The sequence below is a fragment of the Lactuca virosa genome, chromosome 2, assembly GCF_052849685.1.
Source record: "Lactuca virosa cultivar CGN04683 chromosome 2, Lactuca_virosa_CGN04683_v6, whole genome shotgun sequence".
Taxonomy (NCBI): Eukaryota; Viridiplantae; Streptophyta; class Magnoliopsida; order Asterales; family Asteraceae; genus Lactuca; species Lactuca virosa.
The window spans coordinates 290,806,747-290,878,835 of record NC_136427.1 but is presented as its reverse complement, the minus strand read 5'-3'; positions in this window follow the sequence as shown (position 1 = coordinate 290,878,835).

The following is a 72,089-nucleotide window of genomic DNA, read 5'->3' as shown; positions in this document are numbered from 1 at the left end:
CCGAACACTTAATTGAACTCGAGTCCTAACTGGACCCCTAACCTGTTTCCCAAAGCCTGCTATCCGATGCCAAGGGAAAGTGTGGACCAAATGTTGGAACGTTTTCCGAACTCCCAACTCTCACAATCCTCCACCTGGACGACCACTCGACCGTCATTCTTCCTAACGGGGATGCGAACTCATCCTTGTTTCACACCTATTTCTGCTCCGGAATACCTGATCGATTCCCCCCCCCCCCACTTAGATTTTACTAAGTCTTCACGGCACATGAGAATTGAAGGATTCCCAATCCTTTTTACCTTCTGAAATCCAATTATTGACAATCAGCGCTTACCAGTGCTAACGATCAATTACCAGTCAACCCTAAGATCGCCTCTCCTCGAAAATCTTGAAGATTACTCTTGAAATCTGGTCTAGTCCGATGCCTCAATCCTCCATCCATGATACTATACCAGCTCCTTGAGTTCCCATGCTGGCGACTAGAAACCTTAACCTTTACTCTGGCTGATGAATCCTTGCAGAACCATTGAACTCTAATCAAACATGACCCATGCAAAAAATACAATTTCCTTCGAACATCCAATGGTCAAACAACCCATGCGACTACACCCGTATCCTTCTGCTACCACTCCTCTCCTAGCGACGGTAATGCTAGAACCTAGAAGTTCTCCTATAGGTCACCACCGATCATACCAGAACGGATGATGAAACTGTTGGATTAGTGTCTAAGTCCATAACTATTTTGGTATGTACTTGACCCGATTATGAGCATGATCCTTTTGGGTTGCCTTCACCATAGCAATATGTAGGATGAATTAAGGAGAGAAAGGTTTAATTATGATTCATTAATATATTATAAGAATAATATATTAAAAGAGAAATCATATTGGTTAATTAATATTAGTCAAGAATTAATAAAGAATTAATTCTGTGGCTAAAAGAGATTAATTAAACTTGGGGGACTGGAATTGTAATTATAGGATAATTGCAATTGGGCTATGGATCACATTGGAATAATAGGTTGGACGAATTCTATGGGAAGCCCATTAGAAATCGTCCAAGGCATGTTCCAGAAGGGGTCCATGGGCTGCTTAGGGCTTAAGCAGTCAAATTAGGGTTTCCTTGTTAGATAACCCTAATTGCCTACCTATTTAAAGAACCCTTGAGACCCAAAAACGTGGCTAACACTTGGATTAGGGTTTCCAGCCGTTTTTTGGTGTCTACTCTCTCCTCCTTCTTCATCCAAGTTGCTTAGTGGTGTTTGTGACTCCATTAGAGGTGCAACACTTGAGGCACTAAGCTTTCTGAAGCCAAGGAATTGATTGTTATTGCTACATAACAATCAAGGTAAGATCTGAACCCTAGTTTATATGCTAATTTGATTAATTGTGTGCTAGATCTAGGGTTTATAAGTCTTGGAAGTATATTGCATGTTCAAAGTAGAAAAACTAGATCCAAGCAATTAGGGTTGCATGAACACCATAGGATTGATGTTATGCTCAAAACCCATCAGTGGTATCAGAGACTAGGTCGTTTTTCTGTTGAATAGAAGCATAATTGAACTGCCAAAAATCAAAAATTCGAAAGTTTTTGCTGTCTGGAGCAGGAACTCGACGAGTTCTATATGAACTCGACGAGTTGGTAATGAACTCGACGAGTTCTATACTCAACTCGACAAGTTTTCGAGTCTGTTGCCAGATTTTTCGAATTTTTGAGCAGATTTTGCTAAGGATAATTGCCATAACTCGTTTTTATTGCCTAAAATCGATTTTTCATGTTTGGAATGTTTATCCTTGTCAAAATTAATGGATTTGGTTAAATATGGATAATATAGGATTATTATTAGATATATATTTGACCTAGTAAGTTTGAAAAGTTTCAATTTACACCCTTTAGGTTTAATAGTTTAAATTTGAACTTAAAAGTTTCTGTTTTTTGAAATTTAAATAGTTAAACCTTAATGTTTTGAAAGGATTCAAAACTTGTCCTCGAGTTTTGGAATTTAAATTTTGATTAAAAGTTTAATTTTGAAATATTTAAATTCTAAACCCTAAGTTTGAAAAAGTTTCAAAACTTGCCCTCAAGTTTTGGATTTTAAAATTTAATTAAATGTCTTAATTTGAAGTTTTTAAAATCTAAAACTCAAGTACTTTAAAAAGTTCAAATTACACCCTTATGGTTTTATTAATTAATTAAAGTGTATAATTAAAAGACATTTAATAAATCCATAAAGTTTTGGTTTACATTTAATTAAATTAAAAGTATAATTTATTGGATTAAACCACCTAGTATTTTAAAAGTGTAAAATACACCCTATACAATATATAACATTAAAAGTCTAATATTATATATATGTATGAGTAAACAGTCAGTCTTACCGTTAGTAGGCCTCATTCACGAAGCTAGTCTATAAGGGGTGTTTAAGGAAATTGCCTGTAAAATGGCGATTGAATGGGTATCCACTCTTACCCACTGCACTCTTGACTAGTGGAGGGTCGTTAGCCGAACTGGTAGGATAGGATGAAACCTTCCATTATAAGTATAATGAAGTACAAAGTAACTAAATGTTTTACAAATTCCCAAATCATAGTTACTTTAGGCAAAATGTGAAATTGTATGCTAATCCATGGAATTACACTTCGTACCCTTGTCGAAACGTTAGTGGAGCGTGTGTGGTTAACCGGCACACTAATTTGGGTTTGGCATTGGTGGCGAAGGGTGGCTCGATGTTTATCATAGATCAATGGAGCGTGTGTGGCTAACCGGCACATTGATTAGGTGATAGTAGCAATTGGGTGCACCACGTGATTCGTATGGTTATCCACACCTTGTTTGTGATCCTCGGCATCCCAGTCGCAAACTTGAAGGGCATAATCGAGATTAAACATGCCATTGAAAAGTTCAATGAATCTCAAAAGATCTAGGAGTTTCAATTCATTTAAAATTAAACGTCTTTTTTTGTTTTTCATGGTGGAAATTGGTAAATCGTCATTTACCTACCTTCAAATATTCTGCAACTAGATTGCGGCATCCCTCTTCTAGGTTGTAGAATATTGTGTTGGATCCTAGCCTTGATGTTCCATTTGGGTGTTACATCAAGGATTCTTATCAACTAACTTGAATTTTTCTCCCGTTTTGTAGATGTCTGAATCTAATAATGGTCTTTCCAAATCCATTGGAACAAGCTTTCCAAATGAAGATGGCGTTCCAAGATACGATCAAGGAAATGAGAGTCATGCTTCACTTCCTCCACCTCCTCCAATTGTTCTCCCTGACCCACAAGTTCAATGGCTTGAAAAGTTCAAGATCACTCAATCCCTATTGGCAAGTAAGCACGAAGATGGGAAACATGTGTGTGCACACGTCTTAGAGATGAAGTCACGCATTGATAGGTTAAGGATGTTGGGTGTCGATATCTCAGAAATGTTGGCTGTTGACTGGGTTCTTCAGTCACTTCCTGAATCATATAGTGAGTTCGTTAGAGAGTACTATATGATGGACCATGACGTGACCCTAATTGATTTGACCTATTTGCTTATAGCTGCTGAATCAGAAATGATTTGGCGTGCTGATCGAGCAAATTTGTCTGGCAAATCAAACTCCCAAACTTCAATGGACATTGAAAATGGTGACATTGGAAATCCAGAAAAGGCAAATTCTGAGATAGTTCCTAGTGCCATTCCAAAAGAGTCCATCTGCTTCTACTGCCAAGAGAAGGGGCATTGGAGACGAAGTTGCCCTGATTACCTGAGAGATCTTAGAGATGGGAGAGTCAAGACGTATGGCTCTACTTCAGGTAAAATCCATTAACTAACTCTATAAGTTCCTATTTTTTGATTCTTAATACATGATGTGATAAGATTACATTTTGATGTTTTGCAGGATCGAAGAAAAGAAAGGAAACTTAAGGAAGAAGCATGCTGAATCTGATCACGAAGAAATGGATTTCGATCGCATGGATTCAAAGATCGGATTTTTGAGCTGCTACTTTAGAGTTAGGGTAGATTTCTAAGAAATATGTAATAACATAGTTTTTCAGTTGAATTGCATTGTAAGGACAAAGTTTTTCCGCAATAAAATAAAATTTGTTTTTTTGTCTTATTTATTTATCCTTGCAATGGCATGTATGAAAAAATTGATGTTTGAATGTTTCTTCTATTAGCAATAATGGATTTGATTCTTAATTGTGTTATTTGTGGAAATGTCGAGAATTTACCAAATAGGGAGAGTTTCTCATCACCCAAGTTTCAATTGGACAGAAACTTGGAATCATGCAAACTGCATTGTGTGATGAATGAGAAACTTCGTATTTAAAAAATTAGACTAATTCCTTGACAAAATGTCAAGTGAAGGACTAAGAGATCGAGTACACTACGTTGTGCGTCGATCAAGTCCACCACAAGAGTATTAAAGATATTCGTCATGATTTACTAAATTTTAGTAAATATGGTTATACTTATAAGATTGAGTATAATTCTAAGTTGATTGAAAGAGTTTCAATCAATAGCAGAACGAATAAGAAGAATCTAGTAGGCAGAAAGATAAAAGTTTCTCTATTCTAAGAAGAAGGGAGAGTAACTTTTATTGTGTTTTATGATAGGTCTTAATGATTAAGAACCATGTCTCAATTGATCCTCTAAGTGAGTCTTAGTGTAATTGCATGTCTAAGAAGAGGAATCGAGAATTGTAGAAATGGTTAAATCAAGAAGTTAATCATACTTCGTTCCAATATCAAGTCTTAAAGTCTAAGATTGTGACTTGAGTGGCAAGTCTTAAGAAGGTTTATGGCACTCATCAAATGTGGAATTTGGAAAAGTTTTCATATTCTTGCACATTTGAAATTGGTAAGTTGTGATGTCTTGGATAAGTCAAAGACCAACTAAGACCAATTGTGTGAAGTGTTAAGCTTGATAAGAAGCTACACTAACTCTTGAATATTTGTTTGTCAAGAAATGTTTCTTGACAAGAGAACCTTATATGTCAAGGAGTCAGTGGGAGTCTTAATGTTCTTGAAAAGGTTCAAGAATAAATCAAGAATAAACCTAATTGATCATCACTAGCGCACGACTTGAGGTTTGTAACCTATCGTGGATGGCAATTTTGTTTTCTGCGCTATTCCAGTTAAGTTAGTTATGCTTCTGAGTTCTATGAGTTCTCATCTGTATGCATAAAGGCAAGCACCTTGATCAATGGAAGGTACATTGATATGTAAGGGTGAGTTGCTAAACTACTTGGAAGACATGGTGGGCACTCGTGTTACCATGAGACAAGAAATCAAGATTGAGAAAGTTCAGTCCATATGTTTTTGGATTTGTCGCAAACCTTCGTTTTTGCAAATTCACATGGATAGGAACACATATACCATAAAATCTAAGTGACATAAGGTTTCCCTCCTTCATGAAAATGATTGTGAGGAAATTCTTTCACTAAGAGAGATTTTAAGAAGATAGCAATTGTGAAAATTGTATTCTCAAATTCGATTATGATTACGACATCCCTTTTCATAGTTCGAGTTGTGAGATTTGGCAATTAGTCTGAGCATTTGGGACTTAGTTCTGAATTTGTCTAGACACACATATGAGCTTTCTAAGGCAAAGGTGTATGAGTTTAAGAAGCTTAGATAAAGGCTTATCAAAGAATCAAGTATTTAGAAATATGAACTTAAGGAATTCAATAAGCATTGTTTTCTGGAAGTTCAGATGTTTTCTAGATATATGTCAAAGCTAGTGGGAGCATAAGTGTTATGCTTGTATTGTAATAATCATCGTGTTAGTGGGAGCATGATTATTATTTCAAGTATTGCGAGTTAGCAATATTAATTATAGAAAACAAAGATTAACTTTGCAAAGCTGTAGGGGTTGAAAAGTTGTTTTGCTATAATTAAGGGAGAGAATATTATACTTCGTTTCAATATCTAAAGCTCAGATTGAAAATTTTTAATAAATTTAGTCAAAGGATATATAGTGTGTTCTCAAATTTCGATTATGATTACGGCATCCCTCTTCATAGTTCGAATTGTGAGAACGTGACACAAAATATTATGGCAGAAGATTGATAAAGTATCATATCTTTATGTAAGACATTATGCATCGTGTCCCATACGCTTAGGGTATAGGATCGATTGCAAATGCTATAATATTTGACCATTCTAAAATTTTCCAAATGCCTAGGGCATTAAGAGGGAAAAGGACTAGAACTGGTTTTGACTAAAATAATTAAACAACTATCAAAGGACAATCTAAGGTTCGCCAAGGAATTGTTGCTTGTGAGTAGTTGGAAGTATAGTACTGGATGGACTATATTGACATTATTATGAATAGATAAGATTCTATTAAGAATGAGTTGTCATATGGCAAATATGGAAATGTTTCCATTAATGGGAGTTGGATATTAAGAAATATGTCTAGATTAGAAACTTTTATGCGAGAAGGATGTTCAAAGGAATGTACTTTGAGTGAGAGACATCACATCTATATAATTGTTTTATGACAATTTCTGATAGAGTACTTTGTGATTTCATTGGCCAAGTCTTGGTGACTTTTGTGCTATGACTTTACGAAAGGATCGTTGCATAAAATGTCAGAATCTGACATATTCTAAAAGTGGAAAGAATTTGGTATTCTTACACTAATGATAAGGATTGGGGATTGTGAAATGAGTTTCATTGGAAAAGTTTTCAATTGATCTATTTCACAAAGTATGGACCATAGAAAACCAAAGTGTGCATGCTTGGAGCATGGGACAATTGTGGTTATAACTCGAGTAATAAGTTGATTTTTTGAAACAGTAAGCAATGAATAATGAGTAATCAATATGGTGTTTAAATAAAAGTGTTTTATTTACGCTCAAAAGTTTTGGGGTCATATAGGATTAAGTATTATCGTTGTGTTTCATTTTGCATGTTTTGACTTCCAGAATAACTGGGTTATTCGAACCTCCACAGTCGGTCATACGTTGGAAGTACGTATGAAGGAAGACTGTCATGAATCTGTCTGTAGATTGTCTAAGTGCTTAGACATAGCACAAGTTTGCTGCAGAGTTCATGAGTGCTTTGATAAGATTAAAGTATTGGATTAAACCCACGCTCATTTGAATCACTTCATGGTTTTTATCATGAGTAATTGTGAGACGATAACATTGTATATTCTTGAAACCGAGACGTGTGAGTTGTTATTTGTTGGTCGGTTGCACATTGATAATAAGAAAACACACCATTAACTTGGTGTTATAAAACTTATTGTTGTGTGTGATTTGATCAGTAAATGCAAGCAAGCATTTGAGTTGAAGTTTATCCATTCCTTTTACCCAAAGTGGGATAAAAGCGATATCTGTGGGCCTCTCGATGATTTAGTGATGACACCCTAAGCGCTTGGCCAAGCCGGGACTAAGTTAATGTGTTCAATTATAGTCTGTTGTCAGTCGTCATAAATCGGAAGTCGGGAAATAGTATAGAGAGAATGATCAAATTCATGTCTTGTGTCTATACGATATCTTGAGATTGGAGGAATATATAATCCCTTATCTAAAGGACACGCGTAGCTGATAAGATCAGAGTTGACAGCGGCTTTTGAAAGCTACGATTGTTGATCGGGTTCTGAAGTTATGCAGAATAGTTATTAGACTTATCCAAGTGGGAGACTGTTGGATTAGTGTCTAAGTCCATAACTATTTTGGTATGTACTTGACCCGATTATGAGCATGGTCCTTTTGGGTTGCCTTCACCATAGCAATATGTAGGATGAATTAAGGAGAGAAAGGTTTAATTATGCTTTATTAATATATTATAAGAATAATATATTAAAGGAGAAATCATATTGGTTAATTAATATTAGTCAAGAATTAATAAAGAATTAATTATGTGGCTAAAAGAGATTAATTAAACTTGGGGGACTGGAATTGTAATTATAGGATAATTGCAATTGGGCTATGGATCACCTTGGAATAATAGGTTGGACGAATTCTATGGGAAGCCCATTAGAAATCGTCCAAGGCATGTTCCAGAAGGGGTCCATGGGCTGCTTAGGGCTTAAGCAGTCAAATTAGGGTTTCCTTGTTAGATAACCCTAATTTCCTACCCATTTAAAGAACCCTTGAGACCCAAAAACGTGGCTAACACTTGGATTAGGGTTTCCAGCCGTTTTTGGTGTCTACTCTCTCCTCCTTCTTCATCCAAGTTGCTTAGTGGTGTTTGTGACTCCATTAGAGGTGAAACACTTGAGGCACTAAGCTTTTTGAAGCCAAGGAATTGATTGTTATAGCTACATAACAATCAAGGTAAGATCTGAACCCTAGTTTATATGCTAATTTGATTAATTGTGTGCTAGATCTAGGGTTTATAAGTCTTGGAAGTATATTGCACGTTCAAAGTAGAAAAACTAGATCCAAGCAATTAGGGTTGCATGAACACCATAGGATTGATGTTATGCTCAAAACCCATCAGAAACCACTATACCCCATCGATACAGGGGGACTAACTTTGATGAAGCTAACCACAAGCCTTCCACATAATACCCCTGACCGATTTCTACTACGAACCGAGAGAACACTAAACACCCCGATCCAGAAAAAGGGAAACGACCTTTCACTAACTACTTAGTAATTCACGGTGTGTAATTAGCAGATGACATTTCTTTAAAATATCATCCAAACATAAGTAGGATACACTTACTCAAATTTGATGCATGAAAACAACATCAAAAATACGGATAGAACTGATAAGAGAAAAAGGTACATACCCGCAATGTCGCCTGCTGTAATCCTGATCTCTCCCGCATGTCACTGCAAAGTCCGAATCCTCTCTGCTGGGGCTCCTGCTCTACCCTCTCATCCGTCAGTGATCCTCAAAGTGTCTGGGGCAGGCACGCTCACTGATCATCCCCTCTTCGTCGGATAGTTGGCCTTCTTGTGACCCACCCGATTGCAGTGATAGCATAATGGGCTTGCCCCCTGAGGACGGTCCCTGCTGACGTGACCAACCCCGCCACACTTGTGGCAGCCTAAACCCTTGGAGCGACAAACTCCCCTATGCACTTTCCCGCATGTGCTGCACTGACTCCGACCCCTATTGGCCTTTCACCCGATGATCAGAAGTCGTGGGTATCTTCCCCGGACCCTCTACTATACGCTCCTGGCATGACCCTCTCTTCCCAATGTAGTCCAAATCGATCTCGCACTCTCGGACTCTGGAAGTCATATCCTTCAGGGTCTGACACCCTGTCACGCTCACCAACTCACTTGCCAATGACTGAACTGCAACAGTTGGAACATCCTCTGCCCTAAACCGGGTCACAAAATCCTCCCAAGACATATTCTCCAATTAAGAAAGCGCAATAGATCGCGCAATCAATTCCCAACAGCTCCTTGCCGCCTGATACAAGACATCCAAGCTGAACCAAACCTTGGCTCCTATGGGGTAGGGACTAGTGCGGAAAACACCTTCCATCTCCTCACTCCAACGCAAACTCAAAATCTTGGCAGTCCTTCCCTCGACTGGATCACCACCTGAGCCGAGACCTAATCCTGAACCAGAACCATCTCCCTGAGTGCTCATCTCCAAACAAAAAAACCATCAAAACCACTGATCAAGACATACTCAAGGATTCTCCTCCCCGAAGCTTCTTAGACTCTCCAGGACTCTCGCTGATTTGAGTATGGATCCTGTGCTTTCAGTAGTATGGGCCCAATACTACCTTCCACACCTATCCATACTTTCCTCAGCAATCCTCGCAAATTCTCCAAGTCACTTCCTCAAGCTGATGCACCCAATCCTCCATACTTTCCTCATCTAGCTACCTCATGAATATAGTCACATGCAACGGAGATCAGATAATCCTTCGAGTAAAAGACTCAATCCTAGAACGGTTGGACTCAGACGAGAGCTGCGCAATATGGCAAAGTCCATCACTTTGAGATTATCCAGCCTGTGCCACGTGTGACTTAGCATATTAACTTAATAGCTAGCTCACATTACTAAGAGCCCCACAAAGCACAAAGAAAGCAACATTTGGACCATGGAAAAATCTAACCAACATACTCCAATCAAACCATTCTATCCTCTTATCAAGAATCTATACTGGCATGAGATTCTAAGGCTCATGAAATCAGGAATAACCTAAATAGACCATCCTATCACTGACTGATCAGTACTAACATGCAGGTCTACAAGCACATACAATAGGCATATAAGGCATCATTCCTAGATCCTTAGCCCTAATATTCTCAATTCATATCATAACATTACATGTACGTGTATCTTGGGGAAAACTTACTTGAGCTCGGCTGATTGCACACATCACACTCCTTGTTCTTTATCAAACACTCTTTATTTTAATTTTTAGAAAAATTATTTTCTTGTAAAAATCTTTCAGACCCTCGATTTGAGTCCAGACACCCCCGAAGGTGTGTCTGAATCCCTCAAACCAAGGCTCTAATACCAACTTGTAACATCCCAAAATTCATAGTCGAAAATTTCATTTTTAATTAAGTAAGTATAAAACCAGTAGTCTGAAACATCCATAGTGTTAACTCATTTCATAATAAAAAACCATTATTTCAAATAACTAAAACATGTCATAGAAAAGTATTATCAGAGTACAACTCCCAAAGTTCTCATAATGCAGAAATCATAGTGTGATGCGCTGCGATCCTGCTGGTTCCATTCCTTTTTAAGAAGAAGTACTTGAAACCAAAAATGAAAACCGTAAGCATGAAGCTTAGTGAGTTCCCCCATCATACCACATAATCACATACTGCCAGGCATATCTGGGTGCCCGACCTACCCTGTCAGGCATATCTGGGTGCCCGACCTACCCTGCTCAGCATACCTGGGTGCTCAACCTACCCATGTTAGGCATATCGGGGTGCCCAACCTACCCTTTTCAGACATACCGTGGTGTCCAACCTACCCCTGTCAGGCATATCTGGGTACCCGACCTACCCTCTAGTTTATCTCGACCGGTTACGTGGACTATTTCACCCCCTACCACTACCACATAATGTTATATCGTAAACATACCGTCACGCATATCTGGGTGCCTGACCTACCCTCTACTTTATCTTAACCGGTTACAGGAACTATTTCACCCCTCCTACTACTATCACATAATAACATATCATACTGACACATAAATCATAACAGATAGTGGCATACCAGACAATTATTACAAAGACAATCATCTAACAACAAACTCCTACTAGTGGGTCGGCCTTGGTGCCTTAGACCCACTTCTACTGGAAGGTAACTCACCTCGAATGTTGAAGCTCGCTGCCCGAACTCCCTAGCTGCTGCCCTGACGGCTTCCCAAACTAACAATTTCCAACACAATATCCAATTAGCAACTAAGTTCTAAACCATGAACCATAATCCAATTTTGGGGTAAAATGACCATTTTACCCCTGGCCTAACAAGACCCATAACTAAGGCCCAAGCCCAAAACTAATAAAGTCCAAAACCATAAGATCCATAAAAGCCCAATATATGGCCCAATTTCCAATTGGGCCCCATCCCTTCGCATGGGCCTCAACCTAGGCCCCAATAATGCTTTTCTAGTCCAAAAGGTCAAAGTCAAATTTGAAGTCAACGCTCCGAGTTGGCTCAACTCGTCGAGTTTGCTCTTCAACTCGTCGAGTTCTCATGAATCTCAAAATCGTGACTTTTCGCATCAACTCGTAGAGTACTCCCTCAGCTCGACGAGTTTTTCCTTTTCAGAGTCGGGACATTTCAAGAACAACTCGTGGAGTTCTCTCATGAACTCGCCGAGTTCTTAAGTCTGTTAAGCCCTTCTTAATGGATTAAGCTCCTATCCTTCAGATCTAAGCTCCATACTTCATATTCATACTGAAAATGTCCTTTTAAGGGTAAAGTTTCCAACTTTACCCGTTAATACCCTTCCTTAATGGCTTTAGCTCAAACCCTAACTCATTAAGACCTAGATCTTGACACAAAAGCCATTAATACTTCAAGATAAGGCATACAAACTGAGATCTAGACCCTAGATACTACATGAACACGGAAAACCTCTGACTTTCTCCCCATGTATGTCCTTTTGGAGCTTAAAAGGCCAAAGTGACATCCTAAAGCTTGCATGGGGCTTCAATGGCCATAAAGTTTGCACCTTTATGCCATGAAAGCCCTTCAAGGTCCTAGATCTAGAGATATACTCACTTTGAAAAGACCAAAATACCCTTACACTAACGGATGAACAGTAAGGACCTTAGCAAAAATGAGCCATTCATGCAAGTTTTGGAAACCATAGGAACCATGTTCGTCAAAAAATTACCAGGGACTGACTTTATGACTTTTGACAAATCACAAGAACCATTTTTGTAATTGTCTTTCATTTATAATTTTGTCTCTTGTTAAAAATCCAAAAATACAATCTAACAACTATGTCGTCAAAAATAGAAGCCTTCCGGGGCTTTGTTATTTCAAAACCTTGAGGATTATGAAAATTTCATAACACTAAAGCGTCGTGACCACAACTAGGGGTGTGCATCAAACCACATAAACCGCACAAACCTCCCACCACACTGCAAAACACAGTTTAGAAGTTCCATGGTGCGGTTTGCGGTTTGTAATTTTATTAAACCGCATTATGTTGTGCGGTTTGTGGTTTTTAATTATTTAACATCGGTTTAAACTGCACTGCACCACATGTCAATAATATACATATACATATGATATTAGCAATATACTATGGAACAATCATATAGCAAATGTTCGATATTCTTTAAAAACTTTTGAAATACCACGTCTCCATTTTGTCATTCTTATAACACTCTTGATAAAAAAAGAACTGAAATCTCTTATCTTAAATTATTATTATTTTTTTAACATATTTTAAATTATTATTCTTTTTTTAGAACGGTAGAATGAATTAAAAGCTAGTGAAAAACTAGCCGAAACAAAACAAAACAAAACAACTAGTTCATGACAGAGTTTTTCAACCACTCACTCCAACTTCTACTAGCCTTACGATTCCTAGAACAATACCAATTAAAAGAGAAAGAAACAACGAAATCAAACAAATCCTCCTTTTTCATCTTCTTACTCCTAAACAGGATATTATTTCGAAACGTCCACAGCACCCAAATCAACGTAGAGCACACCGAATCCATAATCGACCTTTTAAACCGCACCGTCATCAAACCATCAACCAACTGCAACTAATCTTTAACACTCGAAAATGAAGGGATGTGAAGGTCCACCCACTTCGCCACCTTAAGCTAAATTTGGAACGCCACCGTACAGCTAAAAAACAAGTGGTTTATGTCCTCCCGAGCTTGCTGACAAACCGAACACAACACCGAATCAATGTCTAACCCCCTTCTATCTAAGTTATCTCTCGTAGGAAGTCTATTTAGCACAAGTCTCCAAATAAAAATGTTAATTTTTGTATGGAGCGACATATTCCATCTAGTATCCACACCAACTGAAGGAAGAATAACCCGATCCAACAGAAGCCGAGCCTCTTTCACCAAATAAGTATCTTAGGCTCCAAGAGACCAACACCAAGAATCACTACTAGCTGAAAGATGCACCGACCACAACAAAGTCATCAGTTGAAGAAGATTCTCAGCCAACACCCCACCATTAAAATTCCGAACCCGTTGAAACCTCCACTCTTGCCCGTCCCAATAGTTACTAACCAATGCATCAACATTACTAGCTACAACACAGAGACGAGGAAATCTAGCTCTAAGCATAATGTCACCACACCAAACATCATTCCAGAACATATTACTTTGGCCATTCCCCACCTTCCTACATATAGAGTCAAACGGAATTAAGCCTCTATTATGTATATCCCAAACGATATTAACAATCCCCATCCATACCCATGTTTTTGGTTTGGACCGAGAAGCCATGAAGAACCCTCCATCACTCCCATAACAGCTTTTAATGAGGTCCACCCAAAGAAGAATAGGGCTATTCAAAAACCGCCAACGCTATTTATAAAGCAAGGAGTGGTTAAACGACTCCAAACTACCTATAGAAAGGCCACCATTTTCTTTATCATTTAAAACCGTCTCCCATTTTACCCAATGTAAGAATCTTTTTTGATCATCAGCACACCAAAAGAACATAGCTCTACTTCTTTCCAAATCCTTGCAAACCGAAATAGGCATCCAAAACATGGAAAGAAAATAAATACCCAAGCTTGCAAGCACCGATCTAACCAAAGTTAATCTGCCCCCAATAGATAATATCTTTGATTTCCACAAAGAAAGTTTTTTACGAAACCTGGTAGATCGAATCCCACGCCAACCTCCTATGCATGAGTTGTTCAACCGGGAGCCCAAGATAGACAAAAGGAATCGAATTTACACCACACCCGGTACACGTAGCAAATTGCGGAATGGCCTCCTGATCAACATCAATCTCGTACAGCTTAGACTTATGAAGATTAATCTGAATCCCATATGCCATAAAGAAAACCCTAAGAATTCGAATTAAATTCTTGATATTCTCCGCATCCCATTCTCCAAAAAAATTGCATCATCCGCATAAAATAAGTGTAAGATATGAAAATTTTGTTCTCCAATAACAACGCCTTTAAAAACTGAATTGTGGGTAGCATCTTCCATACACACATGCAAACCTTCCATAATCAAGATAAACAAAAACGGAGATAATGGATCTCCTTGACGAAGGCCACGTTGCAGCTGAAACTCAACTGTCGGGTTACCATTCAGAAGGACCAACGACCTAGCAGACTAAAGGCAACCCCTAATCCACATGCACCATTTCTCACCAAATCCCATAACCTCCATAATCTTATCAAAATACTCCCACGAAACTGAGTCATAGGATTTTTCAAAGTCTACTTTAAAAACTACATTTTCTTTTTTTTTTCAACCTGGACCACCTAACGATTTCATTGACCATAAGAGATCCGTCTAAGATCTGCCAACCTTTTATAAAAGCAGACTGAACCGGATTGACAAAATAGTCTACCACCTTAGCCAATCTATTAGCTAATAACTTCGCAACAATCTTATACTACAACCCAATCAAACTAATCGGCCTGTAATCTTTGATCTCAGTTGGATTTTCAGCTTTAGGAATTAACATGATAAAAGAAGAGTTACACCCTGGCGAAATGATACCAGTATCAAAAAACTCACGCATGAAGTCATAAACATCCTTCTCAAACAGACTCCAGAATTGTTTCAAAAACCAGAACGTAAACCCATCGGGCCCCGGAGCCCTATCACTCCCACATGACTACACCGCATCCCTGACTTCATCATCCGAAAAATAAGCTTGTAAAGAATCCACCTTTTCTTCATTTATCTTTTGGAACCGAGGGCTAGGGGTACCCATATTAACCACCTGATAATGCTTGAATTTGTTTTGGTAAAACTCTAAAAACGCGTCCTTAACTAGACTTGGTTAAGTCACCCAAATACCATCTTGAGAGATCCCTTTAATAGCCACCTATTTTCTTTTTCTTTTTAACATGCCATGGAAGAAATTTGAATTCTTGTCTCCTTCTATCGCCCATTTGACCTTAGCTTTTTGAGCATAACCCATACTATCCGCCTTATCAATATCCGACACCTGTTGGAGTATATTCTTTCTCTCAACCATGACATCATCCGAAACAGTCCCACTATCAACCAGCTTATCAATATCAAACATGCGATTAATAAACTCTTTTCTTTGCTCCCCTTTCAACTTACGCATATCAACTTGCCATCCCTTAATCTTGGCTTTAACAAATTTAAGCTTGTTCTTCAGATTGATACACTTATTCAAAGTACAATCTGGAACAAAGTCTCTAATCGCTTGAGAAACCACATAAGAAAAACCATCCATCTGAAGACACGAGTTAAAAAGCTTAAAAGAAGTAGGCCCATAATCATTATGGTCTTCCTTCAAAAGCAAAGGATAGTGGTCTGACCACCTCCTATCCAACGCAATACAAGAAATATCTCGAATAACATCTAACAAACTCTCAGAAATAAGGAATCTATCCAAACGACTAAGTTTACCACAAGCCTTATCCACCCGAGTAAATTTCCTTCCCTCCATAGGAATATCAAAAAGAACTGCCTCATAAATTTATTGATTAAAATCAGCAGCATGCGAAGCACAAAACAAAGACCCACGTCTTCATTACAAGATCTAACCACATTGAAATCACCAAAAACTATAAACGCACCATTTACTCTGGACATATATGAGATCACATATTGCCATAAATCCCTCTTCTTTCCAGCATCTTGAGGAGCATACACGTTGAAGATAGTGCATTTAATATTTTTTCTGATCCAGTAGCCTTCAACAATAACCATATTTTCATGACAATAAATAATCTCCTTCTTAAAAACTGACGGATCCCATAGAGACAAAATACCACCCGAGCATCCCCTAGTCGTACTGCAAACAAAATCAAAAGCTGAATTACCCCAAAGAGCCCTTATCTTAAAAAGGTCAACCCGAGTCAAACGAATTTCTTGAAGACCAATAAAATTCACCACATTACTATTACAAATCTCCTTAACCCATCTACTTTTTTTAGACGTATTCAGGCCACAAACATTAAAGGAAACACAATTCATAAAGACTGAAGCACTCCCATACCAACTAGACGGGTTTTCAAGTCCTCCTTAGCATTCTCCACGTCATAACCAAAGATTTTCCCTAACTCAATGAACCTGCTCACCTCTTCACAAGAGTTAGCCCCCACAGATGGAGTAACTTTCTTCAAACATTTTAAATTATCATTCTAATAGCGTTTATATAGAAATCAAAAGTTTGATAGCATATTTATCGGTGACAGTAAATTGTTTCATTTAATAACATTTTTGTGATGTTGTTCTTTGTTAGGGCTATTACAATAATTTATATATATCGAGTGATAGAACACATTTATATTAATGTATATATATAATATATATACTATTAGTAAACATTTATACATAAAATTATAAATATAATTAGTTTGATTTACCCAAATGTGTACAAAACTATAATATTAAAAACTTATTCGTCAAATTGCATCAAAACCATCCGCACCGCACCACACCGCATAACGTGGTTTACAACATTTGCGATACGGTTTGCGGTTTCCGAAAATCTCAAACCGTACATGCAATGCAGTTTGCGTTTTGACTTTAAACCGCACAATGCACACCCCTAACCATAACTGCATCAAAGTGATTTTGTTATACAATAGAAAACCCACTTGATATGAACAAAATTGTTCCATCTACGGTGTGGCTCAAGGATTTAGTCATGGTAGAAGAATAGGTAGTTAGTTGGTATGTTGTTGGAACACGAGCTTTCAACATGTACGGTGGATGTGTGTTTTTTTTAAATCAACTTAATATGTTATTTTTAAAAAAAAAAAATCTAATATTGATTAAATTCTTATGTAGCATGACAACCTTGTGAAAATCAGGCACAACTTAGATAGAACACCACCCCTTGCGTTGAGAAAGGTTGAGAGGATTACGTGACCCTCTCCATACAACGTTAACCCGACCTAAAAAAATTAAAAAAACAAAAAAACAAAAACAAAAAAAAGTATAAACCTCTCTTAATAGCTTCATCTGATGTTTCAACCGAAACACGCGCCCACCAAAAATGTGTTACTTATGGCTTGTAAGTTTGTAAATAAAATCATTTCATATTGTTTTGAGTCGCATGATCCACACATAGATACCGTTCACAACTTTATTTCGATCCCATGGACAAGCTTTTTAGGAGAAGCTTTATTGAATGGTAAATAACAGTTGATTAAACAAAACAATAATACATGTACACCTTATAAAGTAAAATGTTTACCAAACAATTTCTTTTCACTACAAAATGCTCCTAACTATTTTCTCTATAAAATCTGGTAGTTGGATATTAGCATACAAAAATGACATTGGTTGTCATATTAAACCAAATGGAAACAGTGTCCAACATAATTCAAAAATGGATCAATGTACCCCAAGGTGTTACGAACATATCTACAAGCCAGTGAAAAAAAAAACAACATTCAAATTACGGTGTCAATCTAGTTGGGTTCGGATTGGCGGGTCAGAATGCATCACCTCATAGACGACCCTTATAATTATTCGTGTTACAGGTTGGCTGGAATTAAACATCAGCTTGGACACGACCTGTCTAACTCATTTAATTATACGGGTTCACGGGTTTGCGGATCAGAACCTGGGTTCACGAGTTGGTGGGTTGACACATGAGTCTAAATATTATTTGCATAATAGTAAGGAATAGTTTGATTTAGGGCACGCAACACACATATTGTAATAGACATAGTCGCGTAACTTAAATCTAATGTAGTATATGGTAAATCGTCCCATAAGGAGGTACTTGGTTCAAATATACTCATTCTCATTCCAGTTTGGTCAGAAAGGGGTCATGCAACATCGCTTGCAAATGCAACGCAAGATATCTCCATGTCTTCACCAAATGATGAACCACCTCCATGGGAGGTTTCTTTAAAACATTTAATATCCTTTAAAAAATAAAAAATAAAAATTAAAAAAAATATATGGGTTGGCGGGTTACGCGTGAACCCAAATAATAACCCGAAGATGACTGTTTATTTGGCGGGTTGGCGTGTCAAAAAACTCAACTCAACCCCATTTATTTTCGTGTCAGTCCGTACCGTGTTGCGGTTCGTATAAAGAATTGTCATCCTTAATCCAAATAGTTACATTTTTACATCACAAAAAGGAATAACTAATTATGCATTTTCTCTTGAGAATAAAAGTCGCCATCCTTTGCCAATCAAAAGACCCTTCCTATCACATGTTCCTACAAGCATCATTTCAATTTGGAACTTGTAAGACATGATACTAAGATATTACGTCAGACAAAACTTGCCTTGTGAGATACAAAGATGTTTCGTACAATATATATACATTTCAAATCATTTTCTATAACATTTACTTTAAACCACTTTCATGTCATAATGCAATTTATGCAACACATAAGCAACCATATATGCAAGATAACAAGAATTGATGAGTTCACATTACTTATGGATTCCATCGTGGATTCTATACAGCTATATATACTATTGTGGAGTGGGATTCTACATCATTATTGATTGCACTGTGGAATCTATACCCTTTGGTGGGCTATAAGCCACTACCTTATTGTGCTTTCATGATCCGATTTTGTAATTCTAAGACATTAATATATCATTTCGTACACCAGATGAAACATGATCGGGCAGAATTGGACATGTGTGAATAGATTGTTTGCGTAGTGTATGATAATATTTTGAAAAACCTACTCAAGTCGTTCAAATTACCAATTTGATCTTGATAGTTTTCAATTTTTTCCCTAGATTGTTTCTAGTATATTTTATTAAGATTATAAAACTTGTATATTGTAACTTTACCATTTTTATTAATAAATATGATTTTTTTAAAATATGTAAAAACCTTTATGTATTAAATAGATGCTATTGTTAGATATAAGGATTTCAGAATAACAATAATACTTAGATATTACTTGAATCGTGATTATATCACTTTCCAAAATCTGTAATTTGTACCTTATAGCATGGGGTTATACGAATATAGAAGTGAGATAATTCAAGAAATTTGATTTGGATTACATGCCTAATCCAAAATCATAAACACAGAATACCTTGCGATGTTTTGTGTTCTTGAGAGAGAGAGAGAGTTGTTAATGATCAATTTCATATATATGAATGATTAAACTTTAACCTGAAACTTTTTGCTTGCATTTAAACATGGAAAGAAAAGTGGTTAAACATTGGTTACACCAAAATGGTGCCAAAAGAGGGTAGTTAATATACATAACCGATGCCTATGTAGCACCAAGTTCCAGGTTTGTTCTTGTGATTTTGGCATTTAAGACTTAAAGCTATGAGATCCTTGGTGGCCACGACGTGGTGATATAGTCGCAACGACGTTGTAACACCCTGTTTTGAATCGTTTCATAATTCGGGGCTGTGACCCGAAGATCAGTTATCATAAGGCTTCGGGTCTTGGGGGAGAGAGAGATTTAGGGCCCTTTGGATGTGGGTAATGTAGATTAGGTGATCTGATAGTTCGGTTGGTGCTTTGGAGCCCATAGGTATAATCGTAAAGTAATAGTTTGGGCCTTTTATGAATTTTGGATTTAAGTTCGGAAAGTTTTAAGGCAAAGGAGTGTTGATAGGATTGTAGAGCTTCTCATTACCTTTCTGTGGATACAAATATCATTGAAAACGGAGTTGGAACGAAGAAGTTATGATTGTTTGAAGTTAGGAGGGTTTTGGGGCTTAGTCTAGTACGATGGGCGTACCTGGAGTACGTTGGGCGTACTAGGCAAACATGGAGTACGTTGGGCATACCTAGAGTACGCTAGGCGTACTAGGCATTCATGGAGTACACTGGGCGTACCTGGAGTACATTGGGCGTACACGATTAGTTCCCAAACCCTATTTTCGTGGTTTGAGCCCTATTTAAGCTCCTTAACTTCCCCAAACTCATTCCATTCTTAGCATCCACCTCTCCAACACCCTCCCTTGAAACCCTAACCCTAGTTTGAGCTTTTTGAGCAAAAAGAAGGTGTTTTTAAGTGCTTTTGAGTGTTCTTGGTGCATCTGGGAGAAGAAGGAGCTCATTGGAGAAGTGTTGGTTGCATTGGAGCTTGTAGATCCAGACTTTGTTCACCTTGATCTTTCTTCAAGAGGTAAAAATCTTGAATCTTGATGATGGATTTGTTAGATCTATCTAGTTTTGGGTGTTATGAGCTTTTGGTCACTTTAGTACATAAAGTCTAGAGCTTGAAAGTTTGTGACCTTTTTATGGATAAAGTTGGAAACTTCATCCATCTAAAAATCATATTGATTTAGATCTAAAGGTTGGAGACTTGGACTTAGTGGATTAAGTTGAAAAAGATGCACTTTTGGTCCCTTTGAGACTTAAAGACTAGATCTTGGTTTTTTGGATCATTCTAATGGATAAAGTTGGAAACTTTATCCATTATGGACTCTTTAGGAACCATAAATATGTGATCTTGGTCCCTAGTTTTCCTCCATGCATGGTCGTGGATGTCTTAATGGGTTAGAAGTTAGGATTTTTGGATTTTGAAGACTTAATAGTCATGCAAGACCATAAAGTTGGAAACTTTATGGTTAAGGATATCAGTTGAGGCTTAGATCTAGATTTTGGACGAAAGAGCTTAAATGATTAAGCTCTTAATGGATTCGGAGGATGGCAGCCACGTACGCTGGGCGTATGTAACACCATAAATTTTTAAACAAAAATTTTCATTTTAAGAAAACAATTATCTCATTTCAAAGATCACAATTTCCACAAACATTAAGTTATCAAAACACATGTCTCAAAAACTGTTTATAACACAAATCCAGAATCCTCCAAAAACATATCTCCGACGCAAGTGTGTGTGTGTGTGTACAATCAAGCCGGCGCCTTCACGAGATCTACTCAACAAAATGAGAAAAGTGCCGGCTTTATACCTTTCCCAGAAGCTCTGAGGTGAAATAGCCATAGATCTAGCAACTCCTTCTCGTCCCCTTGCCTTGGAATCCTTCTCTTCTCTTCAAAAGATGCAACAAACACTCAAGTTTAGATCAAAACTCCCTCTCTAAGCTCATAAGCCAATTAGGGTTTACTCTCAGGGAGGTATAGCCATAAATGAGGTTATAAGTGCCCTTAAATAGGCTCCAAACCTGGGGATTTAGGGTTTCTCATCACAACGTCTACTCAGCGAGTCGGCTCCTGGACTCGTCGAGTAGGTCATTAATCCCACGTGACACATCGCGACTCTACTCGACGAGTTGTAGCACCGACTCGTCGAGTAGCTTAATAGTCCTCAAAATAATTAAATAAATAAACAATATGCCTGGAAGTCCGGATGTTACAAATCTCCCCAACTAGAATCAGACTTCGCCCTCGAAGTCATGATCTAGAAATAACTCTGGATACTGCTCTCGCATCTCGGTCTCCGGCTCCCAAGTCAACTCGGACCCTCTCCGATGTTGCCACTGGACCTGAACCAGGGGTACCTCTTTGTTCCTCAGAACCTTCACCTTTCTATCCATGATCGCAATTTTTCTCTCAATGTAATTCAGGCTCGCATCCACCTGAATGTCCTCTAATGGCACCACTGTCGTCTCATCTGCTACACACTTCCTCAGCTGAGACACGTGGAATGTGTTATGAATCTGGCTCAACTCCGCAGGTAGCTCCAAACGGAACGCTACCTTACCCACTCTGGCGGTCACCCTGAAAGGACCGATGTATCGGGGCCCCAACTTGCCCCTCCTCCAGAATCTGACCACCCCTTTCCATGGGGATACCTTCAGGAGGACAAAATCTCCAACCTAAAACTCAAGCTCGGATCGTCGTCTGTCTGTGTAACTCTTCTGGCGACTCTGGGTCGTCAGTAACCTCTGTATGACCTGTTGAATCTGCTCACTCGTCTTGAGCACTATCTCAGTGCTACCCATCACTCGCTGCCCCACCTCTCCCCAACAGATAGGAGTCCGACACCTCCTCCCATAAAGAAGCTCAAAAAGAGACATACCAATACTGGAATGGTGGCTGTTGTTGTAAGAAAACTCAGCCAAGGGTAGATATGTGTCCCAACTTCCACCGAAGTCCAATACACATGCCCGAAGCATGTCCTCGAGCGTCTGAATCGTCCGCGCACTCTGTCCGTCTGTCTGCGGGTGGTAGGCTGTACTGAAGTGCAATCGCATACCCAACTCCTCATGAAACTTCTTCCAGAACCTAGAAGTAAAACGCACATCCCGTTCTGACACTATCGATGTCGGCACTCCATGCCGAGCTACCACCTCTCTTACATATATCTCGGCTAGTCTCTCTGCTGAAGAACTCTCACTAATAGCAAGGAAGTGAGCGCTCTTCGTCAACCGGTCCACAAACACCCAAATCGCGTCGACACCTCGCGCGGTCCTTGGCAATTTGGTGATAAATCCCATGGAATCTTGTTCCCACTTCCATTGGGGAACCTCTAATGGCTACAACTTGCCATGAGGACGCTGGTGCTCGGCCTTAACCCGACGACATGTCAAGCACCTCTCGACTACCCAAGCCACGTCCCTCTTCATACAGAGCCACCAATAATCTCTCTTCAGGTCCAAGTACATCTTAGTGGCTCCTGGATGGATCGAGAATCTCGATCTATGTGCCTCCTCCATCAGAACACGGCGAGCTCCGCCAGTATAGGGCACCCAAATCCGCCCTTGGAAATTCATATGCCCACGACTGTCTGTCACAATCTCAGACACCTGCCCAATCACCTGCTCCCTCTTGCAGTTCTCCGGTCTCACGGCCTCCACCTGGGCCTCTCGAATGGTATCTAAGACTGGAGTCATCACCGTCATCCTCATACACACATCTCGGATCGGAGCGCTCTCGGCTCTACGGCTCAGGGCATCGGCAATCACATTAGCCTTGCCCGGATGATACAGGATCTCATAGTCATAGTCTTTCACCACATCCAACCACCTCCTTTGTCTCATATTCAGGTTGGGTTGATCCATAAGATACTTCAAGCTCTTGTGGTCCGTGTATATAGTACACCGAACACCATAAAGATAGTGACGCCAAATATTGAGGGCGAACACCACCGCCCCTAACTCCAAATCATGGGTGGGATACCTCGTCTCATGAGGCTTCAGCTGCCTCGACGCATATGCTATCACGTGACCCCTCTGCATCAACACTACACCCATCCCTGATATAGACGCATCGCAATAGACCACAAAGTCCTCCACTCCCTTTGGAAGGGCTAACACTGGAGGTTCGCATAATCTCTGGCGAAGAGTCTCGAATGATGCCTGCTGCTCAGGCCCCCAAACAAAAGTAACACCCTTCCGGGTCAATTTGGTGAGAGGAACTGCAATCTTGGAGAAATCCCTGATAAATCTCCGATAGTAGCCAGCCAATCCCAGAAAACTCCTCATCTCGGATGGGGATCTCGGCACCTCCCATCGCATATGTGACATCCCTATTTTCACGGCCAGAAAAGACCGATTTTGTTTATGCTTTGTTTAAAAATCAGAGTAACATTTTAAATAAAAGTGTTGCGGAATTTGTTCCCAAAATAAAATATGGTAAAGATTTATCAAAGCATTTCCGTAGAAATGTATTTCATTAAAAACCTCGGGATGTCATGTTCGATACAGATCAAAAGCATAAACAGTACAATATAAGCCTTACTACATTTATTCATATCAACAGGCCTATATTCGTAATCTCTCATCCCAAACATCATATCTATGCTCGTGCACCACTACCTGTAATACAAGAAACTGAGTGGGTCAGACTTGGGAGCCTGGTGAGCACATAGGGTTTTCAACCCACAATAAACAAGTTTATTAATTTCATCAACCAACAATAACCCAATTACTCGTTCCCGTTATCCTCACTTTACGTCCCTAAACACCTATTATAAGGGACCTAGCCTAAGGATCATCATCGGGATGGACACTACTGCTAAGGGGGTTCCTCAGCAATAAATGTCCTAAAGGCAACCATGAGGGGGATGGAGTACACCGGTGAACACATCGTTCACAAACACCTACAGGTTGCGAGCCTGCTAGCGTTCCACTGGACTGTCTAGAAGAGTCTGTGGTCGCCATCCATACTCCGCTAGATGACAGAATCAACAACAACAACAACAACATCGACGCCTCTCATCATTTTATCACACATCGTCTATTACATCTACCCATGTTTTACCCCAACATTTTGTAGATATAAAATACATATACAGTTTAAATCATTTAAAACATGTATAAAAATCTTTCATCAGCATAGACAGCAAGTGTTCAGACAATATACACACATAGCACGTAATTTATATTAAATACTTCATATCTATGTGTAAGATGAAAGTGACTATGCACTCACTTGTTAAGGTGGTGACTCGGAACTCGGAGAACGCTTCTTTATCTCAAAATAAGTTTTCCCTTGACAAAACCTAGTATCAATACCACTAGGGTTTAGTCTAACGTTAACCGCGACCAATTAATAGACTACCTATTATTATTATTATATAAGCATTAAAAAACACTCTATATAACTCATAATAATAGCCCAAATAATTATTTTAAGGACCTAATAACATTACTATAATTATTTAAAAGCTATATTAAAAATTTCATAGGCGTAGCTCACTTACAACGGATTTTAAATAAAACCGGGCTTCGCTTAGAGCAGCGTTTCCGAACCGCAAGACCCTTTTTTCTCGGGACTCCGGGAGCCTCGAGGCTTCCTTCGGGTGCTAGGGGTTTACCTAGGCTGAGGAGGGGTTAGAGGGGTAGTGAGAGAAAGTAGAGAGAGAAAGAGTTGTGAAAATGTGTGAGAAATCCGAGCAACTTCGCATGGTATTTATAGGGGCGAAGTTCAGACGTACGCTGGGCGTACTGAGCCCTACGCTGGGCGTTCCTTCGGATAAGGTTGCCAGCTCGCACCAGCTGTCTCGCACGCGCCCACTCTCGGAACCGGATAAGAATCGAAGTACGTTGGGCGTACTTGGCCTCGGACGCGGGGCGTAGCGAACGGTGGCGTGTCACTCATCCGAAGCGAGCCTTGATTATTATCGGACGGCCGAGATTCGGCCACGTCATCAACAGCTTCGTAAATTCGAGCTCTAACTTCAAAAATTTGTATCTTCCTCATACGAGCTCCGTTTTCGAGGTTCTTTATATCCATGCGTAGGCGGGAACGTACTATACAACTTTTGTTTAGACTCCGTTGGCTAATTTTGACTTTCTTTTAAAAGTTATATTATTAACAGGCCGGGACAGGATTGGTCCGTTAAAATCTCATAACTTCTTCATCCGACGTCCGTTTTCGTCTGTCTTTTTATCGTTATGCTACTATTAACAAGATCTTCGATTCTCGTTTAGGTTGTGTCGGCTAAAAACCGCTCGATCTAATATTCGAACTTCGGGCTGTACACTGTTAAGCTGAAACTTCGAAAAATCATAACTTCTTCATACGAAGTCAGATTTGGGCGTTCTTTTTATGGACGCTCTCGGTTTAACGTTTTCTACGACTTTTGTTTAGATCGCTAAGGCTAAAAGTCGCTCTATCGTAAATTCACTATTTACGATTCCCGGTGTCGTGCCGGTTCCGTCGCGAAACTTCGACGGGTCATAACTTCTTCGTTATAACTCGGATTTTGGCGTTCTTTATATCCCTAAAACCCTTGTTTCGACCACTACAACTTTATGTAAAGATATAGGGCTTATCTCACACTTTAAGTTTGACGCTTATTTTTATCCTTTATTTATTATTTATTTATAAATAAGTAATAAGCACACAAATACACATAATTCACATAGTATTCAAATATTTCATTTTTATTATTTCAAAAGAGTTACAATAGTTGAACTAGACTATTACATCATCTAAAATGCTTAGCCCCGAAACCCGGGCGTTACAATTCTCTCCCCCTTATGATGATTCCGTCCCAGAATCATGCATCAGCAAACAGATGTGGGTAGCGACTCATCATGTCACTTTCTGTTTCCCAAGTGATATTCGGTCCATTCGAATGTTTTCATCGGACTAGCACTAGGTCGACCATCTTGCGTCGTAACTTCTTAGTCTTACGGTCAACAATTGCCTCGGGCTCTTCGATCAACCTCTTATTCTAATCCATCCTTTACTCTGAGATTGGAATTATGTCAGGAACTTCTCCCGTGAATTTCCTCAGATAACACACATGGAAGGTGTTATGAATACCATCGAGTTCTTCGGGAAATTCCAACTTGTAAGCTTGGTTCCCAATCTTCTGAAGAACTTTGAACGGTCCAATAAATCTTGGACTCAACTTTCCTCGTTTTCAGAATCTTATAAGTCCCTTCCATGGTGAGACTTTAAGCAAAACCGAATCCCCAACTTCGAAGGTCATTGGTCGTCTTTTCTTGTCAGCATAGCTCTTCTGACGATCCTGAGCTGCTAACATTCTTTCCCTAATCACCTTCAGCTTCTCAGCAGTCTCATGGACTATCTCGGGGCCCATAAACTGCTTTTCTCCAACCTCAAGCCAACAAGATGGCGTACGACACTTCTGTACGTACATAGCTTGATAAGGTGTCATCTTGATGCTCGAGTGGAAACTGTTGTTGTAGGAAAATTCTACCAGAGGCAAGTGCTTATCCCAGTTCCCTTGGAAGTCGAGGGTACATGCTCTCAGCATATCTTCCAGTGTCTGAATCGTTCTTTCGCTCTGACCATCAGTCTGCGGATGGTAAGCTGTACTCAAACACAACTTCGTACCCAATTCCTCTTGTAGACTTTTCCAGAACCTTGATGTGAAACGACTATCACGATCGGATATAATCGTTAGAGGAATTCCGTGAAGTCTCACAATTTCCTTCACGTAAGCATTTGGAAGCTTATCCATAGGCCACCTCTCGTTGGCTGCTATGAAGTGTGCACTCTTAGTGAAACGATCCACGACCACCCAAATCATGTCATGTCCGTTCTTCGTCCTAGGCAGTTTAGTCACAAAATCCATGGTGATGTCTTCCCATTTACCCATAGGTACAGATAAAGGTTCTAAACTCCCATACAGTTTCTGATGTTGTGCCTTAACTCTTGCACATGTCACACACTCGGCCACATACTTTGCAACATCGATCTTCATCGTTGGCCACCAGTAGTAGGGTTTTAGGTCCCTATACATTTTAGTGCTACCGGGATGAATTGAGTACATGGTCTTGTGCGCTTATTCCATCAGAAGTTCTCTTACTCCTCCTGTCTTAGGTACCCAAATCCGATCTTGGAATACCTTCAGTCCTTGACGGTTTGTACCGAATACCAACTTCTTTCCCAAACGTTCTTCCTTTCGGTCATTCTTTTCTAAAGCTTCTTCTTGAGCTTTCTTGATACTTTCCACAATTGTCGAGACAACTTCAATTCTCAACGCTCTTGGCCTTTTCCTTTCAAGATTGACTTTCCGACTGAGAGCATCAGCAACAACATTTGCTTTACTGGGGTGGTAAAGTATCTCCCAGTCGTAGTCCTTGAGTAATTCTAGCCAGCGTCGTTACCTCATGTTCAATTCTTTCTGATTAAAGAGATACTGGAGACTCTTATGATCAGTGAAAAGCTTTCACTTCGTGCCATAGAGGTAATGCCTCCATATCTTTAAGGCGAGTACTACCGCTGCCAACTCCAGATCATGAGTGGGGTAGTTCTTTTCGTGCTCTTTCAATTGTCGAGAGGCATATGCTATCACCTTTTCTCTTTGGGTCAGAACACAACCCAACCCGACTCCAGATGCGTCACTGTAGACTGCGAAGTCTTCGAATCCATCGGGTAGAGAAAGAATAGGTGCTTCACATAACTTCTTATTTAGCTTCTCGAATGCCTCATCGTGTTTCTCACTCCATGAATATGTAGCTCCTTTGTCGGTCAACACTGTCAATGGAGCAGCTATTGAAGAAAAGCCTTGGATAAATCTTCGGTAATATCCGGCTAATCCTAGAAAGCTTCGAATCTCCGTCGGACTCTTTGGACGTTCCCACTTCATTACAACTTCGATTTTTGCTGGGTCAACCATTATTCCCTCCTGGTTAACCACATGACCCAAGAATTGGACTTCTCGGATCCAAAAATCACACTTGGAGAACTTTGCATACAGCTTCTGCTTCTTCAATACCTCCAACACCTCTCGTAGATGCTTGCCATGCTCCTCCTGGCTTTTCGAGTAGATCAGAATGTCGTCGATGAACACTATCACGGATTTATTGAGGAATGGTTTACAAACCCTGTTTATCAAATCCATGAATGCTGCTGGAGCATTGGTTAGTCCAAACGACATAACCAAGAACTCGTAGTGTCCATATCTCGTTCTGAATGCAGTCTTCTCAATATCCTGATCTCTCACTTTCAGCTGATGATACCCTGACCTAAGATCGATCTTTGAGAAATAGCTCGAACCTTGTAGCTGATCGAATAGGTCATCAATCCTTGGCAAAGGGTACTTATTCTTTACCGTTGCCTTGTTCAGCTCTCTGTAGTCTATGCACATTCGCATGCTTCCGTCTTTCTTCTTTACGAATAGCACCGGAGCTCCCCAGGGTGATGAACTAGGTCGAATGAAACCGTTGTCCAACAGCTCCTGAAGTTGTGTCATGAGCTCCTTCATCTCCGTCGGTGCTAATCGGTAAGGTGCCTTTGCTATCGGTGTTGTACCTGGTAACAAGTCTATCTGAAACTCCACTTTTCTATCAGGTGGTAATCCGGGAAGATCTTCGGGAAAGACTTCCGGATAACCACACACAACCGGTATATTCTGTACCTCTTTCTTTTCCTTCTTAGCATCAATTACGAATGCCAAGTATGATGCACATCCCTTGGACAAACATTTTCTGGCTTTCATCAGGGAGATGATTCCAGAATTTACTCGGCGTTTGTCCCCGTACACCATAAATGACTTTTTTTCGGGTGGGCTTACCCTTACTATCTTCTTTCGGCATTGAATCTCAGCATCGTTGGTGCTAAGCCAATCCATTCCCAGTACGATATTGAAACCATTCAGCTCAATAGGTAACAGCTCCTCATGGAATTCGTTTCCGTTTAAGTCGATGACGATATTTCTAATGCAATTGCTAACAGGTATGAATTTGCCACTGGCAACTTCTACAACTAGGGCATCATCAAGTTTTTCTATAGGCAATGCTAGTCTTCCACCAAATTTATGTGATATAAAGGAGTAATTTGCTCCAGAATCAAATAGTATATTGGCAGGCAATCCATTTACAAGAAAGGTACCTGAAGCGACGTCTGCTGCCTCCTTCGCAGCCTCGAGCGTCATCTGGAAGTCTCTTGCCTTCAGCTTCGGTGGAATTTTGGGTCTTCCTGCCTCCTTCTTCTTCGGGCAGTCCCTCGAAATGTGCCCTTCCTCGTTGCACTCATAACAGACCTTCTTAGTGAACGTGCACTCGTTGGCATAGTGCCCGGTCTTTCCACACTTAAAGCAGGTGACTTCTCCGTCGCATTTTTCGGAGTGCTTCTTCTTGCACTTGTCACACCACTTTGCTTCGGCTCCTCCTCCCTTCGAACCGGACTTCGAGAATTTACTTTGCTTGTTGGACCTTGAAGATCCATCGAATTTCCTTTTCTCACCAACCTCGACCCTCTCCAGACCCCTTTCCTTTTGTTGGGTCTCCACATTCTTAGCTGCTCGAATAGTTGATTTCAGAGTGGTTGCCATCTTGACTGTCGGGCCAAAGTCGGCTGGCAGTCCATTTGCGAACTTCTCAATTTTGGAGAGTTCGGTTGGCACTAGGTATGGAAACAATTTCATCTTCTCCGTGAATACAGTAGCATAGTCGTCAACGCTCATTCTTTAGGTTTTGGAACTCATTGTTCAGATCAGTCAGATCTATTTCTGAACAGTACTGCGCCTTCAGTTGTTCCAAGAACTCATCCCATGATATCTTTAGGGCTTCTCCTCGCGGTATTGTATCTGCCAGTAACTTCCACCAGCTCAAGATTCCAGTTTTTAGTTGTCTTACTGCGAAGACGGTCTTCTGTTTCTCGCTACAGCTGCAGCTCTCGGACACCATCTCCATTTCGGAGATCCAATCCATAATCTCAACAGGCTTTGGGCTTCCTGAGAGACTTGGTGGCTTGGCACCCAAGAAATTCTTATACATCCGCCCATCCTTGCCGTTTCCCATCTCCGGGTCATTCCTTCGTTCTCCTTGAGTCCCAACTTGACTCACATGGCGGCTATAGTTCCCTTCCTCCCATTGCTCGGGACTCAGCTCGGGTTGCTCAACAGGCATGGTAGGTTCGTCCCTATTTGCGTGCAACATCTGCCTCATTTCCTACCTTTGTTCTGCTAACATAGCACGAATCATGGCCTGTACTCCAGCCATGGTGATTGGCTCAGGTGCAACTTCTACTACAACATGTATTTGCTGAATCACTGGGGGTTGATTCCTATTCCCATTCGCATTCCCAGCTCCACTGCGGGTTCTTGCCATCTTGATCTATACACCGAATAAGGTGAATTTAGATCTTTATTCAGGATAGACGTTTAAACCATCCTTATCTCTCCGAAACGTTTACATGCTAGTTCTAATATCGTAGTCGTACGTTTAGAATCCTGAACACATAAGGTATCCAGATCCGGTCGGCAACAGACCATAGATCTGAACAAGTAACATCATATAAGGCATCAATCATTTTGCACATAAAGCATATTAGGCATACTTTCCTAACTAAGCTAGTGCTCACATCTCACAATCATCGCTTAGCATTCTAAGTTTAAGTCTAGAAATCCTACAAATTCCTAGTTCGCTTAAACTAATGCTCTCATACCAACTCAACTGTGACATCCCCATTTTCACGGCCAGAAAAGACCGATTTTGTTTATGCTTTGTTTAAAAATCAGAGTAACATTTTAAATAAAAGTGTTGCGGAATTTGTTCCCAAAATAAAATATGGTAAAGATTTATCAAAGCATTTCCGTAGAAATGTATTTCATTAAAAACCTCGGGATGTCATGTTCGATACAGATCAAAAGCATAAACAGTACAATATAAGCCTTACTACATTTATTCATATCTAGAGGCCTATATCCGTAATCTCTCATCCCAAACATCATATCTATGCTCGTGCACCACTACCTGTAATACAAGAAACTGAGTGGGTAGGGCTTGGGAGCCTGGTGAGCACATAGAGTTTTCAACCCACAATAAACAAGTTTATTAATTTCATCAACCAACAATAACCCGATTACCCATTCCCGTTATCCTCACTTTACGTCCCTAAACACCTATCATAAGGGACCTAGCCTAAGGATCATCATCAGGATGGACAGTACTGCTAAGGGGGTTCCTCAGGAATAAATGTCCTAAAGGCAACCATGAGGGGGATGGAGTACACCGGTGAACACATCGTTCACAAACACCTACAGGTTGCGAGCCTGCTAGCGTTCCACTGGACTGTCGAGAAGAGTCTGTGGTCGTCATCCATAATCCGCTAGATGACAGAATCAACAACAACAACATTGAGGCCTCTCATCATTTTATCACACATCGTCTATTACATCTACCCATGTTTTACCCCAACATTTTGTAGATATAAAATACATATACAGTTTAAATCATTTAAAACATGTATAAACATCTTTCATCAGCATAGACAGCAAGTGTTCAGACAATATGCACACATAGCACGTAATTTATATTAAATAATTCATATCTATGTGTAAGATGAAAGTGACTATGCACTCACTTGTTAAGGTGGTGACTCGGAACTCGGAGAATGCTTCTTTATCTCAAAATAAGTTTTCCCTTGACAAAACCTAGTATCAATACCACTAGGGTTTAGTCTAACGTTAACCGTGACCAATTAATAGACTACCTATTATTATTATTATTATTATTATATAAGCGGTAAACAACACTCTATATAACTCATAATAATAGCCCAAATAATTATTTTAAAGACCTAATAACATTACTATAATTATTTAAAAGCTATATTAAAAATTTCATAGGCGTAGATCACTTACAGCGGATTTTAAAGAACACCGGGTTTCGCTTAGAGCAGCGTTTCCGAACCGAAAGACCCTTTTTTCTCGGGACTCCGGGAGCCTCGGGGCTTCCTTCGGGTGCTAGGGGGTTTACCTAGGCTTAGGAGGGGTTAGAGGGGTAGTGAGAGAAAGTAGAGAGAGAAAAAGTTGTGAAAATGTGTGAGAAATCCGAGCAACTTCGCATGGTATTTATAGGGGCAAAGTTCGGACATACGCTGGGCGTACTGAGCCCTACGCTGGGCGTTCCTTCGGATAAGGTTGCCAGCTCGCACCAGCTGTCTCGCACGCGCCCACTCTCGGAACCGGATAAGAATCGAAGTACGCTGGGCGTACTTGGCCTCGGACACGGGGCGTAGCGAAGGGTGGCGTGTCACTCATCCGAAGCGAGCCTGATTATCATCGGACGGCCGAGATTCGGCCACGTCATCAACAGCTTCGTAAATTCGAGCTCTAACTTCAAAAATTCGTATCTTCCTCATATGAGCTCCGTTTTCGACGTTCTTTATATCCACGCGTAGGCGGGAACGTACTCTACAACTTTCGTTTAGACTCCGTTGGCTAATTTTGACTTTCTTTTAAAAGTTATATTATTAACAGGCCGGGACAGGATTGGTCCGTTAAAATCTCATAACTTCTTCATCCGACGTCCGTTTTCGTCTGTCTTTTTATCTTTACGCTACTATTAATGAGATCTTCGATTCTCGTTTAGGTTGTGTCGGCTAAAAACCGCTCGATCTAATATTCGAACTTCGGGCTGTACACTTCTAAGCCGAAACTTCGAAAAATCATAACTTCTTCATACGAAGTCAGATTTGGGTGTTCTTTTTATGGACGCTCTCAGTTTAACGTTTTCTACGAATTTCATTTACATCGCTAAGGCTAAAAGTCGCTCTATCGTAAATTCACTATTTACGCTTCCTGCTGTCGTGCCGGTTCCGTCGCGAAACTTCGACGGGTCATAACTTCTTCGTTATAACTTGGATTTTGGCGTTTCTATATCCCCGAAACCCTTGTTTCGACCACTACAACTTTATGCAAAGATATCGAGCTTATCTCACACTTTAATTTTGACGCTTATTTTTATCCTTTATTTATTATTCATTTATAAATAAGTAATAAGCACACAAATACACATAATTCACATAGTATTCAAATATTTCATTTTTATTATTTCAAAAGAGTTACAATAGTTGACCTAGACTATTACATCATCTAAAATGCTTAGCCCCGAAACCCGGGTGGTACAACATAACCGCCTCAATCTTGGCCGGATCGACCAATATCCCATTCTGATTAACGAGATGTCCCAGGAACTGGACGTCTCGTAACCAGAAATCACACTTGGAGAATTTGGCATACAGCCTCTCCGACCTCAAAACCCCAAGAACCTCTCGCAGATGCTCCTCATGCTGCTCTCTGGATCTCGAATATTCTAAGATATCGTCGATGAACACGATCACCGACCGGTCCAACATAGGCCTGGACACCCGGTTCATGAGATCCATGAATTCCGCCGGTGCGTTGGTGAGCCCGAAAGGCATCACCAGAAACTTGTAATTCCCATAACGAGTTCTAAAGGCCGTCTTCTGAATATCCTCCTCGCATACTCTCATCTGGTGATATCCGAATCTCAAATTAATCTTGGAAAACCAAGATGCCCCCTGTATCTGATCGAATAAATTGTCGATCCTCGGAAGTGGATAACGGTTCTTGACCGTCAACTTGTTCAACTCCCGATAATCGATGCACATCCGGTGCGAACCATCCTTTTTCTTGACAAAAAGGATCAGCGCTCCCCACGGCGAGCTACTTGGTCGAATAAATCCCTTCCCCAGCAGCTCCTAAAGCTGTGAGGATAACTCCTTCATCTCTGGTGGTGCTAAGCGATAAGGTGCCTTGGTGATAGGCGCCGCTCCCGGAACCAAATCAATCTGAAACTCCACTTGCCTCTCGGGAAGTACACCCGACAACTCCTCGGGAAAAACATCAGGAAACTCGCACACTATCGGAACCTCGGAGATAGATCTCGGCTTCTCTGACACAGTCCGCGAATCCATCACGTACGCCAGGAAACCCATACAACCCCGCTGTAAACTCTGCCTCGCCCTGGCAGCAGAGCAGAAAGCCGACCCAGATCTGGTACCCTCGCCATACACTATAAGCACTCCTCCAATAGGGTCTCGTATAGTCACCAACTGACACTCGCAGTCGATCACTGCTCCAAAGCGGCTCAACCAATCCATGCCCACGATGACACAAACATCACCCATCGCGATCGGTACCAGGTCAATCAGAAACTCGACACCAAAAATCTCCAGCACACATCCTCGGAATACATCGGTAGCAAAAACCGCATGCTCATCTGCTATAGAAACCCTCAGAGGCCGACTCAACGCCTCACGTCGGATACCGATGTGACGACTAAAGGCTAAAGACACGAAGGATCGACTTGCACCCGAGTCAAATAACACTAAAGCAGGTACAAAACTCACAAGAAATGTACCTAAATATAGCACAGAATAAGCACAATAAATCTCGGAACATCACAACAAACCTCTCCCAAGTCACTGCAGATTGCTCAGCAGGAGTAAAACTGGCTGTCGCAAACTTCCACCAGTCCTTCACTCCCAAGCGAAGCTGGTTTAGCGTGAACCGTACCCTCAAATGCTCGGGGCAAGAACAAGTGTAGAAACACCTCTCGATATCAGAGATCCACCTCATCGCAGCAATCGGATCCTGAGCCCCATCAAACTATGGTGGCTTCGTGTTGCTGAATTCCCGGTACAACAACGAGTCACCTCCCTGTGGTCTGGCAGCAACGAGAGCTGCGGTGGCTGCAGCAGCAGTGGCCTCAGTAACAGTGGCATACCGCTCATCAAAAGTCTCAATCAAAGTGGTCTTAATAGACCCAAACATCTCAGGAATCTCCTCTCGAATAGTTGCGGCCACCTCCTCGTGAATCATCCTGCGAATCTCATCGTCACTAGTCCCACTGCTCTCGGGGTTGTGGCGTGTACCCACCATGATGTCTCTGAAACACAACACAAAATCATCAGATACTCGCTCGAGCATACACACACTCGATCACTCATCCCTACTCTCTCCTTAGCATCCTAAGGATTCTTACTTGGGTTGCATACAGATCCGGTGCTTTCAGTAGTACGGGCCCAATATTACCTTCCACACCCACCAGTAGTCAATCCAAATCCTCCTCCTAGGACCCCATATCACTATTACTCTATCTCTCATGAATAACAGACTACCCTCTCAGAGGATCCCTCATATACTCATCTAGATACCTCCCCTAGATTATTCCTTGACTTAAGACTTTCTCTCTCTAAGTGATGATGCTAGATACTCTCACTCAATACATACTCAAACATATAATAGATAGCAACGACTCATAAGATAAGGCATCACAAATCAGGCAACTCTAGCCCTAAAATATGAAATACCTAGCCTATCCTCTAGCATGCATTACTAATATCTCATAAATATCTCATAACACAATTAAATAAGAGTATTTTGGGAAATCACCGTTCGGGCTCTGGCTGATTGTACACACCACTTCAACTCGTTTTCTCTTAGAAACTCTTGTTCGGTTTTAGAAAAATCATTTCTTTTGAAACCTTTTTCTCAAATCCTCAGTTTGAGTTCAGACATACCCGAAGATGCATCCGAATTCCTCAAACCAAGGCTCTGATACCAACTTGTAACACCGTAAATTTTCAAACAAAAATTTTCATTTAAAGAAAACAATTATCTCATTTCAAAGATCACAATTTCTACAAACATTAAGTTATCAAAACACATGTCTCAAAAAATGTTTATAACACTAATCCAGAATCCTCCAAAAACATATCTCCGACGCAAGTGTGTGTGTGTGTGTACAATCAAGCCGACGCCTTCCCGTGATCCTGAGAAGTACCTGAAACACATAACACATAACACGGTAGGCACGAAGCTTAGTGAGTTCCCCAAAATACCACACACATTACATTAGCCACTCGAGGCTATAACACCATAAGACCCTCCGGTCAATGTGTCTCTGTGGGACCCTCTGGTCCCAACTCAATAAGCTCATAATAACAATACTCAACATAAATCACAAGACATGATGCAAAATATTAAGATACACAGTTAAGCACAATAAACATCTCAGTCACATGAAGGTACCACTCATGGTAAGTATAGTGAGAAGACTCACCTCATAAACTAGCAAGTAAAAGTCTCGTACTCGGGAATCTCGAACTAGCTTCCTCCTAACACATTGGATAAGTATCTCTAATCAATACTCCACTCATACTGAAATACACCAAAGGTTGCTCTCTTATTCTCTCTAACTCTTGAAATGGGTAAAAGACCATTTTAACCCTCCATGGTCTCCATTACTTATGTTGACCAAACCCTAAAGCCAACATAAGTCAATCTCGAGTCAACAGACCCAGTTTGACCTGACTTGCCGAGTGCACTCTTGTGACTCGTCGAGTCCAGTCGTCCCTCATAAGTCTTCATGAAGGTCCATCTCGTCGAGTTAACCCTTAACTTGCCGAGTTACAGCATAGCCAGCTCATCGGGACAACCCTAACTGACTCGTCGAGTCGGCTCCTCGACTCGGCGAGTCCATTCAGACTCTTTTCTCATTCAGACGATTTCAAGGTAGAAAACCTTCCCAAACTCTAGATCTACACTCTCAAGGCTCATTTATCATGTAAAGTCACAGTCTTTTCGTCCATGCATGGCACTTAGGGCTTGAAATGCCAAAACACACCTTAAAAAAGGGTTTTTCACTCAATAGCATTATTATGGCTGAATAAAGCAGGGACTTTTGGACTCTAGGGACCTCACATGGTCCAGATCTAAAGTTTAAACCTCAACATGAACTTAAAACACTCTAAGTCCTCATATTAAATAGAAAAAGCCCTTAACTCCCAAAATCATGAGATCTACTCAACAAAATGAGAAAGGTGCCAGCTTTATACCTTTCCCAGAAGCTCTGAGGTGAAATAGCCATAGATCTAGCAACTCCTTCTCGTCCCCTTGCCTTGGAATCCTTCTCTTCTCTTTAAAAGATGCACCAAACACTCAAGGTTAGCTCAAAACTCCCTCTCTAAGCTCACATGACAATTAGGGTTTACTCTTAGGGAGGTATAGCCGCACATAAGGCTATAAGTACCCTTAAATAGGCTCCAAACCCGGGGATTTACGGTTTCTTATCACAGCGACTAGTCGGCGAGTCGGCTCCTGGACTTGTCGAGTTGATCATTAATCCCACGTGGCACATCGCGACTCTACTCGACGGGTTGTAGCACCGCCTCGTCGAGTAGCTCAATAGTCCTCAAAATAATTAAATAAATAAACAATATACCTGGAAGTCTGGATGTTACAACGTACCAAAGGGTACGTTGCGCGTACGTGGTCAGCCCCTTGAGTTCGGGCCAAGGTGTAGTACGCCCTGCGTACGTGTTGAGTACGCCCAGCGTAGTCAACTGAGTTGACCCGGTCGACGCGGTTGCCTTTTGACTTTGACCAGGATTTTGACCAAGTTTGACCTAAGGGCATTTTGGATAATTTGATTTATAGTTTGAGATTTGGGTTCCGGTTAATTGTATAGGTGACCGGTAGAGATAACTTTTAGAGCACTGATCGGTGTAGCTATTCTTTCAGACTGTGAGGCGAGTGTCTTCACTGTACTCGTGGGTCGAAGGAACCAATATCGACCCACTGGATTATGTTTGTAGGATGATGGTTGTATTTGTGACACTTGTTGATATGCCTGTATGTTCTTGTTTTCTTTGCGAGTCATGCTTATATGTTTGTATGCTTAAGTATGAGGGGTGAAATGGACCTGATGGTTGATACGGACCCGACACAGCTACAAGCTGTTACATAGAGTCATTATGGACTCGGGGTTGATACGGAACTGGGGGTTGATACGTACCCGACAGAACTACAAGTTGTTATATAGTGTCAATATGGACTCGGGGTTGATACAGACCTGGGGGTTGATACATACCCGACATAGCTACAAGCTGTTATATAGAGTCATTATGGACTCGAGGTTGATACGGACCCAGGGGTCGATACGGACTCGACACAACAACGTGCTGTTATAATTGTATATATATATATATAAACATATATATATATATATATATATATATATATATATATATATATATGGTATGCGGTATTTTGGGGAACTCACTAAGCTTTGTGCTTACAATTTCATATTTATGGTTTTAGATACTTTTGGTGCAAACGGGAAGGGTCCGGCGTGACTGCGTAGCATCCCCCAAAGTTTTCCGCATTGGCAATTAATGATATTACTCTGATGTTTAAATAATATATTCACTTTGACCAGTTTTAGAACAACTCGTTGTATGATTATTTGTTTTAAAAATGAAAATTTTAACTTGATTTTCGGGACGTTACAAATGTGGCATCAACCGAAAGAACTATACCTTTCGTTTAGGCACCACGACGTGGCATGGTAGTGATCACGATGTGGTGGTGGAATGTATGCAAAAACCTAATTTTCCAGGCCTTAATTATAACATCCCAAGATTTGGCAGGTATTCCCGAACCCTCTTCTATCATTACCTTGTCATTTATAGTCCTTGGGGTTGGAAATGAAGAGCCAAGATAAGTTTAAGGGCCAAGTTTGCAAACTTGGGCCAAGAGGGAGTACGTTGCGCGTACATAAGAGTACGCTAAGCGCACTAAGGTCCGCCTTAGTACGTTGGGCGTACTAATGTCTGGGGTGAAACCCTAATATTTAGGGTTTGGATCCTATATAAGCAACATTATGAGCACCAAACCTTCCCTTACCTCAGCCTCCACAGATTATACTCGTCTTCCCCAAACCCTAGCCTTTCCTTTGTGTGTTTAAGCTTATTGAGTGTGTTCTTGAGTGCTTTAAGAGGAAGCTATTGCATCAAAGAGTTGGAGAAAGAGATCAAGCTTGTAGATCTGAAGTTAACTTGTGCCCAAGAAGCTCCAGAAGGTATAAAGTTCCAAACTTTATGCATACATGTATAGATCTCATCCTTTTACTTTAATAGAAGCATTTCTTGTCCCCAAAAGCCATAAGGTGGTGCATGATGTGATTTGGACAAAAAGGGCTGTCCTTCTAGTCTCTTGAAGGTACCTTAAGTGATAAAAATGAGGTCTCATTAGTTGTATGTGTCCCATGCATGGAAAAATAAGGTCTTAATGGATTAAGACCAAGCATTAAGAGCTTTATGGATGTCCAAAGTGATAAAGTTCATGACTTTTTGGATCCTCGGCATATTAGGTCTCTGTATTTGAAGTTTAGGCTTAAGTGCTTAAGCCATTAAGCACTTAATAAGGTTTTGGCAAACCATCGAGTACGCCCAGCGTACTGGGTCATCAATATCTGGATGAGTAAGCCCCGCGTACCAGAGGAGTACACCCTGTGTACCAGAGGAGTACGCCCCGCGTACGTCCTCTGTTGGGCCTTTGACAAATGGACTTCGGGTTTTGGGATGTTTATGGACTAAATGGAATTGGGCCTTTGCTGGACTCTGTAAATAAGATATTTTGGGCCAGGTAGTGATAGTGGATCATGGGGTTAGGCCCAATTTGGAGGTTGGGCCCAATTTAGTAAATTGGGCCAATAGTGGGCTTTATATATATATGTGGACCTTCAAGTTAAGGACTTGGTATTGGGCCTTGGTCCAATAAAGAGGATGGATTTAATGAGTTGTGTGGACACTTAGTCAAGAAGGTTATTTTGGATATTAACTTGATATTTATTATGTGATAGTTCGGGATTTCCGGTGAGACCACGATCAGAGGTTTTCGGTACTTCGGCACTACTTGCGAGGTGAGTTATCCTCACTATACTAAGGGGTCTAAGCCGGCACAGGCTCCCGCTCCAGCTACTTTGAGGATTACGGATGGGAGGTTAGGTAGAACAGAGCCCCTGAAGGCTCAGGGGCGCGCCATTGAGCTCACCGCAGAGGAGGCCAGGGCAGCACCGGATGTGGTTGCTGGTATGTTTTTATCCCTTATCTTACTGATCTTATATTTTTTATGCTTATCTGTCTATACCTGTGTTTAGGTACATTTTTAGTGAACTCCTTGCCTGCATTGGTTTTATTTGACTCGGGGGCGAGTCGGACATTTGTATCACAGACATTTAGTAGGGAATTCAGTATGCCAGTAGGCGAGCTAGAGTGTCTGTTGCGAGTCTCTATCGCCAACGAACATGGGGTTTCTGCTTCTTCGGTCTACCGAGGATGTGAGATGGAGATCTTTGGGGTATCTTTCCCGATAGACTTGATTCCGATTCCTATGACGGATGTGTGCGTGATTGTGGGGATGGACTGGCTCAGTCGATTCGGTGCCATGATTGACTGCGATGGTCAGCGGGTAGTGCTTCGAACCCCAAGTGGGGGAGAACTGATTGTATATGGCGAGGGTACCAGAGTGGAATCAGGGTTTTGTTCAGCTGCCAGGGCTCGGAAGTATATTCAACACGGGTGTGCAGGTTATTTAGCGTATGTGGTGGATACGCGGGTCGCGAATCAGACCTCAGTTTTAGAGGTTCCAGTGGTTAGAGAGTTTGCTGACGTGTTCCCGGAGGAGCTTCCAGGGATACCTCCGGAGAGGCAGGTCGAGTTTCGGATCGACCTGGTGCCGGGTGTGGCCCCTATCGCCAAGGCGCCGTACCGACTGGCACCACCCGAGATGCAGGAGCTGTCATCACAGATGCAGGAACTGCTGGGTAAGCAGCTCATTCGACCGAGCAGTTCTCCATGGGGAGCACTAATCCTCTTCGTCAGGAAGAAGGATGGTTCGCACCGGATGTGCATAGATTATAGGGAGTTGAACAAGTTGACGGTGAAGAACCGTTATCCACTCCCAAGGATAGATGATCTCTTTGATCAGATACAGGGTGCATCTTGGTTCTCCAAGATAGATTTGAGGTCGGTATATCATCAGGTCCGGGTCAGAGAGGAGGACGTGGAGAAGATCGCGTTTCGGACTCGTTATGGTCATTACGAGTTCGTGGTGATGCCGTTTGGGCTCACCAACTCGCCGACAGTATTTATGGACCTGATGAATCGGGTCTGCAGACCGATGCTGGATCGATCGGTCATCGTATTTACAGATGATATCTTGGTGTATTCCAAGACCCGAGAGCAGCACGAGGAGCACCTCAGGGAGTTGTTGGGAGTTCTGAGGCAAGAACGGCTGTATGCCAAGTTCTTGAAGTATGAGTTTTGGTTACGAGAGGTCCAGTTCCTCAGACATCTCGTTAACCAAGAGGGGATTTTGGTCGACCCGGCCAAAATCGAGTCAGTCATGCAGTGGGAGGTGCCGAGATCTCCTTCAGACATCAGGAGTTTTCTGGGATTAGCAGGGTACTACCGGAGATTTATACGGGATTTCTCCAAGATTGCAGTACCCCTCACTCGTTTGACGAGGAAGGGGGTAGATTTTCGGTGGGGCCCTGAGCAGCAGAGGGCGTTTGAGGCCCTCCGTCAACGTTTGTGCGAGGCTCCAGTTTTGAAACCCCCGGAGGGAGTTGATGATTTTGTGGTGTTCTCTGATGCATCCATCACAGGTTTAGGGGCGGTCCTCATGCAAAGAGGACGGGTGATAGCCTACGCGTCGCGGCAGCTGAAGCCGCATAAGTCGAGATACCCTACACATGATTTGGAGTTGGGAGCGGTGGTATTCGCTCTCAAGATTTGGAGACATTACCTCTATGGGGTCCGTTGTACCATATATACGAATCACAAGAGCCTAAGACACATAATGGATCAGCCGAACCTGAACATGAGGCAACGCAGGTGGCTGGATGTAGTCAAGGACTACGATTGCGAGATCCTTTACCACCCCGGTAAAGCGAATGTGGTGGCGGACGCTCTGAGCCGCAAGTCAGCTGGGTCTTCCACCCCAGCGGTATGCATGAGGATAACGGTGGATTCTCCACTTGTAAGTTTGATCAGAGATTCTCAGGTTGAGGGCATGCGACCAGAGAACTAGAAACTGGAGAGGGTCAGGGGCGAGAACGCCCGGTTTGTGCAGGATAGCCGGGGATTGTTGACCCGATGCGGTCGGGTATGGGTTCCGATGTCTGGTGGGGTCAGACAAACAGTTATGGAGGAGGCTCACAAGTCTCACTTTTCTATTCACCCGAGGGCCACCAAGATGTACCCGGACTTGAGTTTGAGTTACTGGTGGCCGTGCATGAAGCGAGAAATCGCTTGGTACGTCGAGAGGTACTTGACCTGTAGGATGGTCAAGGCCCAGCATCAGAGGCCGCATGACAAGCTGCAGCCCCTGGAGATTCCCATGTGGAAATGGGAACAAATCACGATGGACTTTATTACCAAGTTGTCGAGGACGGCGAAGGGGTTTGATGCTATATGGGTCATCGTAATTCAATTGACCAAGAGTGCCCATTTATTGGCCATACGGGAGAGTTCATCGGCCGAGAAGTTGGATGATGTGTATGTCCGCGAGATCGTTGCTTGCCACGGAGTCCCAGTCTCTGTTGTCTCAGATCGAGATGTTAGATTTACTTCCCATTTCTGGCAGAAGTTCCACGTGGAACTGGGCACGCGGCTGCACTTTAGCACATCATATCATCCGCAGACCGACGGTCAGAGCGAGCGGACCATACAGACCCTCGAGGACATGTTGAGGGCTTGTGTCATGATATCGGTGGGAGCTGGGATTCCCACCTACCTCTTGCGGAGTTCGCCTACAACAACAACTACCATTCCAGAATTGGCGCTCCGGCTTTTGAGCTGTTGTACGGGCGGAGATGTCACACCCCGTTTTGTTGGGGTGAGGTTGGTCACAGAGTGATGGGACAGACAGAGGTAGTTTTGAAAACTACCGAGAAGATTCAGCAGATTAGACAACGACTGCAGACCACTCAGAGTCGGCAGAAGAGTTACGTCGATAGACGCCGATCTGAGTTGGAGTTCCAGGTAAGTGACATGGTGTTACTGAAGGTTTCACCCTGGAAGGGTGTGATTCGCTTCAGGAAGAGGGGAAAGTTGGGTCCCTGATACATCGGACCATTTCGGGTTATCGCCAGGGTCGGCAAGGTTGCATACAGATTGGATCTTCTAGAGGAGCTCCGTTAGATACACAACACTTTTCACGTTTCGCAATTGCGAAAATGCATCATGGATCAGGAGGCAGTAGTATCGTTGGATGATATTCAGGTCGATGAGCGCCTGAGTTATGTATAGAGGCCCGTGGCCATTCTAGAGAGGAAGATGAAGGCTATGCGGAACAAGGAGATACCTTTGGTAAAGGTACAGTGGGAGCATCGGAGAGGATCCGAGTAGACTTGGGAGCCCAAGTCCGAGATACGGGAGCATTACCCGGATCTATTTGCCGCAGAAGACTTCGAGGGTGAAGTCTAAGTCAATTGGGGAGAATTGTAACATCCCAAGATTTGGTAGGTCTTCTCGAACCCTCTTTTATCATTACCTTGTCATTTATAGTCCTTGGGGTTGGAAGTGAAGAGCCAAGATAAGTTTAAGGGCCAAGTTTGCAAACTTGGGCCAAGAGGGAGTATCCTGTGCGTACATAAGAGTACGCTAAGCGTACTAAGGTCCGCCTTAGTACGCTGGGCATACTAATGTCTGGGTGAAACCCTAATATTTAGGGTTTGGGGCCTATATAAGCAACATTATGAGCACCAAACCTTCCCTTACCTCATCCTCCACAGATTATACTAGTCTTCCCCAAACCCTAGCCTTTCCTTTGTGTGTTTAAGCTTATTGAGTGTGTTCTTGAGTGCTTTAAGAGGAAGCTATTGCATCAAAGAGTTGGAGAAAGAGATCAAGCTTGTAGATCTGAAGTTAGCTTGTGCCCAAGAAGCTCCAAAAGGTATAAAGTTCCAAACTTTATTCATAAATGTATAGATCTCATCATTTTACTTTAATAGAAGCATTTCTTGTCCCAAAAAGCCATAAGGTGGTGCATGATGTGATTTGGACAAAAAGGGCTGTCCTTCTAGACTCTTGATGGGACCTTGAGTGATAGAAATGAGGTCCCATTAGCTGTATGTGTCCCATGCATGGAAAAATAAGGTCTTAATGGATTAAGACCAAGCATTAAGAGCTTTATGGACGTCCAAAGTGATAAAGTTCATGACTTTTTGGATCCTAGGCATATTAGGTCTCTGAATCAGAAGTTTGGGCTTAAGTGCTTAAGCCATTAAGCACTTAATAAGGTTTTGGCAAACGTTCGAGTACGCCCAGCGTAAATCCAGTATGCCCAGTGTACTGGGTCAACCACCCCGATGGTGGTCAACATCTGGATGAGTATGCCCCGCGTACCAGAGGAGTACGCCCCGCGTACGTCCTGTGTTGGGCCTTTGACAAATGGACTCCGGGTTTTGGGATGTTAATGGACTAAATGGAATTGGGCCTTTGCTGGACTCTGTAAATAAGATATTTTGGGCCAGGTAGTGATAGTGGATCATGGGGTTAGGCCCAATTTGGAGGTTGGGCCCAATTCAGTAAATTGGGCCAATAGTGGGCTTATATATATATATATATATATATATATATATATATATATATATATATATATATATATATATATATATGTGGACCTTCAAGTTAAGGACTTGGTATTGGGCCTTGTCCCAATAAAGAGAATGGATTTAATGAGTTGTGTGGACACTTAGTCAAGAAGGTTATTTTGGGTATTAACTTGATATTTATTATGTGATAGTTCGGAATTTCTGGTGAGACGGCGATCAGAGGTTTTCGGTACTTCGGCACTACTTGTGAGGTGAGTTATCCTCACTATACTAAGGGGTCTAAGGCACCAAGGCCGGCCCATTGGATATGATATCCTAGCAGTGGTAGTATGTTGAGTATGAGTTAGTGTTGCATGCTAGTTGCTATGCCAGTTAGGTAGATCTGTAGGACTACCTGTAGTATTATATGATCATTTGTGTGTGCATTAGTTGTGTTATATGTCGACATATTATGTGGGGTGGGTTGAGGTGATACTGCTCCGTGCGGTAACCAACAAACCTAGGAGCATTCTAGATACGATCTGAGGGCCAAGTGGGGCATGCCAGACTCGTACTGTGGGCTCGGGAGCATTCCAGATACGAGCTGAGGGAGACTCGTACTGTGGGCTCGGTGGCAATCCAAATGTCAGTTGTGGGCCCGGAAGGCAATCCAGACTCACACTGTGGGCCCAGGGGTAATCCAGTGTATAAAGCTGTGGACCCAGTACATGCTGTTATTTTGTATACGTGTTATGTGCAGTGTATCGGTATTTTGGGGGAACTCACTAAGCCTCGGGCTTACAATTTCAGTTTATTGTTTCAGGTACATCAGGGGATCGTGGCAAGGCGAAGGCGTGATCGTTCAACTCCTCATGTTTTGTTTATGTTTCTGGGAAAACTCTGATATTAAACATTTTGAAAACAAGTTGTAATGATTTAATGGTTTTGAAATGCTTTTAAAAGTTCAAATTTGGCATGATTTTTTTATGGGAGTTACATTAAGCACTTTTAAAGGGATGTGACGTCTAGGGTTTGCTCACCCTCAGCCTCCATCAGCTCCCTTTCAACCTAATCAAACCCTAGCCTCTATTTTTGAGTTCTTGAAGCTTTTTCGTGTTTTTTTGTGATATTGAAGGAGAAGAAGGTGTATTTTAAGCATAGATCCAGCAAGCAAGTTCCCCCACCATTTCATTGCACATAGTATGGACCATTGTAAGTCTACAAGTTCAAATCTTTATGTGTTATTCTTCTAGATCTAGGCTTTTATGCAATTTTCTCCATGTTTGGGTTAGTTTAAGTGGATGGATTCCATAAAGTTAGCAACTTTATGGATCCTTGAGGTCCCTTTGAGTTCATATGTTCAAGATCTAGTGTTTTATGAATATCTTGATCCCATGCATAAGATTGAACTCATTTCTTCCATTTTTGTGACCTAGCTTGGAAAATACATGCATTAGACATGCATGTCTATAAAGCAACAAATTTTTTGATTCATTGGGTGTAAGAAAGCCTCCTGGAAAAAGTATGAATGAGTAGTTTGAAGGATTAAGAGCTTATGCATTAAGATGGCCAGAACATGTCCCACGACGTTGTGCTTTGGCCACCACAACGTGGTGGTAGATAGTCTCGCAACTATTTTGTCGTGAGGTTACTACGACGTGGCCGATGCTTGGCCACGGCAGGTAGACAACTAAGTTGGCTTTTGGCTGTTGACTTTAACCGTTGACCGTTGACTTTTTGGCCAAGTTGACTTTTGTTCACCTTGAGGGGTTTTATATTATAGATTAACGATATACATTTGATTGTTGTATATGTGACTCGTAGCACCAGTCTTTGTTCCATGAGTGCTGTGTTGTTTGCCTACTAGCTGGGAGGTAAGTTTTCTTACTATACTTTGTAGTGATCTTTAGTTTGGTAGATCTGTTATGATTACCTATGTTGTTGGTTATTGTTTGTTTGTTTACATATGTCGACATATTGAGGTTGAGTTGAGGCGGTCCTGCTTTGTGTTGTACGCTAACAGACACGGGCAATCCAGTTGATACTGCAGGCCCAAGTAGAACGATCCAGCCTTAGGTTATAGCCTCAATAGAATGGTCCAGCTATGTGTTGTAGGCTCAGTAGAGTGGTCCAGTTGTACTGTAGGCCTTGCGAGGCGGGTCGGTTAGACTGAAGGCTCATGTGTGCATTCATTGTATGTGTACTTTTGTGTAGGGTATTTTTGGGAACTCACTAAGCTGTAAATTACAATTGTGGATTTCAAATGTTTCAGGTACTTCTAAGGATCGGGGAAAGGAGAAGGCGTGATTATACACATAATCCAGTAGTTTTCATGTTTTGAGAAATACTCTGATTCTAGTACTATGATTTTGATATGATTATAAAACAATGTTTTTGGAGACTTTTGATTGATAGAACAACAATTTTATCTCCTTTAAAAAATAAAACAATTTCCTATGGTTTTTGGGACATTACAAGTTAGTATCGGAGCCCTGGTTTGAGCGATATGGATGAACACTCGTGCTATTTCAGACTCAAACTATGGATCTGCAAAAGATTTTTCACAATGTTTTTCTAAAAGTAAATTTAAAAAGGAAGGATGTGATGTGTACAGTCAGCCGGAGCTCAAGGAAAAGCTATCCCCCAAATACCAACATTGGTTACATGTATTATTGATATGCTAAGTGTTAGACTTGCATGCTAGCTCATAGGCTAGGGATCTTTAGGAATTGCATGATGGAATTTCCTGCTTTGTGATGCCTGATAGCCTAGGGAATTTCTTGTTTATGTTGTATGAGACTGAAATTATTGTTGTAGTTTCTAAGAAGATGTGTCATGATTATACATAACTAGGAGTTTATAGCCTAATAATTCTTGATTTAGCCTTATTTAATGTTCCTTGTTTGGTTCTGGTCTTAGGGTAGAATCATTTATACTACTGTCTATCAAATCAAGTGTTATGTATGATTCGCATACGCAAGGCGACCACAAAGTTAGTAAAGGTTTCATGAGTTGGACGTGTGATCGATAGAGTGCTAGTAGAAGTAAGGACTTGGTAGTTACTCTTGAGAGAAAGAGAGTAGGGTATATGCGTACCCTAGTTTTTTTAGGCCTAGTAGTCCAGTAATTTTGTGGCTATCCTTCTAGACAAATACAGGTAGGTGTAGAAGCTAGTATGGGCACATACCACTCGAAGCACATGACCAGTACGTGTGTCATGGAAGTTTAGGGTTCCAGGATGAGTAGTTGAGTAGTGGTGTGCTATGGTATAATGTGATTTTATGATGTATTCCCGATTTATTTTCAGTATGGTGGTTACGAGAGGTTTCGGTTCGGGTGTTGATGGTCTGGAGAGGCCATGATTAAGTGATGACAAGATCTGAGAGCTAATCACTACATAGGGAACTTTGGCGATATGGGAGGAAATACCAGAGGTGTTTAGGTATGTCAAGACGACTTGGTTGCGATGTTTGACGAGCGATATGTTATTGTCACTGAGGCTGTCATTTTCTTTTCCACTACAACCATCGTTGTTGTAGGACTTCAGGGAGGAGGTTCGATGTCGTACCGGGAGTTCGGTAACACGAAGCCCCCAGATTTTGGTGGGGGTCAAGGACCTGATTGTAGCCATGATATGAATATCTGATGTCGAGGGGTGTTTCTACACATGTTCATGTCCGAAGAACCATAAGGTGAAGTTTTTTGTGTTGAACCTTCTTCGCTTGAGGGCGAAGGAACGGTGGAAGTTTGCGACTGAAAGCCTTTCTACTGTAGAGAGGGTCATACTTAATTGGGATCGGTCCATGGAGATGCTTCATATTGAGTGCGTTCTACTGGTAGAGAGTGAGTGAGATTGTGTGTGTGAGAGAGAGAGAGAGAGGTTGGCCCATAAGTTGATAAGTTTTATAGGTTATAATTCAATGCATGAGGCAAAATAACTTAACCCTTAAGTTCACATGCAACCTATTTGGATCTAAATTTTCTCTATTGATAGCTATAATCTTTGAACATCAAATAAATCTAGACTATCCTATTATTATAAAAAAATAACAAGGATTATGGTTTACATACCTTTTGATTATTATTGTAAATAACCAAACAATTCCTTTCTTGAAGTCTCTTGGAAAGCTAACACCAAAATCTTGATGTCTCTAATGGTTTCAACCTAAACCCTAGAAATAAAAGAATTGAGAGGAGAGAGGAGAGGGGAGCATAAATTCGACTCTTCTTAATTTAGGTATGCTTGGATGAAAATGGGGAGCCCAGAGGGTCATATTTATAGCTGACAGGAAAACCCTAGATAACCCTAATTTGAAATAAAATAATATTATTTCAAATCTGACTTTATCTAGTTTCCTTATTATCCACGTGGAGCATTCTAGAAACCCCAGGAGACTCCAAAATTTTGTTCACCATAGGAATATTCTATAATCTCTATCTTGTTCAACTTTTGAATAATTACAACTTAAGTCCTTACACTAGTAATTAATCCAGTTAATCCAAAAATTAATCCTAATTAATTTCTAATTAATTACTAATTAAATAATACTATTTCTAATTAATCTATTAATCTCATAACATATTAATAAAGTATTTATTGTTATTTATTAATCATATAATAAATTAATAAATCAACCTCTCTCTCTCTCCAAAAGTTGTTCCAGCTTATTACTAGTTTTGAGGGCAACCCAAAAAGTACTTTGCTTTTAATTCAAGTATATACCAATTTAGTTATTGGCTTAGACACCTAATCCAATAGTCTCCTACTTGGATAAGTCTGTAACTATAATTGCAAGTATGACTTCTAAATTAAACAACAAATTGTGCTTTCCAAAGCAACTGCGGGACTCTGATCTGATCAGACATCGACCCTAAGATAAGTGATCAAATAGTCATTCATTCTTCAAGATATCGTATGGACACGAGACATGGATTACAATCAATATCTTTTCAAAAATTATGTTTCCCGATTTCTTGATTTGTGATGACGTTATTAGACTACTAATTGAACACATCAATTTAGTCATGGTTGGGCCCAACTCTATAATGCCAACACCAAATCATCTAGGGGCCCAAAGATATCTTTTTTCCCATTAGGGAAAGAGGAACAAATAAACTTCGACTTATATACTTGTATCTTTAACTCACCAAGTCATGCATGATGCTACGTTTTATAACATCATGTTACTGATGGTTTTCGCAATACCAATGCACAACCGACTTGTAAATTACAACTCATATATCTATGTTTTAAGAATAAAAGATATTATAGTCTCTGAATTACTCGTGATATAATCCATGAAGTAATTCTCTGAGCGTGCTTTATCCAATACTCGATATCCCATTTTCTAAGTACTCATGAACATTGTAGCAATCTTATTGCAATGTCAAACCCCCATAAACAATCTACAACTCAATTCATGACAGTCTTAATTCACTACTTACTTCCAGAAGTATGATCGACTGTTGAAAATAAATAATCAAATTATTCAAGAAGTAAAAACATGCAAAGTGAAACACTAGAATAAACAATTGAGAAAGGCAGTAACCATACTCATACATAACCTCTATTATTTAATCACCAAAATCAATTACTTTTATTTTGTTACAAGTTTCAAACTATAACCTAACTACTAAAACTAATATCATCTCTCAAGCCTATGCTCCTAGCATGTTGGTTATGCTTAACCATACTCAAAGCCTTTGTAAAAGTATATGCATGATTGTCTTCTGAAGATACTCTCTTCACTAGGAGATGACCTTCTTTAACCCTATGTTTGATGTAATGGTACTTTCTGTCGATATGCTTGGATCTGCCATGATCCTTGGGTTCTTTGGTCAAAGCAACTGCACCTTTACTATCACAAAAAAGTTCCATTGGCTCTTGAATGGTCAGGACTACTCCGAGATCACCGTTAAAGTTCTTCAACCAATCTGCTTCCTTTGACGCCACATTCACTGCAGTGTTCTCTGATTCAATGGTAGAATCAGCCACCGTTTCCAGTTTAGAACTTTTCCAATTAACCGCTCCACCGTTTAACAAAAACACCCAACCCTACTGAGAACAAAAATTGTCGCAATCTGTCTGGAAGCTGGCATCACTTTATCCACTCACTCTCAACATATAACTACCACCAAGGTGTCACACCCCCAAACCAGACGGCGGAAACGTCCGGGGGTGGATGACTTCATTTGTAGTATCACAACACATGCATTATAGTAATCAAAGTACAAACAACCATTGTATTTAAAAAATATATGTATTTACATGTGTTCCATCATTGTATATTGCCACCAAAATAGTTATACAAAAGAAGAAAACAAGGCTCAATATAGCTCCATCTTCTCAAAAGCTCAGGGAGTACATGTCTACTGGTTCCCTGAGAATACAAGTAATTTAAAAAGAGAGTATCAACATAAAGTTGAGTGAGTGCATAAGTATTTATGTTTGAAAGTATGTTTCTGTTTCTTGAATATGTAAACTGTTCCAGAAAATTATATATTTTCTGTTGTATATGAAAAGTAGTTTTAATCTTATAAAACTGTTCTGTTTGTAAACTAATGTCCTGTATCTGTATTCCTTTATGTAAAACTTGTAACGGTAAGTGTGCCTGGTTCCACCAGCTGTTATTGTAAACTGTAATGTAATACTGTAAATTGTATCTTGTAAAACTAGTACTTTGAAAATGTACTTACGTTTAGTTAATTATACACTAACGTATTGTTAATATCTTTTTAATGAGTTATTATAACCATATTGACTAGTGGCCTGACCCAACGCTATGAATGCGTTAAAACTGTTGATAACAACTGTCACTCGTAGGCGTGTATGCCTGACTGTAGCTAGCAGTCTGAGTGCGGGGTTGTCAATCCCAATATAGATCTATACACACATTGTTTCGATCCCCGACTGGAGACTCTGGTTATAATGTCAGGACTTTAACTATATTGTTTAAATGAATTAAACAACATGTATCAAATGACTCATAAAAAGCATATAAACGTTACATGTATAATAGTTATGAAAACCCAATCATTCTGAAATAAATGATTGACAGCATGTTCTTGAATTAGTATTCTTAACATGTATATGAAAGATGTATACTCTTGATTAGTTTTAAATCAAACCTTTGTTCTTGTAAAACAAAGTACTGTAGTATACTTGAATCGTGAATTAATGTTCTGTGAATCATAAATTATACCTATTATAATTTATATGTACTTGCTGAATTGATACTGAGTATTCATGAATGCAATCCTTTGCTCAACATGTTAGAACGGGTATTTGAACTGAATGAAATAGCTTTTATACTTATATACATATACAAATATATATAAGTAAAATTTAAATGACACGCGGACAAATAACCGATACTTATAATCCCACATCCAAACAAGGAAAAGGAACCAAAGTGGGTTATCAGTCCTAAGCCTTTTAAATCATATATATATATATATATATATATATATATATATATATATATATATATATATATATATATATATATATATATATGATTTCTGGGAAAAAATATGAGTTTATAAAAACATTTTAAAAGAATTTAATATTTTGAAATACTTTTGGTGACTTAATGTCATTTTAACACAATATTTGAAAACCAATTGAATTGATGATAACTAAAATCCATTTTGATAAGATATTTGAAACCTTTAGTTTATAACACAAAATCTTTGTGTTAGACTTGTATTCCCCCCTTAAAACAGTAAAAACTATGAAAATACGGGGGTATGAACTCACCTTTTGTAGGCTATTCAAATGATGATTTTATATAGGATGCTTAGTTCCACGAGTGAAATCCCGCAAGAAAACAAGTCCTATATAACGATTTGTATAGCATATATGCATTCAATTAGCTAACATAATCATAGGAATGATTAGAAACCGGACTAATTTGCAAGTATAACTTACAAATTGAAGTGTTTGAAGCTAAATTGGAGACTGAAATGAGTTTACGGACAGGAGTTTACGGCCAAGAGTGTTCTTGAAGGATGAAGAACACTTGATGATCCTAGACCAGATTCTAATAAGATTCAAAGGTTTTGAGGTGCTTGTTCTTCGTGTTCTTCACGTGTTCTTCGTGTTCTTCATGAAAATTGTTAGATTATGTGATGAACTAGAGTTTAATCACTTGAATAAGATGAACAAGGATGATCTTGGTGTGTTCTTGAGGAGATATGATGTTCTTGGTGGATGATACTTGAGAGAATTTGAGAGTTCTTGGCTGGAAGATGTGAGAAATGAAGGAAAAATGAAGGAAATCTATATATATGTGCGAGGGTTCACGGTCCGAAGGTTTACGGCCGTGAACCTCGTTTACGGTCCGAGGTCGGTTATAGTTTACGACTGAGAACATGTCCCAATGCGATAAGGTTCAGTTTCCGAGAATATAAGATCCGAAGAGTTTACGGCCGAGTATACGACCGTAAACCTTTTGCGGCCCGAAGCGTTTGCGGTCCGAAGCGAAGGAATAAGATGCGAAGTTTCTCGGTTTTTAAGTCTTTTCCTTCTAAATTCAATTGTAATTATTTTAGGGATTTTAACAAGTAAAGGTTATTAGTATAACCTAAATAAAAACCCAAACAATAAAAAGGACCTTAGTTGACCCTTGTTGGACTTTGGTTGACTAGAGTTGACTTTACATACAGAAAATAACGGGATGTTACACAAGGACTAGAAACATTTCCTTGGTCCTTCGCAAATACTTAAGAATGTTCTTCACTGCAGTCCAATGAGCTCTGTCAGGATTGCCCTGAAATCGTTTAACCATGCTCAAAGCATAAGACACATCAAGGAGATTACATTTCATAGCATACATGATCGAGCCTACAACCGAAGAAAATAGGACTCAACTCATGTCAGCTATCTCTTCATCTGTACTGCGGCTTTGAGTCTTACTCAACTTAACAGTACTATGAATGGGCAGTTCCCCTTTCTTGTAATCTTCCATACTAAGCCGTTTTAGTACCTTGTGTAAGTATGTACTCTTATTAAGACCAATGTGTCTTTTCTTTCTATCCCTCAGAATCCTTATCCCAAGAATATAGGTCGCTTCCCCAAGATCCTTCATAGTGAAACACTTTCCAAGCCAATATTTTACTTCTCGCAAGGTTGGAACGTCGTTTCCTATAAGGAGTATGTCATCAACATACAATATTAGGAAGGTCACTATACTCCCACTAGCTTTGACATACACATGTGAATCATCCTCACTTGTAAAGAAACCAAACTCTTTGACTTTCTCATGGAAGCAAAGATTCCAGCCGCAAGACGCTTGCTTCAATCCATAAATGGCTTTATCAAGCTTATACACTCTATTAGGAAACGTTGCATGTACAAAACCCTTTAGCTGGCTCATGTAAACATCCTCAGCCAACTTCCCATTTAGGAAAGCAGTTTTGACATACATTTGCCATATTTCATAATCATTAAAATCAGCTCTGGCAAGCATTATCCTGATAGAATTTATCTTGGCCACTGGTGAGAAGGTCTCATCATAGTCAATCCCTTGGGTTTGAGTAAATCCCTTCGCAACTAGTCCTGCTTTGAACATGTGTGTAATTTTCCATCCATTTCGGTCTTCTTCTTGAAGATCCATTTGCACCCAACTGTCTTTCGACCTGGAACATGATCAACCAAATTCCAAACTTGGTTATCATACATGGACTTGATCTCGCTGTCAATTTCCTATTTCCACTTAGCGGCATTAGGGCCTACCATTCTGTGTAGTTATCTGGCTCATCCAATTTTACCAGTGTCCTATCACTGATAAATGTGTCACCATCCGAAGTGATATGGAAACCATACATCTCTGGTGGCAAGCTAACTCTACTAGATCAAGGAAGAGGTAATGACTTGTCAACCGGCTTAACTGGAACCTTTTCCTTTGGTTGTTTGTTGGTGTCTTCTAAGGTTCATCTATTGGTTGAATACTGAATCTCTTTAAGGTCAATTGCATTGCCAATGTCCTCTTTAAATACGAGCACTCTCTCGCAAAAGACACCCCTTTGAGATACAAAGACCACGTTCTCACTAGGTTTGTAGAACAAGTATCCAAAAGACTTATGTACGTAACTAACGAAAATACACCTCTCACTTCTAGGTTCTATCTTGTCATGAGTCTGTCGTCTAACTAAAGCTTCACAATCCCAAACCTTGATATGAGCAAGCGAGGGAACTTTCCTTGTCCGCATCTCGTGAGGTGTTTTGGCAACCTTCTTGGTAGGGACAAGATTAAGGATATGGGTGGTTGTCTCTAAGGCATACCCCTAGAAAGAAATAGGAAGAGAATATTGACTCATCATGGAACAAACTATGTCTAACAAGGTCCGATTACGCCTCTCAGCTACATAATTTAGTTGTGGTTTCCTAGGAGGAGTCAATTGTGAAAATATTCCACATTCCTTTAGATAGTCGTGGAACTCAATACTAAGATACTCTCCACCTCTGTCAGATCAGAGCATCTTTATCTTCTTGCCCAATTGATTCTCGACCTCGTGTTTAAACTCTTTGAACTTTTCAAAGGTTTTTTATTTATGTTTGATTAAGTAGATATATCCATATCTGCTATAATCATCCGTAAACATCACGTAGAATCGATTAGCATCCCTTGTGGTAGATTTGAAAGGTCCACACAAATCTGTGTGTATGAGATCCTACAAACCTTTACCTCTTTCACAAGACCCGATGAAAGGTTATTTTGTCATCTTGCCCAAAAGACAAGACTCACATTCATCATCTGACCTTAGGTCAAACGATTCCAACACTCCATCCTTTTAGAGTTGGGTCGTGTGTTTCTTGTTAATGTGACCAAGATGACAATTCCATAAGCATGCTTTGTCTACACCATTAAACGAATGAATATGAAATACACTATTTCCCAAGTTATCAACAAAAGTCACTGATTCATACACATCATTACAAGGTAAAGCGTTAAACATAAAAACACAATTTTAATAAGCTAAAATCTATCCATTCATATCATCAAAAGAATATCAAAAACCTTAGCTGAAAAATTCATGAAAAGAAATAATGTTTCGCATCATTTCTGACGAATAACAACAATTTAACAAATCAATCCTAACATCACTACTGAGCACTAGACTATAAGTTCCAATCTTGGTAACAAATGAAGATAGCCTATTCCCCAAGATCAAAATTATTCTTCCATGCTCAACTTTCTCACTTTCTTTTAGTCTCTGCAAATCAGAACAATTGTGAAAACCACATACTATATCAAGGACCCAAGAACGAGTAAGTTGTGAGTTATTGACTTGAATAGTGTATATACCTGCCGACGATGGCTTGACTTTTCCATCCTTTATGTATTGCAAGTACATGGTACAGCTTCGTTTCCAGTGGTCCTTTTCATTGCAATAGTAGTAAATAACCTCTTTGGGATCACTAACAACTGTAATATCAGAACTGGGCTTAGGATTGGACCCGTTGTTAGACGATACAACATGGACCTTTCCCTTCCAGTTTGATTAAGGATTTTCCTTCTTCTTCTTTCCAATGCTTTGCCCAATGGCTAGGACTAGAGCACTTGTCGCATAAGGGACTTGATTCTTTTTCATCCCTGATTCAGCTGTATGCAACAAGTTGTGTAGTTGGATCAACATGGTCTTTGTGTTGTTCAACTGATAAGTTAAAATAAACTGATCATAACTTGGAGGCAAAGATTTAAGGACCATATCTATGGCTAACCTTTGTCAAAAGACACATTGAGCTTTTCTAGTATGTCCACGTATCTTTGTATTCTTTGAACATGATTGCTGACAAATTCTCCCACCTTCAATTTGTAAGCTATTAATGCCTTGAAGACCTCGTACCTCTCTCGAAGTTCTTTCTTGTGAAATTTTTTCATAAGATCCAAACACTTCTCATATGGCCAATAGTCCTCATAGAACCTTTTCAACTCATGTACCATGGCTTTAACCATTATGCAAGTGAACTTTGTTGCATCGTCATAGTGTTTCTTGTAGGTGGAAAGCTCCTTTGGAGTAGAAATTAACTTATCGGTTTCGAGTATGGGAATCTCGAGAACATATTCTTTGCTCTCGTATCGAAGAGTCATTTTGAGATTTCGCATCTAGTCCATGTAGTTTGGACCAGCTAATTTCTCTTTCGATAAGATCGATATAAGAGTGAAGTTTGAGTTGTTGGTAGGGGTTTGAGCAGCAGTAACATCACCAATAGAAGTAGACATCTATAGGAGGAGAATAGTTTTAGTTAGATGATATTAATTCCTTAATATTTTAACCTATAATAAATATTCAAGGATAGGATCCAACTATACAATTCACAATCTAGAAAAGGGATGTCGTAATCTAATTGTGTATTTATAAAGGTGGGTAAAACAATTCACCAATTTCAATCTATGAAATTCCTAGATCTTTTGAGATTCATTGAATCTATCAATGGCATGTTTAATCTCATATTATGCTCTTCTATTTGTGACTAGGATACCGAGGATCACAAACAAGATGTGAATAACCATGCAAACATGCTTGGCAAACTCGAGGTCTTTTATCATCTCAAGTTGATGTGCCGGTTAACCACACACGCTCCATCAATAATGATAATTTCCGACATGCCCATCATATCTCTTTATAGTCCTAATTAGTGTGTCGGTTAACAACACACACTCCACTAAAGACATATAAAGCATGATGTACGTTTTCATGGATTAGCATACTTTTCATATTTTTCCTAAAGTAACTAAAGTGGGATTTGAAAAACGGTTCTAGTAATTTTGTATTGTTATACATTTAATGAGGTTATATCCTATCGAACTCGTTTTGCTAACGACCCTCTACCAAACAAGAGGGCAATGGGTAAGAGCGGACACCCATTCAACGACCATTTTATAGGTTGTTTCCTTATACCATCTTATAGTATGGCTTCGTGAATGAGGCATACTAGCGATTCGACTGACTTATTCTTATACAAATATTAATTAAGCTTTAATAATAATATATAAGGTGTCTTTTAAAACATTTCAAAATACAAGGTTTAAACTTTTAATTATCTAAACTAAACTTTCAATTTAATTAAATTTAAACCAATTATGATTTAATTTTTATCTTTTAATTAACCTTTAACTAAATTAATTTAAATAATTAGGGATTAAATAATTATTTTCTATTAAACAATTAATAAAATAATTCAAATTTAATCCTAATTCAAAACCCTTCTAATTTTCGAAAATTATGGTTTTAGGGTTATCTGATTTTAATTATGCAAATTTTAAGGCTATTAAAATAATAATTAAGGAAGCTAGGAAACCCTAGGATTTTGGAAATTTTGGTGGGAGCCTAGGGTTTCTAGAACCCTACCATTTGCAAAAATTCAATGCCTTTAGGGTTTAATTTCTATAAACCCAAATTTTGATCTATTCACTTTTATGCACGATCAACTAGAAAACTATGACTCTGACACCACTGATAAGTTGTATAGGTTATAATTCAATGCATGAGGCGAAATAACTTAACCCTTAATTTCACATGCAATCTATTTGTATATAAGTTTTCTCTTTTGATAGCTATAATCTATGAACATCAAAGAACTCTAGCCTATCCTACTATTGTTGAAAATAACAAGGATTAGGGTTTACATACCTTTTGATTGTTATTGTAAATAACCAAAAAATTCCTTTCTTGAAGTCTCTTGGAAAGATAACACTAAAAGCTTGATGCCTCTAATGGTTTGTACCTAACCCCTAGCAATAGAAGACTTGAGACGAGAGAGGATAGGGGAGCAAAAATTCGACTCTTCTTGCTTTAGGTATGTTTGGACGAAAAAGGGGAACCCGGAGGGTCCTATTTATAGCTGATAGGAAAACCCTAGATAAAACTAATTTGAAATAAAATAATATTATTTCAAATATGACTTCATCTAGTTTCCTTATTATCCATATGGACCATTCTAGAAACCCTATGAGGCTCCGAAATTTCAGCCACCATAGGAATATTATATAATCTCTCTCTCTTGTTCAACTTTTGAACAATTACAGCTTAAGTCCTTGCACTATTAATCGAATTAATACCAATTAATTTCTGATTAATTACTAATTAGATAATACTATTTCTCATTAATATATTAATCTCATAACATATTAAAAAATTATTTATTGCTATTTATTAAACATATAATAAATCAATAAATCAACCCCTCTCTCTAAAAGTCATTCCAGTCAGTTATTAGTTTTGAGGGAAATCAAAAAAGGATTTTGCTTTTAATTCAAGTATATACCAATTTAGTTATTGGCTTCGACACCTAATCCAACAGGAGTATCTGTCGCTCAAGCAGACGACATAATTGATGACGGAGATCACCAAGATGTTTACATAGAGAGCCCTTTTCTGTTCCCGAGTATACTGCTTCGGAGCAGGTTCAAATGTCATCATACTTGACCATGCTCATGACTAAGATTCAGTAGTTTTTGTCGACTCAGAAGCATCAAACACTATCAGAGTTTCAGTCTTTTTCTCAAAGGAGAGAGATTAAGATTGAGACCCAGTTGAGAGAGAAGAGGCAGAACCTTGTCCTAGCTCAGCATGAAGCTAAGCGGTTCAGGCTCGTTGATTCCCCATATGGAGGCTACAAGGTTTGCACATGCTGCAAGTGCGTGAAGATGCATGATGGGTTGTGTCATTCAGGGACCGGTTGTGCCAGGGAGGTCCACTTTGTGAGATATTATCGTCAGAAGCTGCAACATCCCCCACAGCAGGGCACTCGAGTTTGTTATCACTGTGAGGTCCACTTTACGAGAGATTATCGTCAGCAACAACAACCCCCACAGCAGGGCACTCGAGTTTCTTATCACTGTGATAAGGTTAGAAATGTGAAGGTCATCTATCCCTTGCTTATTGCTATACCAGTACAAGAACCGTCCCCTATGAATATTTGGATCATAGACGGCCGCCAGGGAGGGATGAGGCCATGAAGGCTAGAGGAAGAGCCTTTCAGTTAACTGTAGAGGAGGCCAAGGTGGAGCCCGATGTTTTTATTGGTATGTATTCATTTATAACTCTATCAAGTTATTTCTCTTAATAGTTATATTTATGTTTCCATTAGGTACCTTCTTAGTGAATTCATTGCCTATTTTAGTGCTTTTTTACTCAGGTGCGAGTCGGTCAATTGTATCTCAATCCTTCAGCAGGAGTTTCGATATGCCTCTTTAGAATTTGGAGTGTCTATTGCAAGATTTCATGGCCAATGAACACAAGGTTTCTGCTTCGAGTGTCTTCCATGATTATGCCTTAGAGATATTCGTGGTGCCCCACCTGATTGATCTAATTCCCATCCCTATGGGCAATGTGTGGATGATTGTATAGATGTATTAGCTGAGTAGATTTGGTGCTATGATTGATTGCGAGAGGCAGCTTGTGATAGTTTGAACCCTAAGTGGGGGAAAACTAACCATTTATGGCGAGGGTAACAGGGTTGGTTCAACTGTCTCTTCTACTGCCAAGGCTAGGCAGTATCCTCAGCATGGATTTATTGGTTATCATGCTGATGTAGTCGACACTCGGATGGAAGGGAAGAAGTAAGTTTCTAATGTGCCAGTGGTTAAGGATTTTCCGGATATCTTCCCATAATATTTTCCAGATGTGCCTCCCGTGAGGCAGGTGGAGTTCGGGATCGATATGATCCTTGATGTGGCACTGATTGCTAAGGCGTCGTATCACCTTGCACCACCTGAGATGCAGGAGTTGTCCTCTCAGCTTCAAGATCTGTTGGTCAAGGAGTTTATCCGGTTGAGTAGTTCGCCTTAGGGAGCACCAAGCCTTTTCTTCAAAAAGAAGGATGGTTTAACATGATGTGTATTGATTACCGGGAGTTGAATAAGTTGACAGTGAAGAACCATTATCCATTTCCAAGGATTGATGACATATTCGATCAACAGAAGGGTGCATATTGCTTTTCCAAGATTGATTTGAGGTCTGGATACCACCATATGCGAGTTAGAGAGAATTATATTGAGAAGACGACTTTCTGAACTTGATATTGTCATTATGAGTTTGTGGTGATGCCATTTGGGTTCACCAACGCACTTACAACATTCATGGATTTGATAAATCGGGTATGCATGCTGATGCTCAATCGGTCGGTTATTGTGTTCATTGATGATATACCGGTCTACTTCAAGACCAGGGAGCAGCATGAGTAGCTCCTATGGGCGTTACTAGGAGTGTTGAGGAAGGAGAGGTTTTATGCCAAGTTCTCTAAGTGTAAGTTTTGGTTGCGATAGATCCTGCTCTTAGGCACCTCATTAATCAGAACGAGATTTTGGTTGATCTAGCCAAGATTGAGGCGGTTATGCAGTGGGAGGTCTCGAACTCTCCATCTGAGATCTGAGGTTTTTCTTGGGTTGGCAGGTTACTACAAGATGTTCATTCAGGATTTCTCAAAGATTGTTGTTCCTCTTACTCTCTTGACGAAGAAGAGTGTAGATTTTCATTAGGGTCCTGAGCAGTAGGCGACATTTGAGATCCTAAAGCAAAAGCTATGTGAGGCCTCGATATTGACCCTTCATGAGGGCGTTGAGGATTTTATTGAGTATTGTGATGCATCGATCACTGGTTTGTGGGCGGTGTTCATGTAGCTAACAAGGGTTATTACGTATGTTTCCAGAGAGTTAAAACCTCACTAGCCTAGCTATCTTCATCGGGTCCATTATACCATATATACTGATCAAAAGAGTTTGATATATCTTATAGACCACTTGAATATGAATATGAGACAACATAGATGGCTTGACGTGGTAAAGGATAATGATTGTAAGATCCTTTACCACCCAAGGAAGGCCAATGTGTTCGTCGATTCCTTGAGCAGCAAGGCGGATGGTGCTCCTATCTGGGACTTTATGTTTGAGGATGACCATCATTTCACCACTTCTTTATTTTATCAGGGAGGATCAGTCTGAGGGAGAAGAGAGGGAGAACTCGTAGACGGAGAAGATCGAGGTTTAGATTGATAGATTCATCACCGAAAGTCGAATTTTATTAACCCAGTGTGGATGGTTTTAGGTTCTAGTTTCTAGTAAGGTGCATCAGATATTGTTGGAGGAGGCACAAAAGTCCAAGTTCTTGATTCACCGTGGATCCATGAAGATGTATCAAGACTTGAGGCTTAGCTATTTGTGGCCTTTCATGAAGATATATATATATATATATATATATATATATATATATATATATAGCTTTGTTAATGGAGGTGCCTAACCTATGGGAAGGTCAAGGCCGAACATCAGAGACCACACAGAAAATTACAAGCCTTGGAGATTCCCATGTGGAAATGGGAACAGAACACCATGGGTTTTATCACAAAACTACCAAGGATAGCCAAGGGATTTGATGTTATTTGGGTGATTTTCGACCGCCTAACCAAGAGTGCCCATTTCCTTGCTATCCGGAGAGCTCTTCGGCTGAGAAATTGGTTGATATCTATGTGAGATAGACTTTTGCTTGCCATAGTGTTTCTATATCTATCATATCGGAACAAGATGTTCGGTTCACTTTCAGATTTTGGAAGAGTTTCCCTAATGATTTGGGTAATCGGTTACTTTTTAGTACTGCTTAATATCTACATACAGATGGGTAGATTGAGTGGACTATTCAAATGCTATGGGATATGTTGAGATCCTGTGTTGTTGATTTTGGTGGGAGTTGGGATTCCTACCTTCCCTTAGCTAATTTTTCGTACAACAACAACTATCATTCTAGCATCGGAGCACCTCCTTATAAGCTTCTTTATGGGATGAGGTTTCAGACTCTAGTTTGTTCGGGAAAGGTTGACCATAGAGTCATGGTATCACTGAGGTAGTACTCTAGACGATGAAGCTCATCTAACAGATCAGATAGAGACTGGCAACGACACAGACTAGACAGAAGAGTTGCGCTGACAAGTGGTTATCAAAGTTGGACTTCCAAGTTGGGGATATGGTATTGATGAAGGTATCACCCTGGAAGTGTAACGCCAGTGTTCCAGGTATTTTCATTTTAGCAGTGATTCCTTAAAAATATTGCAAAATTGTTCCCTACGTTGGGCGTACGTGTGTGTAATATGGGCGTACTCAAGCAAAGGGAAAGCCCAACAAGACAAGAAGTCTAACCCTAATCTGCCAAGTTTGGACTTTTGGAGGCGGAGCTCAAACGCGGGGCGTTCCCTTAGGGAATGCAGGTCGTTTATGCGTGGAGCTCAAACCCTAATTTTGAAGGTTTGGGACATATTTAAACACCGTAAGTCCCATGTGTTGGCCTCATTTCCAGCCTCCATAGTTTCTAAACCCTAATCTCGAAACCCTAGAGCCTCCAAGAGTGTTGTGAGCTAATTGTGTGTGTTTTGGTGTGTGTTTGAAGCCCATTCAAGGAAGACAAGCTTGGTGCAAGGTGGTGGTTCAAGTAGGAGCTTATAGATCTTGGTTCTCTGCTCCATTTCCAGTTCATTTGAGGTATAAAGCTCTAACCTTGCTCATTAGAAGCTTAGATCTAATTCTTAATGAATTTTAGTCCCTTTTTGGTCCCATAGTTGAGGTCTATTAGTCTGTGATCACTCCAGAAGCTTTGAGCTGCTCTTGTTGGTGTTTCTGAGGTGCTAGATTCATAAAGTTTGCATCTTTAGAGTTTTATAAACCCCATGCATGAGGTTAAGCCCTTTTATGGAAGTTGAGTGTTATATCTTGAAGTTGGGACCTTTTAGAGCATGAAAATTTACTAAGTCAGTGACTTTATGGTTCTAGATTTTCTTTAGGACGTGGATCTATGTTTTGGTCATGTGGCTTCAAGCATTAAGTGCTTAATGATCATTTTTGGAAGTCAGCATGCAAACACCCAGCATTGGGTCGAGGAATGCCTAGCGTTCCGACTAAGGTACACGATCTGTTGACTAGTGACGAACGCCCATCATTCCACAAGGGAACGCCCAACGTTCGGCTCATCATTGGGTTTTTTTTCCTTGGGCCATCTTTTGGACGCTTGAGCTTTGGGCTTGGTTTAGGTGTTGTTTGTTGGACTTAGTTTGAACTGAAGGTTTCCTTTGGAGTGTTGGACTTCTTGTCTTGTTGAGCTTTCCCTGTTGGGCCTAGGATTGTATATTGGGTTTGGACCTGATTTGAAAAACTTTATGGCCTTAAACCCTTTCTTACCTTCATCCTCCAACTCTCTTAGCCTCCATCTCGAAACCCTAATTCTTGTGTGAGTTTTGAAGCTTTAGAGTGACATTTTGGTGTTCTTGGTGGTGAAGGAAGACCTTTGGAGTTGTGGTGTTGCTCTCAAGCCTTTGGATCCAAATGCTTCTTATCTTTATACATCTTCTGGAGGTATAAGGTTCATACCTTGGAGCTTTCTTTGCTAGATCTTATTTAAGCTTAGATTTATGTTCTTTTTGTCCCAAAACCTTGATCGTTGTGAGTGTGGAATAATCCAGAGCTTTTAAGCTATCCTTTCAGACGTTTTGTTGTGTATAGTGTCATAAAAATGCAAGCTTGGTCCTTGGTATTCATCCATGCAAGAGTTATGGAAGTATAGATGGTAATATAAGTTAGGGTTTTGGTTTTGAGCTTCCTTTTTCCATGTAAAGGCATAAAGGTTGCGACTTTATAGCTTTAGAAATTTTATGAGGCTTTGATCTAAAGTTTGGACTTTAAATCTTAACCCATTAAGACCTTAGTTTAGAGTTTGGAACTCAGGTGATTACACTAGGTGTTAACCTGCATACGTTGGGCGTAGATGGCCCTGTAACCTTTCCATGGATCGACTCTACGCTAGGTGTAATGTGGAGTACGTCGGGCGTGCTCCCAAAAAACCCATTGGGCCATTAGGGGTTTTGGGCCTTGATTAGTTGGATAAGGTATGGGAAGGGAAAATGGTCTTTTTCCCTTAATAAGATAAAAGATGGTTTGGACCATTGATTATATGTTAAACCCATTATTTTAATTAGGGTTGCCTTTGGGTTTTGATTAGTAAGAGGAGTTGTGTAAGCAGCAGCTTGAGTGTGAGATTCAGTTATCTTCAGCTAGAGGTGAGTCTTCTTACCACACTAGTGGGTCGAAGGCACCAAGGTCGGCCCACTGATTTGTATGTGTAGAATGTATGCAATTATATGACTCTTACTGATGTGATTATATGATATGTGTTTGGAGCCAATCTGGGCTCGGAGTCATTATGGAATCGGGGTTGATATGGACCTGACACAGTTATCCTTTCTCCCATGGGGTTGATACAGACCCGGGGGTTGCTACGGAATTTACATAGCCATGTGTTGTTATATTTATGTGTATGTTGTATATGGTATTTTGGGGAAGCTCACTAATATTTGCACTTAGAGTTATTTTTTTTGTTTCAGGTACTTCCGGTACTAAAGGGAAGGGCCCAACGTGATGACACAACATCCTCCCCCTCATGATTTCCACATTTTTGATCTCTTTTACTCTGATGATTTGTGATAGTTTGTATTTTGGATGGTTTTCAAACATGTGATGTTTGGGATTGATGAACTTAAAAATAAAATTTTTACTTATAAATTTTCGGTTGTTACACGAAGGGTGTTATACGCTTCAGTAAGCGGGCAAGTTGGGCCCCAGATTCATCGGACCATTCTGAGTCATGGTCAGGGTGAGCAAGATAACCTACCAATTAGATTTAACAGAAGAGCTTCACCAGATTCATAGCACTTTCCATGTCTCTCAACTACGAAAGTGTTTGGTGGATGATTCAGCAGTGCTCCCGTTGGATTCAACTTGAAACTTTTTCCTTGCATTTAAAGATGGAAAGAAAAGTGGTTAAACATTAGTTACCCCAAAATGGTGCCCAAAGAGGGTAGTTAATGCACATAACGAATGCATCTGTAACGCTAAGTTTCATGTATAATTGCTCTTGTGATTTTGGCAAATAGAGACTTAAAAATATGAGATCCTTGGTGGCCACGACGTGGCATAGTAGTGGCCACGACATGGTGGCGACTTGTAGCAAAATCCTCATTTTGAAACATCCCAAAAATATGGTCCAAAAATTTCATTTTATATTGCCATATAAAACCATAGTTATCAAAATATTTCATCAGAACATGAGTAAAAATATCTCAAAACATTATTATCATAGTTTCCAAATCAAAACATTAGAGTAGCCATCCCAGGCTAAACATAATGGTGTGTGCACTGCAGTCATCTCGAGCTCTTCCCTTTGCTACCGGAAGTACCTGAAACCAAAACTGAAAACCGTAAGCACGAAGCTTAGTGAATTTCCCCCAAACTACCACATACCATACACATAATCATGCTACTAGGAGATACGGGCCCCGCCCACACTCAAGGAGATACGAGCCTCGCCCACACTCCGCTAACTATGAGATACAGGCCTCGCCCATACTCAGCTATCTATGAGATACGGGCCTCGCCCACACTCAGCTATTTATGAGATACGGGCCTCGCCCATACTCAGATATCTATGAGATACGGGCCTCGCCCACACTCACCTTTCTATGAGACACGGGCCTCGCCCACACTCAGATATCTATGAGATACGGGCCCCGCCCACACTCGGCTACTAAGAAATACATACAAGTATCACAAAGACATCAAGTATAGTAAAATCTATGAATCCATATCCATACTCAAAGAATGCTAAGATACGGGTCCCGCCCAGACTTAGCTACCAGTCAATACACATAACATACACGGGCCAGCCTTGGTGCCTTGGACCCGTTCAAACTAGGAGGAAACTCACCTCAATGTCGGATGATAGCTGAAACGTCTCTGCATGGTAATCAGCTCTACTCACTTCCTGAACCAAAACAACCCCTTAGATACCATTTCATGGTCATAACCCCTTTAGGGTCAGCTATGGTCAAAGTCAAAGTCAAATTCAACGCTCCGAGTAGACTCAACTTGTCGAGTTTACCCTTCAACTCGTCTAGTTCCCATGAATCACATAATCATGAAATCGCGATGCAACTCGTCGAGTTTTCTTCCAACTTGTCGAGTTCTTCCCTTTAAAATTGGGACTGTTCGACCCAACTCGTCGAGTTCCTTCATGAACTCGTCGAGTTCCTCATAGTTCTTAGTCTATTAAGCCCTTTCCTCAGATCTAAGGTTCCAAAATATAGATCTACATTGTTTCCATGGTATACATCTGTAAAGTCGACAACTTGATGGCTTTGCATGCCTCAAATGGACCTAATCTCGAGATATAGCAACCTACTTCTATGGATATGGTCTTTTCTTGAGCATGAACGGGTTTCAGACCCCTTTTTATGAATCTAAGGACCAAATAACACTGAGAATGGAAGTTTTTAGCATCAGGACTATGAAGGTTTATCATGCTCCAACAATGGGTCAAAAAGATCCATAAAACAACAATAACAGGGATCTAAGCTATTAAGCATCAAGTTTGATACTTTTTACCTCAGAAAGTTGCCAAAGACGAACGAGATCCCAGATCTAGTGCTTCTCCTCAAGCTCAATGACCTTCTAGTTCTTTCAATTCCTTCACCAAGCACAAGAACAAAAAAATCCACTCAAAACTTCTAGTTTCTCAACAAGGAGCTCACAATACGATTTAGGGTTTAAGGAGGCTGATGAGGGGCTGGTGGGAAGATTAAGTCCTTTAAATAGAGTGTAGAACCCTGGAAATTAGGGTTTCATCCCAGCCGGTCTACTCGTCGAATTGAAACCTTTCAACTCGTCCAGTAGGTCACTTATTTACGCGACCCTTATATTCTCTACTCGATGAGTTTGGGGCTTCCAACTCATCGAGTTGATCTTATAATTTTAATAAATAATAAATTAATTACATACCAGGAACCAGGCATTACAATTCTCCCCCACTTGTCTCAGACTTCGTCCTCGAAGTCTGTTGCCTCAAATAACTCTAGGTAATGCTCCCCCATCTCCTCCTCTGGCTCCCAAGTCCACTCCGAGCCCTTACGGTGCTGCCACTGCACCTTCACCAACTTTACCTTCTTATTCCTTACTTCCTTCGTCTTCCTGTCAAGAATGGCTATTGGATCTTCTCTGTGGTCTTGAGTACTACCTCAGTACTCCCCATGACTCTCTGACCGAACTCGCCCCAAAAGATTGGGGTCCTGTACTTCCTCCCATAAAGCATCTCGAAGGGAGGTCAATATATGTTGGCGTGGTAACTGTTGTTATACGAAAATTACGCTAACGGAAGATATGTATTCCAACTGCCACCGAAATCCAATACACATGCGCGTAGCATATCCTCCAGAGTCTGAACGTCCTCTCACTCTGCCCATCCGTCTGAGGGTGGAAAGTTGTACTGAAGTGAAGACGAGTACCCATCTCGTCGTGAAATCGCTTCCAAAATATGGAAGTGAAGTGAACATCTCGGTTCGACACAACCGAAACCGGCATTCCATGTCGTGCCACCACCTCCTGTACGCAGATCTCGACTAGCTTCTCAGCCGATATACTCTCCTGGATTGGGATGAAGTGTGCACTCTTGGTTAATTGATCCACGATGACCCAAATCGAATCTACTCCACGTGTAGTCCTCGGAAGCTTGGTGATGAAATCCATGGTGATGTCTTCCCATTTCCACACGGGAATCTCCAACGACTACATCTTTTCGTGAGGTCGCTGATGTTCGGCCTTGACTTTCTTGCAAGTCAAGCACCGCTCCACATACCATGCCACATCCCTCTTCATGAAGGGCCACCAGTAATCAGGGCGAAGATCCCGATACATCTTTGTCACCCTGGGGTGGATGGAGAACCTAGACTTGTGGGCCTCCTCCATCAGAACTTGCCGTACACCGCTCAGATATGGCACCCATACCCTCTGATGCAGGGTCAATAACCCACGGCTATCGTAATCAAAGGAAGCCACCTGATCCACTATGTGCTCACTCTTCTGGTTCTCTTCCTTCATAGCCTCTACCCGCGCATCTCGGATCTACTACAACAATGGAGTGATCACTATCATCCTCAAGCATATATCCTGAATCGGTGCTGCTACTGCCTTGTGGATGAGAGCATCGGCCACCATATTGGACTTCCCCGGGTGATAAAGGATCTCACAGTCGTAATCCTTCACCACATCCAACTAACGACGTTGCCTCATGTTCAGATTCGGCTGATCCATCAGGTACCTCAAGCTCTTATGGTCAGTGTAAATGGTACAACGAACCCCATAGAGTTAGTGTCGCCAAATCTTGAGGGCGAAAACCACAGCCCCCAGCTCCAGATCATGCGTCGGATAGTTCGCCTCTTGAGGCTTCAGCTGCCTTGACGCGTACGTACTCATGTGACCCCGCTGCATCAGCACTGCACCCATACCCGTGATTGAAGCGTCATAATAAACCACAGAATCGTTGACGCGCTTCAGCAAAGATAGAATCGGTGCCTCGCATAACCGCTGTCTGAGAGTCTCGAAAGCTGTCTGCTGCTCATGCCCCCAGCGGAATGTCACCGACTTCTTGGTCAGTCGGGTCAATGGAACAACAATCCTGGAGAAATCCTTGATGAATCTCCGATAGTAACCCGCCAGACCAAGAAAACTCCGAATCTTGGTTGGAGACCTCGGAACCTCCTATCTTATCACGACCTCTATCTTGGCCGGATCGACCATTATACCGTTCTGGTTGACGATGTTTCCCACAAACTGCACCTCGCGCAACCAAAACTCACACTTGGAGGACTTTGTGAAAAGTCTATCCCTCCTCAGTGTCTCCAGCACCTCTCTAAAGTGCTCCTCGTGCTGCTCCTGAGTCTTGGAGTAAACCAAGATATCATCGATGACAAGTATCATAGACCGGTCCAGCATCGGTCTGCACACGCGGTTCATGAGATCCATGAACGCGGCAGAAGCATTGGTGAGCCCAAACGGCATCACCACGAACTCATAATGACCATATCGAGTCCGAAAGGCGGTCTTCTGTACATCCTCATCTTTGACTCTCATCTGATGATAACCTGATCGCAGATCAATCTTGGAGAACTAAGATGCACCCTGAAGCTTGTCAAATAAGTCATCAATCCTCGGGAGGAGATAAAGGTTCTTCACCGTTACCTTATTCAACTCTTGGTAATCTATACACATCTGATGTGACTCGTCCTTTTTCTTCACAAATAGGATCGCGGCTCCCCATGGCGAATTGCTCAACATGATAAATCCTTTGTGTAACAGCTCCTGCAGCTGTGTAGACAATTCCTGCATCTCGGGAGGACCCAACCGATATGGTGCCTTGGCTATCGGAGCCGCACCAGGAACCAGGTCAATCCTGAGCTCTACCTGCCTCTCCAGAGGCACCCCAGGAGAATCCTCTAGGAACACGTCCGGGTACTCCCGTACTATAGGTACATCATCCACGGTCGCCTTACCCTTATCCCAGGTATCCATAACATAGGTGACGTAACCTTCACAAGCCTGCTAAAGGTGGCGCCTAGCCCTCACTTCTGAACACAACGTCGGCTCATGCTACAGCCTCTCGCCCTGAATCACCAACCCTCCCCCACTTGGGGTCAGAAATCTAACTAGCTGCTGCTCGCAATCGATCACTGCCCCATTGGGGCTCAACCAGTCCATATCCACGATAACCTTATTCCCTCGTAAGGGAATGGGGACTAAATCCACAGAATAATGCTCATCGAAAACTGCAGCGTACATCCCCGATGCACCCTCGCAACCCTAATGATCCTATCATCCGCTATCTCCACATCAAGTGGACAGTCCAGCTCTCCTAGATCTCCAACAAATCACTTGCTAAGCGCGAGCGATACAAAAGATCGGGTAGCCCCCGAATCGAATAATACCATAGCAGATATATCGTTCACTAAGAACGATCCTATAATCAAAACACATAAACATAAACGACAATTCAATATAAATAAAGAGATGAGGAGAAGATACATACCCGTCACAACATCGGGAGCTGCATGTGTCTCCTTTGCTGTTAGTTGGAAGGCTCTACTCTTCGCCACAGGCACCTCTATCCGACCCTGACAGCCATCAGTAATCCTCAATGTAGCAGGAGCAGGTGCCGCCACCCGTCCTGCTGCTGCCAAACTCATACACCGGGACCTCTTGTGGCCCCTTTGATTGCACTGGAAGCAAATCATATCAGATACTGCAGTGGTGGTGGTGGTAGCAGTACAATCCCTACTTACATGACCAATTCAGCCGCACTTAAAGCAGCCCAAACTACCCGCCATGCACGTCCCCTCGTGCGTCCTACCACACTTGCCGCAGTGGCCTCGGCCCTGCTGGCTCTTCCCTCATGAATCCACCTTGGGCTTCTTACCCGAACCCTCCACACCAAACGCAACATTTGGTTTCCTCTTCCTTTCCATCTCTAAATCAATCTCCTTCTCCCGAGCCCTCGCTATCATATCCTCCAGCGTCTTGCAGCTGGATCGGCTCACAAACTGCTGAATGTCGCTCATCGGAATCTAATGGTATCGGGCCTTTTTCATCTCCTTGTCCTCCACATACTGCGGAACAATAAGGGCCCTATCCCTGAACTTAGCGGTGATCTCAATCACTGTCTCAGTCGTCTGCTAGAGATCCTGGAACTCCCTCGCAAGCTGCTGCACCTCAATTACTGGTGCAAACTTGACCCTGAACCTAGCCGAAAAGTCACTCCATGTCACCATATCTATGGCGGCATCATCTCCAATGGCATACCCGACCTCCTCCCACCATTCACGCGCCCTGTCCTTCAGAAGGCAGGAAGCAAGTCGGACCTTGTCCCCTTCGGGACAACGGCTGGTGCGAAAGGCGTTGGCGACATCAGCCAACCACCTGCTGCTAGCAATGGGGTCCCGAGCCCCATGATAGTCTGGAGTTCCACAAGTTCAGAACTCCCTGAATGTTATTGTGCGCGCCCCTATCATGGCCGCCACCTCGGTGCGGAAAGCGCCCAACCTTTCGTCAAGAATCTCCAAAATACCCTCCTTGACCGTACCAAAGATCACTGGATTCTGGTCAATAATACTGCATGTGACCTCAGATGAAATGAACTCCCTCATCTGGTCATCGA